At 39.0% G+C, this 72,089-nt stretch overlaps 1 protein-coding gene across 1 annotated transcript; it reads left to right on the plus strand.

Moving 5' to 3' along the window:
* Nucleotides 1-12,689: 12,689 nt before the first annotated feature.
* Nucleotides 12,690-56,806, plus strand: LOC137261581 (uncharacterized). The gene is made up of 9 exons (XM_067799355.1): nucleotides 12,690-12,713; nucleotides 37,219-37,539; nucleotides 42,638-42,716; nucleotides 48,273-48,449; nucleotides 49,838-50,014; nucleotides 50,603-50,776; nucleotides 51,188-51,364; nucleotides 53,282-53,455; nucleotides 55,225-56,806. Exons 2-9 carry the CDS (start codon nucleotides 37,243-37,245, stop codon nucleotides 56,610-56,612), a joined length of 2,643 nt encoding a protein of 880 aa, XP_067655456.1. The 5' UTR covers nucleotides 12,690-12,713; nucleotides 37,219-37,242; the 3' UTR covers nucleotides 56,613-56,806.
* Nucleotides 56,807-72,089: the final 15,283 nt, after the last annotated feature.

Genomic DNA, 72,089 nt, shown 5'->3' on the forward strand with positions numbered 1-72,089 from the left:
TTCAGGCACACTGCGACGGCTTCTTTGTCCGACATACATGAGATGCGAGGAGCTCAAGGTAAACCAATAGTTCTTTTGTTGCCAATTCCAGCGTGCAATACAGGAAGAAGACCATTGTAGTTAAGCAGGTTAGACATTTCCAGAAAATATGTAGACATATTTAGTGCCACTGGTTATCTACAGGATGCTGGTTATGATGATAGTATATGGGAAAATACCCTCAATAAGCAACGATGGAGGGTACCAGAAATGATTATGTATTATTGGGTATGTCACAGTCAGCCAGATCCCTCAAACGATTCCCAAACCCTATGAGGGACTTGTCATCATGTCTCATTTTAGACGTATGCAAATTGGACTTTATTTAACTGATGAAAAAGGGCTGCAAATCTGGGTGATGTTATTGAATGATTAAATGTTTGAACATCTTCAATTTATATCGAATGATGTATGGTAAAACTGTTCTTGTGGTTTGCTTACACTGTTGACGTTAATAGGTTTCATGCCACTTTTTGTAATGTTCCAGCAACATCACGACGGTCTTCATACATTGTACTGGAACCCGGGTACTTGGCGTGACGAACGAGCGCTTTAGTCCACTGTCTTGATGAAAGGTCCAAATGCATATTTTTACCTGAATTATTTGACGTGCCTGCTGAGCGTTACCACACACCATGGTATGTGACCTGTCCGTTGAATTGTTCAATATATCATGGTGTTTACACACTGCTTTGAAGTGTTCAATAGATCTTGAAAAGGGACCACTCTGTGAACATTCTACGATGGACGATAGATCATGAAACCTGCCCCCGTATGCTGAATGCACAATGTATCTTGGTATTTGATTTGTCTATTGAATAGTACAACACATCGTGGCATTTAATTTGTTTATTAAACTGTACAAGCTTGGCGTTTGACATGTTTGCTTATGTGTGCATTGTATCTTGGCACTTCTAAAGTACAGTATGTTTACGGGCTTCGTTTCTACTTTGCTGGGTGCTTTATTACCAACCAATGTCTTGAAAGTTTGTCGTCGGATTATGAAAAGTCCCTTATATTGTGTGGGCGCCGATGCACCATTTCCGATTTCAGTGGAGCAATACAGAAGAACAATGTGAGGTTTATCAATATTGTTCAAATATTTAAAACACGTGTTGTCCTTATATTACTCTCACAGAACACGCCAGACACTGGAACATCGGGACTATTGTTCACGTCTGTACTGAACAAATCCCTAGAGCATACATTAGGGAAAAGGTCGCAGTAGGTTTTATTATCCGATTTTTCCCATTACTTGACACGTGGCAAATATACCAGATTAGCGTTAGAATATAACTCATCTACTGGAGAGGAATATACTGGTATTACAAAACGTATCTAAACTGGTTTTCAGCTAGTCATATTGTAAAAAGGAAAAACTCTCGTTTTATACAAATATTTCACCATAACATTGATGTCAACGTTGGGAATACTCTCTGCTCTCAGTGCCATGTGGTACTGTCTTTTCACACAGTCTTTTCGCACTCAATCATGTGATTATACAAAACAAGAATCAATAGAAAAGCTCAAATAACAACAAAGTCCGAAACAGGAATCGGAATGTGTTTGCGAAATATGGTTGGGCTTTCGAACATATCAACAGACTGATTTGAGAACGTTTTATAACTAAAATGAAGATCCGTGTTCGAGATAAAAGTATTCCTGAAATTAAACAAAGACAAATGTTTTCAAAGTGGTGTATTGAGTTTTCAAGCATTGGTGTGGACCTGAAACCGAAAAAGGGTTTATGTAATGTTCTACAATGTTGGTTGCAGTTGTAACCAAGTCGCCAGGAAGACGAATGACTTGGTTGACACATTTCATCGTATCCCACTTATGGAAAGTTTTACCTCACAATGCCAGTCACTGAATTATCAAGTCCAGACTTGATTATTTACAGAACGCCGTAACATACCTGGAATACTGCTGAATGTAGCTTTAAACAACAACAACAACAACAACAACAACATCAAAATGATATTACCTCACACATACATGTCGCTGTCTGATTGGCTGAGGACTCTCCTATTATTTTCAAAGTACCGCATGTACAAGCGAAGTGCATTCAGAATACAGAACAGTACTTGGTACTTTGAACAGCGGACGAGTCCATATTGCACTTGTGGTTTCATCTCCCTGAGTGCAGTAGTAGAATTATATCGCGGCGACTTCACAGAGACAATACCTACCGGGGAAAAACAGCAAGATGCAAGATTGGAATCGTTTGATTCACACAGATTGGCTGAAGTGTACGATCTGACATCCATGCTTCAAACATCTGAAAATTAACACTGAGGTGTTCGGTAAGATAAATACATTGTTCACTGGTCCCTCGGGGACTATGGGTTGAGGTGCCCTCGATGTTTGTGTATGTTCGGTGAGCCCGAAAGGTAAGGGAAACATAAACAAACATCGAGGGTACCTCAACCCATTCCCCACTCGTGACCAGTGGTTAACTTTTAATATTACACCGGTTGATACATAATTATGCTGACCAACAAAGTATGTAAGAGACAGTGGTGGAGACGTAAGTCAGGTCAGGTTGCAGTACGGTTACCTTTTCACACACTGAGACAATACTTTCAGTTTGGTACAAGTGAATAATTCAACATATTTATCAAGACTACACCTAGTCAGGAGGTTGTTGGGTAAATGTAAGTAAGGCTGAGGCATGCTGACATGAGTTAGGACTGTAGGGGAAGAATAGTCAGTAAATAATTTAAGTGCACCAGCTGAAAGTTTGCTGAGTGCGGCGTAAAACTAAACTCAGTAAAACTAAGAACTTAGAGATTTGGGGGGACTGGTAAGAAATGACATTATGACTGCTAATGATGAAGAATAGTACATTCATATGTCCCATTTTATGGAAATAGCACAGAAGAGTGAGTAAGTTTTAGTTTTATCTCTGATTTAGCACTATTATAGCAACATCAAGGAGGGGTACACTAGAAATGGGCTGCATATGTTGTACCCATGTTGAGAATGGACCCGTTAATGACAACCACGGGTTCCTGAAGATCACTTTTAACCCGGGTCTTCACGGGTGCATAGATGTATGGAGTGAGTGAGTTAAGTTTCACGCCGCTTCACGCAATATTCCAGCGCAGGGGACATCAGAAATCACACTCTTCACACAATCTACCCATGTGGCAAAACGAACCTTGAGCCCTCGGCGGGACGAGCTGACGCTTTAGCCACTAGGCTACCCCACCTTTCCCCTTAATATACGAGCCAGGGGTGGTGTTCATTCGTCAGTGATAATTTGTGAAACACATTGTTCAGAGTTGTCGGCGGTAGGCCGACTCTCAACCTACTGGCTCTGTAATCAGGATCCGATATTGATTCACAGCTCTCTGTATCTCACGTCAGAGGTTGTCAGCGAACATGTAGATCAGACGTGCTCGGGAGGTATGCAGTGAAAGACCAAGATTACACATTACATGTGAGTGTTGTATGATTGTTTCATTATTCTCGAACCTGACTTACATATATATATATATGTGTGTGTGTGTGTGTGTGTGTGTGTGTGTGTGTGTGTGTGTGTGTGTGTAGATATATATATATATATATCGTAATACCTTCAAAGTGTGACTTACTATTGAAATAACTTTAAAATAATTGCGAACTATTAAGTCAACTAATTTGTGTATATTAACACAGGGAAGTGTGTGTGTGTCCATGTGTATGTAATTGAGTAATATGTACATCATCTAGAGTTAGTTCCGAACCTGCGAAATCATGGTGTCCAACTTCCCAAAAACTCAGTGCAAAGAGAGCCATATCGCTGGTTGAAATGAATGTACCCCCAAAATACTGTCCCAAAGATTAACAGCCCTTAAAACCGACAAGATGTACATTTCTCTATATTCAGAGAAAATATTTGAGAAGCGGATTTAATTAAGATATAGTGGTCTCTGAGAAATCTTTTATCTCAGAAACAGCACGAGTTCACTTCTGTCAACACGTTTCATTTTTTGACGTTGTATACCACAACCCCATATGATAAACTTAATGAAAACCAGAATAACTAATTATACATTCCTGACAAAACAATAGATGTTCAACTTCTTCATTAATAACATATATACAATTTAGTTAGTAACCTATTTCAACAACAGAAAGTAGACAGTTCCATGGACGTATCTGTGACAAAAGTTATGTCCTAGGCAACTGACCTTCCTATTTTACCAGTCTTTGTCACCTGTGTGCAAGATACGACCACGATGATCTTGTAACAACAACATTTTGATACTGATTTATGAAACATACGTTCGTGGTGTGATCACACGCGGTTTATAGCACAAAAACGTCAAGCGTTGGCACAAAGACAAGAGAAATTCAGAGCTTCAGGACTTGGAACTGTTTTGTAAGAATCAAACCGTTTTTGAAGCCGTACGGACTAATTATTACAATTAATATATAAAGGAATACGTGATTTTTTACTGTTCCTACTGTAACTCATCTTCTTACACACCCGTGGGTGAGAAAGTCATGTGACAAAACTGGTATCAAACACATGTGTGAGATCGATTTCTAATCCCGTGATTGGCTACTCCTTGGTGATTTTTGAAAATATGTTTTGTAATTTTGTTGCATTTTTCAACATTTTATACCAACGGTTAGTGTTGATGATCCAGTATACATGATGGGCAATCGAATAGTGTTAGCAGAATCGATTTGACATGACGACCAGAGCCTGTAAAAAGCATTGGTATAACAACTACAAATTGACGAACACTGTGTTAGCATTCAGTATTCGAACAGTTTATGCTGGGAATCTTGAAAAGGTGGTACAATCTTGTTAAACCTGTTCCGAAAAATTCGGTTCTTTGAAGAGAATTAAGATGATATTTATCGAATCGTTTTTATCTGGATAGCCAAGCATTACATATTTGTTTTTATTTTTTATTTTTATTTGTGTTTTGGCATGTAGTCAGTTTTTCCATATAGGGTTTATCTTGCTGCAAGACCGCAATCGATGGATAGTTGGTTCTATATCTTCGGAGCAAGATCTACAATTACTAGTGTCCTCATAATCTATCTTTTCTTGAAAATGTTTGTTGGCAAGATGTTAAAGTCTGTATAGGAACCATTGTAATCTAGTATTTTACCATGTTAAGGGAATGGTATTGAAATGGGCCAATCATTAGATATATTGTCGACGTCTAAATTATTTAGTTCCCATTTTGATGCATGTTGATTTTTTTAAACAGAAACCTGAAATTTGCTTTTATGTCAAATTGTTTTGAAAAGTTTTAAATTTAAAGAAATTACCAGTATTATCAATCTTATCATTATTCCATCGAACCCTGTTCTCGTACAATTCTTTCTAGCAAACCATTTCACACTGTACTAAAATATTTTTATTATACTGTATACTTTCAGTGAGGATTTCATTATCACTATCTTTTACAGAGTTTAATTCAAGCTCAGATGTAAAGTTCCATGACGCTGAAACGCCTCATGTTCGTTGAAACGCTCTGTAATAATTATTTCTTATCAAAGGAAGTATTTTATCTCTCACGTGTTGACAACTATGTTCAGATATATTACTATAGCCTGTCTTCGGGAGATCCAAAATAAAAAATAGATGACACCACTTAGCACGATGTGAAATAAAGCGTCTTAGCATGGACAATTTTTGCGATTGTATTATACCTTATGTTGGGCATACTAAATCCTCCATCTTTTTTATGACTAATTATCTGCTTTCTTTTTATCTTATGAGGTTTATTTCTCCAAATAAATCTAAGAAGGTTAAAGGACGTTTAGATCGCTTCTTTGATTCTATCCATATCCATATTCTATCCAGTCTTGTTTTTTTTTCGATAAAAATATTTAATCCTGAAAATCGTGCAAAGATATCCGATACATTTAAAACTGGTTAAGTAAGTATTCTATATTTCAAATATTTATACCTTTTATATTTTTATTATAGCTTATCAATGTATCAAATATTTCAGCACACCGAATAAATACATATGACAAGAAAGGGTTGCCTTGGTGACATCATCTAGATGTATTCCATAAGGTCATATATCATTTTAGTAATTTGCCCAGTATACCTTCCAGACATAAAACTTTTCTGGTCATCATTGATCAATGTATGAATAACTGTTTTATCAGTCTGGAGACTGTGAGAGATGCAACTTTATAAAAATAACCGATAACAAAGAATTTGGGTTCCAATTCTTTAAATATATTTTTGTTTATTGCTTATTTTTGAACACATGTGAGTCCCCTTTTCAGAGATATAGAAAGTTCTCTCTTTTTATAGGATAAGTTCAACGATTTGATTAAATATTTGCCCAATCACTCCAAAAGAATTTCAAGAACTCCGGGGTAAAACCATTTGGTCCTCGACTTTTATCATTTTTTAAAAATTTTAAAGCCGAAAGTACTTCTTCAGACTCAAATTCACCTTCTAGTGCTGATGATGTAGTTGCACTTAGTTTGGGGACATCAAAGTGTCTGAGTCTACTGACGAGATTAACATCGGTAATAGTCTGTTTTCTGTATAGTTTTGAGTAATAGTTCCTTACTTCATATTCTATTTCATGATGGCTGGATGAAAAACATTTCCTTTATCATTTTCTAAACGAGTAATTGGCTTTTTGAGGAGGTTTCGTGATTCCAACCCAAGAAAATATTTAGAAGGTCTTCCCCCATATCACTTAAGATCTGATAATGGGATCGGGTGGTCAGGCTCACTGACTTGATTGACACATGTCATCGGTTCCCAATTGCGCAGATCGATGCTCATGTTGTTGGTCACTGGATTGTCTAGTCCAGACTCGATTATTCACAGACCGCCGCCATATAGCTGGAATATTGCTGAGTGCGGTGTAAAACTAAACTCACTCTCTTTTCTTGTATGATGAGTATTAAAGTTGTTTCTCCTCGTATCAATAGCAGCAATGTTTCAAAGAATATCTGATCGTCAATAGTAACTACTTTGTCATTTGTATCTGTGTTTTCATACTGTGAACACGTCTCTGAGATTATATGTTTCACCATTTTCACATATTTTTTATCTCTTAAAAGGGAGTTATTAGATTTCCCAAATCCTTTTCCAGGGTCTCACTCATTTAGGGTAAAGATAATTGATGTAGGAGAGTGATTGGATTTAAAACTAGACTCTACTGACTAGTTGTTCAGTGTATTTCATGAGGACATCTTTCTCTCCGTGGATCTACCGGATCAATTTGGTCTTTTAATTTCAGGATTCCCTCTTGACTTTGGATTATTATTATGTTTGTAGTTGTATGTATCAGAATACTTAATCTTCAACTACCTTACAGTCTCCACATACAATTACATGATCCCTTTTCAATGAATCTATCATTGTGTTATTTTAACAAAACAAAAATTGGATTGTCAACGTTTGGACCATATAGATGTATAGTGATCATAGTTAGTATCTATCTATCTATCTATCTATCTATCTATCTATCTATCTATCTATCTATCTATCTATCTATCGTAATGGCTATGGCAACAATGTTGCCTTCATTACCTTTCTTCACATTATCAAATTCATAGTCTAGTCGTTTTGCAAATAAAATAGCTACGCCTCTAGTATTACTTTTATAGCAAGTAAAATAACAGTCCTGACACCCCCAGTCTTCCACTCTTCTACTATTTTTAATAGAAGACACGATTAGAACAAACATGATACGAATCTAGATATTTTGTAATAACTTTTTCAAATCTTTTGACGCTAGTCATGAATTTTAGTGATATGCACAATTATGTGAAAATCGCTATTAGGGATACATGCAGAGATTCCCCTCGAATTCAAAATGTACAACACTGGTATTATTAACGGAGAGATGCAACAAGTGTCATACCACGTCTGACACGGTAAGTTTAGTCCCTGTCCATCTGCGAGATCGATATGCCTCGTGGTATCTTTGATGAAATGACGAAGACATTTGTCACTGACAAACATACTGATTCATTCGATAGAAGATCCACTTCAATCTCCGTGATGCTACGTGATTCCAATAACAATGATTTCAATGACAATTCACCCATGACAATCAGAACCAGTGCACACCCATTGAAACAGTGTACAGTTTTGTACAATAGTAAAACGTCTACAAGTGTTCGCGAAAGCCAATGGCGACGCACATCCTCCAATTGAACATGTAGGAACGGGTGATCCATGCATACGTCTTGGCTTAAGATATTCCTCTGACGCAGAATCATGCACATTTCATGTCCCCTTACCACGCAGGATATAATCAACTCACTTTTCTACTGGCAACACCCTAACTTGTGACGAAGTGAACATTACCTCAAGGTCACATTCAAGAACACGTGTTGCACCTTATCACTCACACTCAATAATTTTAATTTCGGTGGATGGGGGAAAATTGAACGTAACCTCCTACACAAGTACAGATCCGTAGTGTGCAGAGATTGCCAAACAATCATTCGACGACCACAATCACCAAAGAATAAAGATGACATCACAAACTGAAATATGCTATGCCTGTAAGACGTAAAATCATCCATATTTACATTTTAACATTATCGTGTTAAAGCGTTTGATTAATTTCCCTTTTTTGTGGGAAAAACTTTTTTCTGCTGAGGGCCAACTTCGGAATGAGAAGTGATTAGGTAGCCAAGTGACGTAATTCAGTCATAAACGTTGTATTATGTATTATTGTGCAATCATTATGAGAAAATATGAAAATTATATCTACTCAACCATAAAATGTTGCGATTTTATGGTATGTAAGAAACAGATTACTCTGCTCGTGTCTTTTCGAGAACAGCATGTTATCAATACCGGTGAAAGCGAAAGAACTATATTCTAAGTGGTGGGAGACTCGTAGCTGTCTACGGCTGTTTGCATTTACATGTTTTTAGCATACCATTCTGAAATGCATGTCCCGTGCACTCACTTTTCCACGTTTCCAGCAATGCAGGCATAATATCGATCCACAATGTTATAGTCTAAATTCACATCTGAAAATTTCATTCTTTATGGGCAACAATGATGCTTTTGTTTTGTTAGATTGTTATTCAATGTGACACTCCGCAATGTGCCACTAACAAGTGTGTGATCGGTGAACTGAGTACAACTCAAGTCTGTTCTTGAGATCAACGATGAGTTCGATCTTCGTCATTGGGAAACGATAACATGCATAATTGAAATCAGAGACCCTGACCTGTCTCGGCATTTGCTCAATCACCACAGCAGCATACCAAAGAAAGCACACCTTGCACGTTAACGATTGCTGTTGGGGTAGCGTAGCGGTTAAGGCATCCGTTCACTGCGCTGAGGACCTGTGTTTGATTCTCCATATGGCACCAATGTATAAAGTCCATTTCTGGTGTCCTGGCGTGATATTTCTTGAATACTGCTAAAATTGCTCGCTCCGTTTAATAGCTACATGGGACGTTTAAGTCATACTTAAGATGTTTGAGGACGAGCTAATGAACTTGACTGGCCTAAATATTTGTCGGATATCGTCTCCGGAACTTGTGCTGGCCAAATATCCTGGTCGTATAGATTAATCAATAAGCAACTGATCGATTGTATATATTACATGTTCACGTTCATTGCCAGTTCTGTCTTATACATCATCGATTAATCGATTTAGTGTCATTTCGTCATAGTCACGTATATGTAAAGTGGAATGGATATTAGATATTTAGTATGTTTTTATTGTGCCATAGTGCGATCTCACAGGAAATGAACTTCATGAGAAAGTTACATCCATATTACAGTCCCTGAACATTCTGTATTCTATTAAACAGTATTCATACAATCATACAACAACCAAAACAGTATTATGATGATAATTCCATATTGAGTAAAGCTTCAGCAACAGTTGGTGAGTGGGGTTATAGTTAACGTCACATCGGCAATATTTCAGACACACTGCGACGGCTTCTTTCTGCGACATACATGAGATGCGAGGAACTCAAGGTAAACCAACAGTTCTTTCCTCTTGCCAATTCCAGCGTGCAATACAGGAAGAAGACCATCGTAGTTAAGCAGGTTAGACATTTCCAGAAAACATGTAGATATGGTTATCTATAGGATCAGAGACCATATATGGTCTCTGATAGGATGTTGGTTAAGATAAGATTATATGGGAAAATACCCTCAATAAAGAAACTAAAGAAATGGGTTTCGGTACACACACTGTACCGATATGGTGAATAGAACCCGGGTCTTTGGCGTGAAGAATGAATGCTTTAACCACAAGACTACATCCATCACCCTGATGAAATGTACAATGCATATTTGTGATTTGAATGATTTGACCTGCCTTCTGAACTTTACTGCACACCTTGGTATGTGACCTGTCCGTTGACTTGTTCAAAGTATTATGGTGTTTAAACACTGCATTGAACTGAATTTGAAATGTGAGCAGGCTGTGAACATTCTACGATAGATCATGATTCCTGTCCCGTCTGCTGAAGTATACAGATGATCTTGGTATTTGATTTGTCTACTGAATTGTACAACAAATCCTTGTGTTGGACTTATCTATTGAACTGTAAACACATCGTGATATTTAACTTTATTTATCAAACCATACAAGCTTGCCGTTTTACACGTTTGTTCATGTGGGCATTGTATTGTGGTGCGGCGAGGACGCCAGTCAGAATAATCTGGACACTTGCAATACATTCTGGTCACTTTTGATGTAGCGAGCCCAGGAGACACACGTGTGTGTGTTCGCTCGCCTTTCACTTACTATTAAATGTTGCCTGTCTATTAGAGTTTTGTCTAATTTTGCGAGTACATTAGTATCTTGGTATTTGTTATGCATAGTATGTTTACAGGCTTCGTTTCTACTGTGCTGGGTGCTTTATTTCCAAAACCAATGTCTTGAAATTTTGTCGACGGATTATAAATGGTTTTTTTATATGGTGTGGGCGTGTACAATTATTGACTTTAATGGAGCAATACAGAAGACCAATGTGAGGTTCATCAATATTGTTCAAATATTTAAAACACGTGTTGTCCTTGTATTGTTCTCACAGAACACGCCAGGCACTGGAACATCGGGTGAGTGAGTGAGTGAGTTAAAATTTAACGTCACATCGGCAATATTTCAGCCATATCGTGACGAGAACATTTCTATATTGAAATGAAATATGTATACATTATAAACACCTGTCGTCAAAGGACAGTAAAACAACTAGAATATCACAGTTACAATTAAAACTAGTGTTGAGAGTTAAAACAAATACCACTATTTGGACAATACAATATAAAATACGGGCTGTAGATCGCCAACAACTGAAGGTAGATCACCATACTAGGGACCATGGGGACTTACATTACTTTTGCTACCTGCATGGACCCTAGCTGGATTTACACCATCCCCTCAGCCGTTGATGATTGTAGGAAAATGTAGCCGAAATTTAAAATGACAAAAATACTACGATTAAAAAATTGGTCAGTTTAGATTTCACTTTGAAAGTTTTGGGACTTACGTATCCTCTCAGGGGGACAATAATTTTACGCTACTTTAACCCCCTTTGAGGGTACAGCCACTAACAATCGCAGGTGACAATTCTTACCACCATGGTTAAAATATCAGCTTTCTATTAACAAAACATATTATTCAAAATTTATGTAATAATTCTATTTCCTTTAAAAATTCAATGATTAAATGATAATTAACATTAAAAAGATCCTTCATTGTTTTGACATGAAAATATTTCTCCCTTGTGATGGCAAAATCAATACAGTCAAGCAAGATATGCTTGACCGTGATTCCGTCATCACAAGGGATACAAAACGGAGGATCCTCACCTTTAAGTATATATTCGTGAGTGTATCTAGTATGACCAATGCGACATCGTCGCATAACAACCTCCTCAAATCTGGACTGACAACCCAAGTAGGTGTAACCAATATACGGTTTTATTTCATGTAATTTATTAACACCCACTTGGGTGTCCCACGTCTTCTGCATTAGATCACGGATATAAGATCTAATTGTAGCTTTATAGTCTGAGTATGGAATCAGAAGTGGTGTCACAGATTTGTTGAGTGCTGCCTTAGCAGCAAGATCGGCCATTTTGTTGCCAGAAATGCAAACGTGGCTTGGTAACCAACAAAAAACGATGTCGCATTGGCCAGTAGCAAGATCATTATATAACTCCATAATTTCTATTAAAAGTGGATGTGTACATGATAGGTTTTTAATAGCCTGAAGGCAAGAAAGAGAGTCGGAATAGATTATGTACTGTTTATGTCTAGGATGTCTGTGAATATATTTAAGAGCCGTTAATATGGCGTTAGCTTCTGCAGTAAAAATTGAACTATTATCTGGTAATCTAGATGATATTGTTCTGGATCCAATGACAGTGGCACAAGCCACTGCGCCACCATCCTTGGACCCATCTGTAAATAAGGATTTATAATTGCTATATTTATGTTGTAATTGATTATATTCTTGTTTGTATTGTAATTCATTAGTTTCTGATTTTTTAAATGTCGTTAATGTTAGGTCGACTTGTGGCCTAACCAACTGCCAAGGAGGAGAAGAAAGAAGACGGGAGGGAGCTATATTTTCCAGCTCAATGCCGGCCGAAGAAAGAAAGGGTTTAATTCTGTGCCCGAGCGGTGGAACAAGAGAAGGCTTTTTGTTATACAAGTCATCGTAGAGAGGATTAAAAACACAGTTATATGCAGGGTTAGTTTCGTTAGAGAATAGCTTTGTTATATATTGTAAAGATAATTTTAGACGGCGGTGTGTAAGAGATGGTTCATCGGCTTCAATATATAGACTGTGAACAGGAGAGGTTCTAAAGGACCCAAGACAAAGTCTTAGACCTTGATGATGAACAGAATCTAATAATTGTAAGTTGCTTTTGCAGGCTCCACCATACACGATGGAGCTATAATCAAGTTTAGAACGGACAAGTGATCGATACAGATGGAGGAGGGTAGTCTGGTCACCTCCCCACTTTGAATTAGACACGACTTTTAATAAATCAAGTGCCTTCAGGCATTTAGTTTTCAGGGATTTGATATGCGGAAGAAAAGTTAAATGCGAGTCGAAAATCAGACCTAAGAACCTGGCCTCCTTGACTACTTTGATGGGAGTGCCATTTAAGAACAATTCAGGGTCCTTATGTGGTTTGTATTTACGACAAAAATGTATGCAACAAGTTTTTGATTTAGAAAATTTAAAACCGTTTTCAAGACACCACTTATCTATTTTGTTTAAACATAACTGCAGTTGACGTTCAATGGTATGCATATTTTTCCCACGACAAGAAATGTTAAAATCATCCACAAAAAGTGATCCATCAATTGAATCATTTAAAACCTTTGATAAACTGTTGATTTTAATACTAAATAATGTGACAGACAAAATACTACCTTGTGGGACACCTTGATCCTGGCTGTAATGATCAGACAGGGTAGAACCCACTCTAACTTGAAATTGCCTGTCATTTAAAAAGTTGGATGTAAATTGCGGCAAACGGCCTCGTAATCCAAGGTCATGTAAATCTTTCAAAATCCCATGTTTCCATGTCGTGTCATACGCCTTTTCTAAATCAAAAAAGATTGACACTGCATGTTGCTTATTAATTATGGCATTCTTAACAAACGATTCCAAACGCACTAGATGATCGATGGTACTTCTGTTTTTACGGAAACCACATTGTATATCTGTTATGAGGCTATTGGTTTCCAAGTACCAAACAAGTCGATTATTTATCATGCGTTCCATGGTCTTGCAAACACAGCTAGTTAATGATATGGGCCTATAATTGGAAGGATCAGTATGATCACGCCCAGGTTTGGGGATGGGAACAACTATAGCATCACGCCATGACGAAGGGAAAGTTCCAGTTGTCCAAATGTCATCAAAAATATGTAAGAGTGTCTCCAAACATGATTCCGGTAAGTGTTTCAGGAGTTGATTATGGATGTTATCAGCTCCAGGAGCAGTGTCGTGAGCCTGATCAAAAGCAGTATGGAGCTCATCAATAGAAAATACCTCATTGTAATCTTCCCCATTATCTGAATTGAAATTAACAGATTTCTTTTCTTGCTGTTTTTGGTACTTTTGGAATTTAGGGTCATAATTGGACGAAGAAGAATGTTTTGCTAAAGTTTCACCAAGTTTATTTGCAATTTCGTTTCTACCAGTTAACAACTGGTTTCCGTCTTTAAGATGATGAATGCTACATTTGGAACCCTTCCCTTTGATTTTTTGGATCTTATTCCAGACCTTAGATATTGGCGTACGTGAATTAATGTTTGATACATAATTTTGCCAAGATTGGCGTTTACTTTGTTTAAAAGTACGCCGTGCTTTGGCATTTAAAATTTTAAATCTATTCAAATTATGCACCATGGGGTGTCTACGGAAATAGTGCTCTGCCTTTTTCCGTTCTCTTCTAGCTTGTTTGCATGTATCGTTAAACCATGGTTTTCGAATATGTGGAATTGAAGAGGACCTTGGTATACACTCGTCAGCAATGAGAGAAAAGAGAAACTTTTTATGGCATCAGGAACATTATAGAAATTTTCCGGTGTAAGTTTGTCAACACACAGCGTTTCGTATAAAGACCAGTTTGCCTTTTTGAAATTCCATCTCGATAACGGAGAGACATCAGATGGGGTTACAGGTGTCAGTAGTGTTGGGAAATGGTCACTACCACAGAGGTCATCATGGACTGACCATTCAAATTCGTTTAGTAAGCGTGAATCAGTAATTGACATGTCAAGGGCTGAATATGTTCCTGTGCCAGGATGTAAGTATGTATTGGAACCATCATTAAAAATGCATAAATCGTTATTTGAAATAAAATCCTCCAGCAATTTACCTTTGGCGTTTGTGGTTGAATCACCCCAGAGTGGGCTGTGGGCATTTAGATCACCCATAATAATACAGGGTTTAGGAAGTTCATTGTAGAGGGCTTGTAAATCAGCTAGTTGAAGAGTTGAAGATGGTGGGATATACAGAGAGCATAATGTAAAAGCAACATGCAAAGTAAGTCGCACTGCAACAGCCTGAAGATTAGTTTTGAGCATAACATGGCTGTGAATAACATTCTGTTTAACAAGGATGGAAGATCCTCCATTTGCCCTCACTCCCGGTGGTGAAAAAGTGTGATATGCACTGAAATAACGCAAGTCCAAAATATCAATTTCTTTTAGGTAAGTCTCCTGTAAACATATAGCTGACGGTGTAAACTCTTGCACTAATAGCTGTAAATCAGTAAAATTGGTCCCCAGTCCCCTGCAATTCCACTGTATTAAGGCTGTATTAGTCATTTAAGGGACAGTAACGGGTGACAATGCTCTTCCTTCCTTTTTGGGCGAGTGACCACTGGCATTGTCATTAATGTTCCCATGGGGGGATACCTCTGTATCCATATCCTCGAGCAACCCATACTTGTTGTACTGTTGCACGGGATTTTTGTGCCTTTGACACTCGATCAGTTTGATTTTTCTTTTTAGAAGTTTCATTTTTATGTTTTTCAACGACTTTAGCAGAGGTTTCAGATGTTGAGGTAGATACTGATCTTGATTTTGGAACCGGAACTGTGTTTTCTGGATTAGAAACTGGTTTTGGTGTTTCACCATTTGTCCATGTAAGATCTGTTTGACACTCTACAGATGTCGTGCTGACAGTTCTTACGGTTTTAGTGACTGACGCATACGATTGCCCTGCTGTGTTGGCAGAAGTAACTGACTTTGCCTGTTTCATTGCATCCACGTAACTGACTTTCTGCTCACATTTAATTTTTTGTACAAGGGACTGATATTTGAATTCAGTACAGTCAGTTGAGGAGGACATATGGTTTCCATCACAGTTAGAGCATTTTAAAGGACGGGTACACGTATTTCCGTCATGATCAATTTCACCACACCTGACACAAGTGATTCTACCTTTGCATGAATTCTGACCATGCCCGAATTTCTGACACTTAAAGCAACGAGTAGGTCGTGGGATGTAGAGGTCTACAGGCATGGAAAAGCAGCCAACTTTGATAGAACTGGGTAGAGTCGTGGTATCAAAAGTCAAGAGATAGGTATTGGATGGATACACACGACCATCTTTGCGGTATGTAAATCGTGTGGCGTCAATCACACCTTGACTTCGGAGTTCTGACACAATTTCCTCAATGGATTCATCAGCAAGACTGCGATCACGGTCTCTTATGATACCCTTGCTGAAGTTAAGTGTCTTGTGTGCCGAACAGGTTACGGGGATATCTGCTAACTTTGTTGAAGTCATCAAATTTATAGCTTGGGCTTTTCGAGCACATTCTATAAGAAGAGCTCCAGAACGCATTTTTTTAACATTTTTTAACTCACCAGCCTTCCCTTTAAGTCCTTTTTCTAAAAGAAATGGTGAATATGAAGCTAAAGGACGTTCACCTTTAGCTTCCATGACAAGGTATCGAGGCCAAGTATCTCTTTCAGAATAGAGAAGTTTTGTGACAATTTCATCGTCAGAAGAATCTAATTCAGAATCAGATTCTGAAAGTTGCCGTTTTGGTTTTTTTGGATTTTGTTTCCCCATATTGAAATGTTATATGGTTCAGCAAACCTGCTCCCCGCCCACCACGGAGCGCCAACAAGGGCGATGCCAGACGTAAGCGGAAATCCAGCAAACTAACACCAAAGGGATACAGGTTTGTTATACTCCAGCGGATCTAGATCAACCAGATTGACCTATGAGCCACCGCCTTCTGGGTATATGCTCTAGGTAAGTATATAGTATCTGAAACTGTGTCAACAGAGACCATTCCACAAGTAAGGTTAAGAGCATAAAAAGTTATACACAGGGCTCGACGTGACCAGCCGATTGATTGAATCGGGCCCATTCAACCACCCGTCTAGGGGAAGTAAGGGCCAAAGTGGTGTGTTGGGCAACAGGAACACGGTTGCAGGTTCCTATTGCCCTCAACCACCAGGATCCCCTCCTCCACCGACACAGGGCCGCAACCCACGGCCAACAGGTTGGTGGACCAAATATGCCCCCGGGTCCACTACGGGGGTGTCGGCGAGCTCTTGGCATTACCCAGCACCCACCACGAGGAGGTGGCTCGCCACGGGTGCCTGGAACATCGGGACTATTGTTCACATTTTTATTGGAAAAAGCCCTAGAGCATACATTAGAGAAAAAGGTCGTTGTAGGTTTTATTATCCGATTTTGTCCACTACTTGACACGAGGCAAGTACACCAAATTAGCTTTAGAACATAACTCATCATCTGGAGAGGACTATACTGTTATTACAAAAGATATCTAAATTTGTTTTTCAAAAATTCGTTTTATACAAATACTTGACCATAACAATGATGTCAACGTTGGGAATACTCTCTGCACTCAGTGCCACGTGGTACTGCCACACAGTCTTTTCACTCTCAGTCATGTGATTACACAAAACAAGACACAAAAGAAAAACTCAAATAGCAACAAACAGTTTAAAGTCCGATGTACTATTCGGAAACAGGAATCGGAATGTGTTTTGCGAATGGTATCCCCTGCTCTCCCACGTGATAAATATGGTGGGGTTTTCGAACATAGACTGATTTGCGAACGTTTCTTAAAAAGATGAAGATCCATGTTCGTAATAAAAATATTCCTGAAATTAAACAAAGACAAATATAATGGAAGCTGTCAAAACCAGCATCTGTCCAATCCGGCAAGTTGTTTTCAAAGTGGTGTATTAAAGAATGAATAAACTCCCATTTGTTTACTCTTTTAACCATTACATATGAAAGATTTGTGTTTAGACCTAAGCGGAACACCAAATTTATTCTTTAAAAAAACACGTAGTTAGTTAGTACCGAGCGACTGAAAGTTGCGGGTGCGAGTTGTCTGTTCGACTCGCACCCGCCGACGATGCCACAGACAGGTTAGGTACCTCTGTCGAGAGAGCCCTGCAGTGACGTCATGTTAGTAAGGATTAGTTAGTTGTATATATAATGTGTAACAAGTTCTTCAATTTGCTGATTTCCCAATGTCAACAAAGACATGCCGAATCCTTGAGTTGCTCCCAGGTGTCATGTGATGGTGTCACCATGCACAGATTTCCACAAAACCCCTCAGTTCGTACACATTTTGTTGTTTGCGAGTGCAAACCAAGCGTTTTGGAAGCCTGTGGTATTAAATAGGGTGGTTGGACACCTACCTTGCTGCCAAGATAGAGATGCTAGATTTGTTTTCAGCAGGTTAAAAACATGAAAACTCTTCACTAGTTGTAGTAAATGATTGGTGACAAAAGGATTTTGCAGCTTTAGACAAACATATAAACAAGATAATCTCCCTTCGGAAACATGTACATGAATACTACCGCAACCCACATGGGTATACATCATATTTCGTCATGTAGGCGCGACTATCTGATTGGTTGAAATTTAGTTGGCAGGAGAGAATTGTGCACTGTTGTCAAAAACGCCTATTTAATTAAATGTCAAAATGAGCAGTTATAATGACGGCGTTTCATTTACAACGATGTCAGTAAATGATTGATGCATTTGTGTCCCTTAGAGTATGTGTGATCATTACATTTTCAAGCAGTGATGTGGACCTGAAACCGAAAAAGTATTGACGCAATATTCTACAACGTTGGTTACAGACACATGTCATCGTATCCCAGTTATAGGGATTTTTAGCTCACGATGCAAGTCAATGACTTGTCTAGTACAGACTTAATTATTTACAGAGTAGCATGACATAGTGGGAATACTGCTGAATGCAGCTTTGAACAACAAACAAAAATGACCAGGTTACACCAGTTTATACATAATTATGACGACCAACATGCACTTAAAGGGAACACAGTATGCAAGAGACAAAGGTGGAGACTTAAATCAGGCCAGGTTGAAACATAGGTAAAACCTGTTTAAGGCATTGGAAGCACGGTTACCTGTTCACACATTGAGACACAACTTTCAATTTGGTACAAGTGAATAATTCAGCATATTTATCAAGACTACATCTAGTCAGGAGGTTGTTGAGTAAATGTAAGTGAGGCATGCTGACATGAGTTAGGACTGTAGTGGAAGGATGGTCAGTGAATAATTTAGGTGCAAACATGGCGTCACTTTATGGCCACCAGTTGAAATATTGCTGAGTGCTGCGTAAAGCTAAACTCAGTAAAATTACAACCCTAGAGTTTTTGTTTTGGTGGGGGTATGAGGGGAGGGTTGGTAAGAAATGACGTTACGGCTGATAATGATAAACAATAGTGTATTCCTATGTCCCCTTTCATGGGAATAGCCCGGAAGAGTGAGTGAGTTTTAACAATATTCCAGCAACATCACAGCCAGGGACTACAGAATAGGTTTTAGCAGTATTCCAGCGCAGGGGGCTGCAGAAATGGACTTCACACAGTGTACCCATGTGGGGAAACGAACCCGGGTCCTCGCCTAAACCACAAGGCTATCCTACCTCCCGTTTAATATAGTAGGTTGTGTTCATTGTGAAATGATTCGTCAGTGTTAATTTGTGTAACGCATTGTTCAGAGTTGTCAGCGGTAGGCCGACGCTCAACTTACTCGGTTCGTAATCACGATCCGATATTGATTCACAGCTCTGTGTATCCCACGACAGAGGCTGTCAGGGACCATTTAGATCAGACGTACTCGGCAGGTATGCACTAACAGACCAAGATTACACATGAGTGTTGTATGATTGTTTGACTATTCTAGAAACTGACTTACATTGTAATACCTATTGTTGAAATAACGTTAAAATAGTTGCGTACTATTAAGCCAGCTTGTGTGTATTAACGTGGGGAAGTGCGTGCGTGCGTGCGCGCGCGCGCGCGCGCGCGTGTGTGTGTGTGTGTGTGTGTGTGTGTGTGTGTGTGTGTATTTATGTGTGTGTGTTAGTTCCGAACCTGCCAAATCATTGTGAGCGTAAACCTTCAACATAGCATCTGCAAACTCACACAGGCTTTCCATGGTTTCCAACTTCCAAAACTATCAGTGCAAAGACAGCCATATTGTCGGTTGAGGCAAATGTACCACCCAATTACTGTCTCAAAGATTAACGACAAGTCATAAAACTGCCAAGATGAGCATTTCTCTATGTTCAGAGAAAACGTTTGAGAAGCGGATTTATCTGGGGAAAATGGTCAAACATGAAAGCAAATTGCATTTGAAGTTACCCGACAAAACAATTGGTGTACTGTTTAACTTCCTCAATAATAACATATATACAATTTGGTAAGCAACATATTTCAACAACAAGAAGCAGACATGTATATTTCCATGGACACTGACGTATCTGTGACAAAAGTTATGTCCTATGCAACTGACCTTCCTATTTTGCCAACCCGTGAAGGTCGCGGGGTAGAATAGGCCTTCAGCAACCCATGCTTGCCATAAAAGGTGACTCTGCTTGTCGTAAGAGGCGACTAACGGGATCGGGTGGTCAGACTCGCTGACTTGGTTGACGCGTGTCATCGGTTCCCAATTGCGCAGATCGATGCTCATGTTGTTGATCACTGGATTGTCTGGTCCAGACTCGATTAGACCGCCGCCATATAGCTGGAATATTGCTGAGTGCGGCGTAAAACTAAACTCACTCACTCACTCCTATTTTGCCAATCTTTGTCACCTGTATGCAAGATACGACCACGAACATCTTGTATCAACACCATTTTGATACTGATTTATGAAACATACGTTCGTGGTGTGATCGCACGCTGCTTATAGCACAAAAAGGTCAAGAGTTGGCACAAAGAAAAGAGAACTTCAGAGCTTCAGGACTTGGAACTGTTTTGCAAGAATCAAACCGTTTTTGAAGCCGTATGGACTAATTATTACAATTAATATATAAAATTAATATACAAAGGAATACGTGATTCTTGACTGTTCCTACTGTATCATATCTTGTTACACACCCGTGGCTGAGAAAGTCATGTGACAAAACAGGTATCAAACACATGTGTGAGATTGATACTCCATGGTGATATTTTTAAATACGGTTTTTTTTTAATTTTGTTCCGTTGTTCAACATTTTATACCAACAGTTAACAATGGCGATCCAGTATACACGATGGACAATCCAATAGCAGAACACATTATGAGATGATAACCAGAGCCTGTAGAGAGCATCGGTAAAATACTAATTATTGACGAGCACTTTGTTAACATACAGTTCAGCATACAGGTTATGTTGGAGATCATGAGAAGGTCGCATAATTTTGTTAAACTTATTCCAAAAATTAGTTCCATGAAAAGAATTAAGATGATATTTATTGGATCATCTTTAACTGGAAAACCAAGCATATTCATTTTTGAGTTTTATTTGTTCTTTGGCATGAAGTCAGTTCTCAGGTTTCCATATAGGGTTTACCTTGCTGCAAGACCAGAATAGATGGATAGTTGGTCCTATATCTTAGGAGTAATATCTACAATTACTAGTGTCTTTATAACCTATCTTTAAAAAAATGTTTATTGGCATGGCATGGTGTCTGCAGTGGAACCATTGTAATCTAGTGATTTCCATACACCTTAAGAGAATGGTATTGTAAAGTGGCCAGTCCTTAGATATATCGTCGTCGTATATAATGTTTAGTTCCCATTTCGATGCATGTTTAAACATAGTCCTGAAGTTAAAGTTGTGTATAAGTATTGCGTCCCTTATATATTCTTTTAAAGGTGTTGCATATATCGAGGTAAAACAGGGCTTGGTTTGCACGTTAGTGTTTATACGTCTGTATTGGTCTTTTGGAAGTATTCTTTAACGGAACAAATAAAAGTTAAATATTAACTCACTCACTCACTTTCAGTGAGGATTTCATTATCACTATCTTTTACAGAGCTTGATTGAAGCTGAGATGTAAAGTTCCATCACGCTGAAACATCTTCGTAATTATTTCGTATCAAAGGAAGTATTTTATCTCTCAAGTGTTGACAACTATACTCAAATATATTACCATAACTTATCTTCGAGAGATTCAAAATACAAAGATGACACAAGTACGAAAAACGTCTTGGCATGGACAATTTCAAAGATTGCATTACACCTTATGTTGGGCATATTAAATCCTCCATCTTTTTTGCTCTAATTATCTACTTTCTTTGTATCTTATGAGGTTTATCGTTCCAAATAAATCTGTAGTACATCAAGAAGCTTAAACGACGTTAGTCCCAATTTAGAACCTCTTTTGACGACGTATTCTCATTTTTGAAAGCTTCTTTGATCCTACCCATATAAGCCTTGTTGTTTTCGATCTTAACTTTTAGCTCTGAAAATCTTGCAAAGATATCCAAAACGTTTAAAACTGGAGATTCAAGTATTCTATGTTTCCAGTATTTATACCTTTTATATTTTTATTATTTCTTACCAATGTAGCAAGTATTTCAGCACACCGAATAATTACATATAGCGAGAAAGGGTCGCCTGGACGACATCATCTGGATAAAATAAACATTGCGCAAGAAGTTCCAAAACTGAAGAAATGACGTTCTATCTATAAATGCCCAATCAAATGTCAAATGTTTTATTAGGAATTTATAAGTAAAAGTGGATCAGGTGAGTTTATGTGTATATCATAAGGTTATATATCATTTTAGTAATTAAGCCAATATACCTACCAGACATAAAACTTTTCTGGTCTTCATTGATCAGTATATTAAGAACTGTTTTTATCCGACTGGAGATTGTTAGAGATGCAACATTATAAAAAAACCTGACAACAAAGAAATTGGGCTCCAATTCATCAAATATATTTTTGGTTTATTGCTTTTTAATGCATGCGATGAGTCCTCTTTTGAGAGATATAGAAAGTTCTCCCTTTTTGTAGGATAAGTTCAATGATTTGATTAAATATTTGCCCCAAGCACTCCGAAAGAATTTCAAGAACTCTGGGGTAACACCATCTGGTCCTGGACTTTTATCATGTTTAAGCATTTTAAAGCCGAAATTACTTCTTCAGCTCGTATTCACCTTGTAGTTCTGATGATATAGGTACACTTAGTTTGGGGATATCAAAGAGTGTGAGTAGATTGACAAGATTAACATCGCTAATACAATATTTTCTATATAGGTTGGAGCAATAGTTTCTTAGTTCATCTTCTATTTCATGTTGTCTGGATGAAAAAAACACACAAAAACAGTTCCTTTATCATTTTCTAAACGAGTAATTGACTTTTTCGAATTTTCTTCGTTCCAACCCAAGAAAACATTTAGAAGGTTTTCTCCTTGTCCGCGCCATATCACTTAAGATCTGATCATGATACCAGACGTGTTTTATCGTGTTTATTTCTTCCAACCTACGACATACGCTGTCAAGTTCTTTCATTAATTCAGTTTTAATTTCACGATCCCTTGTTTGGTCCATTTTGCCTGTAAATCCTTCAAATCGTTTCATCCCACTATTTTCCTCTCTCTCTTTCTTTCTTTCTCTTTTCTTATTTGATGAGTATTGAAATTGCTTCTCCTCGTGTCAATAGCAGCAATGTTTCAAAGAACATCTGATCGTCAGTAGTAAATTCCTTTTCATTTATATCTGTGTTCATTTATATTGTGAACACGTCTCTGAGATTATATGTTTGACCATTTTGACATAGTTATGATCCCTTAAAAGGGAAGCATAACATTTCCCAAAATACTTTTCCACTGACTAATTTACTTACGGTTAAGATAAAGATGTAGCAGTGTGATCGGATTAAAAACTAGCCTCTACTGACTAGTTGTTCAGTGGAATTGGTTGCCGCCATGAATTTCATGAGGAAATGTTTCACTTCGTTGATCTACCGGATCAATTTAATCTTTTAATTTCAGGATTCTCTCTTGACCTTGGATTATTATTATGTTTATAAGTATTTGTATGTATTAGTATCATGATCTTCAACTACATTCCAGTGTTCACATTCAATTACATGATAACTTTTCAATGAACGTATCATAGTGTCATTTTTATCAAAAGAAATTAGATTGTCAACGTTTGGACCATATATATTAATATTCATTATAGTTAGTTTGTATCTGTCTATCGTATTCACTATGGAGACAATGTTGCCTTGATTACCTATCTCCACATTATCAAATCTATAGTCTAGTCGTTTTGGAAATTTAATAGCTACGCCTCTAGTATTACTTTTATACGAAGTAAAGTAACTGTCCTGACGCCCCGAGTCTTCCATATCCTCTTTTGGTATTTATAATACAAAACACAATTAGAACAAACATGCCGAGAATCTAGATATTTTGTAATTACTTTTTCAAAAACTTTGATGCTAGTCATGAATGTGATACCTATGTGCACCATTACGTGAATTTTGCCGTTAGGGATACATGCCGAGATTCAAAATGTACAACATTTACTCTCACTCAATAATTGTTTTTTCGGTGGATGGGAGAACATTGAACGTAAACTGGTACACAAGAACAGATCCGCAATGTGCAGAGATTGCCAAACAATCCTCCGATGACCACAACCACCAAAGGATATGGATGACGTCACAAACTGAAATATGTTATGTCTGTGAGAACTAAAATCATACACATTTACATTTTAACATTATCATTTTAAAGCGTTGGATTAATTTCCTCTTTATGTGGAATAAACTTTTTTCTGCTGAAGGCCATCTTCAGGATGAGTTGTGATTAGGTAGCCTAGTGACGCCATTCAGTCATAAACGTTGAATTGTGTATTATTGCGCAACCATTATGAGAAAATATGATAATTATGTCTATTCAACCATAAAATGTTGCGATTTTATGGTGTGTGAGAAACAGATTACTCTGCTGGTGTCTTTTCGACCACAGCATGTTATCAATACCGGTGAAAGCGAAAGAACTACATTCTAAATGGTGGGAGACTCCTAGCTGCTCCACGGCTGTTTGCATGTTTGTAGCATACCATTCTGAACTGCATGTCCCGTGCACGTCACATGTTTCCAGCAATGCAGGCATAATATCGATCCATAAAGTTATAGTCTAAATTCACATCTGACGATTTCATTCTTTATGGGCAACAACGATGCTTTTGTTTTGTTAGATTGTTATTTAATGTGGCACTCCGTAATATGCCAGTAACAAGTGTTTGAGCGGTGAACTGAGTACAACTCAACGATTAGCTTCATCAGTGGGAAAGGATGACATGCATAACTGAAATCTAATCTAAGACTCTGACCTGTCTCGGCAGTCGTCTTATGATTTTCAGATGAAGATCGTCATAATGTCGATAATTACTTAAGCTTAATTACAGCAAGTGTTTGGGATGTTGTGCTTGATAAGGGAGTCCATACTGGGGTCGTTGTGGGCTATGCTTGTGGGCAATCACCACGGCAACATATCATGTATTTGTGTGTTGCAAAGGAAGCACATCGTGCGCGTTAACGAATGCAGTTGGGGTAGGCTAAGGGTTAAGGCATCCATACGCTGCGCTGAGGACCTGTGATTGATTCTCCACATGAGACCAATGTATAAAGTCCATTTCTGGTGTCCTGGCGTGATATTTCTTGAATATTGCTAAAAGCAATGTTTAACGAAAGTCGCTTGCTCGCTCCGTTTTATGTCTCCATGGGGCGTTTCAAAGTATACTTAAGATGTTTGAGGACGGGCCACTGAACTTGACTGGCCTAAATATTTGTCGGATATCGTCCCCGGAACATGTACTGGCCAAATATCCTCGTCATATAGATTAATCAATAAGCAACTGATCGATTGTATATATTACATGTTTACGTTCATTGCCAGTTTCTCATATTATTCATGAGCTGTCAGTCTTTCCTCTGCTGTCTTATACATCATCGATTAATTGATTAATTTAATCATAGTCACGTGCTTGTAAAACGTACACCAAATGGAGTGTATACTAGATATTTAGTATGTTTTTATTGTGGCATAGTGCGATCTCACAGGAAATGAACTTCATGAGAAAGTTACAGTCCTGGAACATTCTGTATTCTGTTAAACAGTATCCATACAATCATACAACAACCAAAACAGTATTATGATGATAATTCCATATGGAGTAAAGCTTCAGCAACAGTTGGTGAGTGGGGTAATATTTAACGTCACATCGGCAATATTTCAGCCACACACTGACGGCTTCTTTGTCCGACATACATGGGATGCGAGGAGGTCAAGGTAAACCAATAGTTCTTTCCTCTTGCCAATTCCAGCGTGCAATACAGGAAGAAGACCACCGTAGTTAAGCAGGTAAGACATTTCCAGAAAACATGTAGACATATTTAGTGCCTCTGGTTATCTAGAGCATGCTGGTTATGATAATTGTATATAGGAAAATACCCTCAACAAAGAAACCAAAAAAATGGGTTTGGCGTGACGAATGAACACTTTAAACACTAGGCCGCATCCATCGCCCTCATGAAATGTACAATGCATATTGTGATTTGAATGATTTGACCTGCCTTCTGAACTTTACTGCACACCATGGTCTGTGACTTGTCCGTTGACTTGTTCAATGTATCATGGTGTTTAAACACTGCATTGAACTGTTCAACAGAATTTGAAATGTGAGCAGTCTGTGAACATTCTACGATAGATCATGAAACCTGCCCCGTCTGCAAAATGTACAACTGATCTTGGTATTTGAGCTGTCTGTTGAATGGTACAACAAATCTTGGTACTGGACTTTTCTATTGAACTGTACAACACATCGTTGTTGTATACAGTGGTACAACACATCGTGATATTTAACTTTGTTTATTAAACTGTACAACCTTGACGCTTGACATGTTTGCTTATGGGGGCATTGTATCTTGGTATGTGCAGTATGTTTACAGGATTCGTTTCTACTGTGCTGGGTGCTTTATTTCCAACCAATGTGTTGAAATTTGGTCGACGGATTATGAAAAGTTCTTTATATCGTGTTGGCGCCGATGTACCAATACTGACTTCAATGGAGCAATACACAAGAACAATGTGAGGTTTATCGATATTTATCAAATATTCAAAACACGTGTTGTCTTTGTATTACTCTCATAGAGCACGCCAGACTCTGGAACATCGGGACTATTGTTCACGTCTTTACTGAAAACAATCCCTAGAGCATACATTAGGGAAAAGGTATGTTTTATTATCCGATATTTCCCCATACTTGACACGTGGCAAATACACCAGATTAGCGTTAGAATATAACTACTGGAGATGAATATACTGTTATGACAAAAAATATCTAAATAGGTTTTAAAAAATATTATACAAATACTTGTTCATAACATTGATGTCAACGTTGGGAATACTCTCTGTACTCAGTGCCATGTGGTACTGTCACGTAGTCTTTTCGTACTCAATCATGTGGTTATACAAAACAAGAAATAAAAGAAAAGCTTAAATAACAACAATAGTTTAAAGTCCGATGTACGATTCGAAAACAGGAATCGGAATGTGTTTGTGAAAGGTACCCCCTGCTCTCCCATGTGATAAATATGGTTTGGCTTTCGAACATGTCATTAGACTGATTTGAGAACGTTTTCTAAAAAAATGAAGTCCGTGTTCGTGATAAAAGTGTCCGTCAAATGAAACAAATACAAATACAATGGAAGCTGTCAAAACCAACATCTCTCCCATCCGGCAAGTTGTCAACACCCGCATAAAATCTCAGTCCCGTCTGTGGATTGTACATTTGTCCCCAGCTCTACAATCCAGCACATTGTCTGAACTGGATTAATTCTTCATTTCCGATGAGTGCCGGTTTAGTAGGCAGCTTCCACTGTATTTTCAAATTGGTTGTGTGGACCTGAAACCGGAGAGTATTTATGCAATGTTCTACAACGTCAATAGGAAGACGAATGACTTGGTTCTTAGCTCACGATGCAAGTCACTGAATTGTCTAGTATAGACTTAATGAATTACAGAGTAGCGTAACATACCTGGAATACTGCTGTATGCAGTTTTAAGCAACAAACAAAAATGATCATGTTACACCGGTTGATACATAATTATGACCAACATGCACTTAAAGGGAACACAGCATGTAAGACACAAAGGTGGAGACTTTAATCAGGCCAGATTGCAGAAATGACGTTATGACTGATTACAATGAAGAAGAGTACATTGCTATGTCCCCTTTCATGGGAATAGCCCGGAAGAGTGAGTGATTTTAGCAATATTCCAGCAACATCACATCCGGGGACTATAGAAATGGGCCGCTTTTAGCAGTATTCCAGCGCAGGGGACATCAGAAATGGACGTCATACAGTGTACCCATGTAGGGAAACGAACCCGGGTCCTCGCTTAAACCACTAGGCTACCCCACCTCCTGCTAAATATACGACCCAAAGGCGGTGTTCATTCCGAGATGATTCGTCAGTGTTGATTTGTGAAACCCATTGTTCAGAGTTTTAAGCCTACTGGCTTTGTAGGCAAGATTCGATATTGATTCACAGCTCTGTGTATCCCACGACAGAGGCTGTCAGCAAACATTTAGATCAGACGTACTCGGCAGGTATGCACTAACAGACGAAGATTACATATTACACGTGAGTGTTGTCTGATTGTTCATTATTCTCGAATAACTAACTTACAAGCTTACATATATATATAAATATACATATAGATATATTAATATCTAATCTTGTGTATATTAACGTACAGAAGTGTGTGTGTGTGTGTGCGTGCGTTTGTGTATGTCGTATATTTTCGACATCATTTGGTGTTAGATCCGAACCTGCCAAATCATTGTGAGCGTAAACCTTCAACATACAAAATCACTGTCTCAAAGCTAAACCACAATCCTTAAAGCTGCCAAAATGTACATTGCTCTATGTTCAGAGAAAATATTTGGGAAGTGGACTTAATTGAGATAGAGTGGTCTCTGAGAAATCCTTTAGCTTGGAAACAGTACGAGTTCAGTTCTGTCAACACATTTCTTTTTTTTTTTTTTTGACGTTGTATTCCACTGTCCTATATAATAAACTTAATGAAAATCAGAATTGCTTGATCCATGGGACATTTGTTAATATACGTGGTGAACAAAGACATAGATGTGTCTAAGATGTGTCTGTCTGTGGGACATATCTCCCAGCTTGAAGAAAATTGTCAAACGTGAAAGCAAATGTGATTTTAAGTTTCCTTTCCCAAACAATAGGTGAAATCTTTGAGACTATACAGTTGTAGATTGCCCCTGGTGAAATGGATTTTTCAACATTTTATACGAACAGTTAACAATGGTGATACAGTATACATGATGGACAACCAAATAGTTTTAGCCGAACAGATTATGACATGATAACCAGGGCCTTATAAAAAGCATTGGTATAACAACTAATTATTGATGAACACTTTGTTAGCATACAGTATTCGAACAGTTTATTTTGGAAACCTTGAAAAGGTGGTATACTGTTGTTAAACGTGTTCCAAATTAGTTCTTTGAAGAGAATTAAGATGATTTGTACTGGATCGTTTTTATCTGGATAGGCAAGGATTACATGTTTGTTTTCAATTTGAGTTTTATTTGTGCTTTGGCATGTAGTCATTTTTTTCCATTTTGTTTACCTTGCTGCAAGACCGGAATCGGTGGATAGTTGGTTCTATATCTTCGGAACAATTACCAGTGTCCGTATAGCCCATCGTTTCAAAAAATGATGTTTATTGGCATAATATGGTGATTGTAATGTAGTAATTTTCGAACACCTTATTGGAATGGTATTGTAAAGTGGTCACTCAATAGATATATTGTTGTCGTCTAAAATGTTTTGTTCCCATTTAGATGCATGTTGATTTTTTAAACATAAAGTTTTGTATACGTATTGCGTGCCCTATACAATTCTTTTAAAGGTGTTGCATATATCGAGAGAGAACAGGGTTTGGTTTGCAAGTTATTGTTTTTACGTCTGTATTGGTCTTTTGGAAGTATTCTTTAACGGAGCAAATAAGACTATCATATCTGAGAAAATTTATTTTTATGTTAAATTGTTTTGGAAACGTTTTAAAATTAAAGAATTTACCAGTTTTATCAACCAAATCATTAATCCGGCGAACCCTATTCTCGTACAATTCTTTCTAGTAAACCGTTCTACACTGTACCATAATATTTGCATTATACCATATACTTTCAGTGAGGATTTCATTATGACTATATTTTACAGAGTTTAATTCAAGCTGAGATGTACAGTTTCATTACTCTGAAACGAGACCTTTGTAATCATTATTTCTTATCAAAGGAAGTATTTTATCTCTCAAGTATTGGCAGCTATACCCAAATGTATTACCATATTTTATCTTCGAGAGATTCAAAATACAAAGACGACACCATTTACCAGGATGTCAAAAACGTCTTACCATGGACAGTTTTTGCGATTATATTATACCTTATGTTGGACAGATTAAATCCTTCAGCTTTATTATCCCTAATGATCCAGTTTTCTCTTTATCTTATGAGGTTTATCGTCCAAAATACATCTATAGTAGGTTAAAGGACGTTAGTCCCAATTTAGATCGTTTTTGAGGACAAATTTTCATACGCTTCTTTGATCGTAGCCATATAATACAGGCCTTGTTTTTTCGATGATTATTTTCAATCCTGAAAATCTTGCAAAGATATCCAATACATTTAAAACTGGTGAAGTAAGTATTCTATATGTCAAATGTTTATACCTTTCATATTTTTATCATATCTTATCTTCGAAAGCTTCTTTGATCCTACCCATGTAAGCCATGTTGTTTTCGATATTAATGTTTAGCCCTGAAAATTTTCCCAAGATATCCAAAACGTTTAAAACTGGTGAAGCAAGTATTCCATATTTCCAATATTTATTTAACCTTTATTATACCTTTTATATTTTCATTATTTCTTGTCAATGTAGAAAGTATTTCAGCACACCGACTAAATACATATGACTAGAGAGGGCTGCCTTGGTGACATCATCTAGATATCTTAAACATTGAAAAGTGACGTTTTATCTATAAATGCCCAATCCACAAAACCATTTGGTCCTGGACTTTTATCATTTTTGAGACATTTTAAAACCGATAGTACTTCTTCGTACTCACCTTGTAGTGCTGATGATGTAGTTGCACTTAGTTTGGGGATATCAGAGTGTCTGAGTATATCGCTAATTTCATGTTTTCTGTATAGTTTGGAGTAATAGTTTTTTACTTCATCTTCTATTTCATGTCAGCTGGATGAAAACATATTGGACGAGTAATTGACGTATTGAGGAATTTTCGTGATTCCAAGCCGAGAAAATAATTAGAAGGTTTTCCCCTGTCCGAGCTATGTTATTTAAGATCTGATCATAATCCCAGACGTTTTTTCATGTTTATTTCTTCCAACCTACGACTTACACTGTCAAGTTCTTCCATTAATTCAGTTTTAATGTCATGAACCCTTGTTTGGACCATTTTGCCTGTAAATCCTTCTACTTGTGTTATCACACTCTTATCTTCTTTCTTTCTTTCTCTTTTCTTATACGATGAGTATTAATTGTCTCTCTTCGTATAAATAGCAGCAATGTTTCAAAGAACATCTGATCGTCAATAGTAAATTCTTTTTCGTGTATATCGATGTTTTTATATTGTGAACACGTCTCTGAGATTATACGTTTGACAATTTTGACATAATTGTCATCCCTTAAATGGGAGTTAATTTCCAAAATCCTTCTCCACACTTTAATTCATTTAGAGTAAAGATAAAGATGTAGGTGAGTGATTGGATTTAAAACTAGCCTCCACTGACTAGTTGTTCAGTGGAATTGGTTGTCTAAGTAAACTTAGTCTCAGTGTATTTCGTTACACTCCACCACAGAGTCTAACAAAACCTAGTAGGACGTCGCGTCAGGTAACCTTTGAGAGACCAATTACCGTCCAATCAAACGCGAGACGGTAAATAGATTTAACCAATCATTCTATTTAGGGATCGGAGGGACTTTCAAAATATTCAGGTAAATGACGCAGATCTCTCCACAAAGAAAAATCCGCATATAACACAGTTATTTGGCCTGCAGTATATGCGCTTTGGGGTTTCCGTTGACATGGTTACCATTAGCTAATATTTCCGCAAGATAACATCCTTGAATATTGCCCAAGACACTATTTTCAGCGATTGTTTACTCACCGTTGTCATGCCTGTGCGTACGCCGTGTGCATCACCAGGCAGCGAGCGTGTGCTAAATAGCATTCGGAATCGTTCGGGTACGAACCTTTTCGAGATAAAAAGTTCAAAAGGTATGTGCGAATGTGCACTTTCGCGATTTGGTAAGCTGTGTTCTGATTGGTCAGTCTCAAAGGTTACCTGACGCGACCTCCCATAATGTTTTGTTAGACTCAGTAGTGGGGGTGTAACGAAAAATACTGAGGATAAGTTTACTTAGACTGGTGGAATTGGTTGTCGCCATGTATTTCATGAGGAGATCTTTCTCTTTGTGGATCTACAGGATCAATTTCCTCTCTTGGCTTTTGATTTTGATGTTTGTAGTTGCATGTATAAGTATCATAATTTGCAATTACATTCCATTCTCCATGGACACTTTTCAATGAATGTCATTGAGTCATATTTATCAAAAACAGTTGGACTGTTAACGTTTGAACCATATAAATTTATATTGATTATAGTTAGGTTTTTATCTATCGATCGTAATCGCTATGGCAACAATGTTGCCTTCATTATCTTACTTCACATTATCAAATTTATACTCGTATTGCATATATACTCGTAGAATGGCTACGCCTTTAGTATTACTTTTACACGAATTAAAATAACAGTCATGACACCCCCAGTCTTCCATAATCTCTATTACTATTTATAATAGAAGACACAATTAGAACAAACATGACACGAATCTAGATATTTTGTAATTACTTTTTCAAAATCTTCGGACGCTAGTGATGGATTCTAGTGGCTGGGACAGTGATAACTATAAGCGCAATTATGTGAATATTGCAGTTAGGGATACATGCCGAGATTCCCCTCGAATTCAAAATGTACAACACTGGTATTATTACCGGATAGATGGAACAAGTGTCATACCATGTCTGACATGATGACTTTAGTCCTTGTCCATTTGTGAGATCGATATGCCTCGTGGTTTCTTTGTTGAATTGACGGAGACATTTTTTCATTCGATAAAGATCCACTTCCATCTCCGTGTTGCTACGTGATTCCAATGCTATCAAATTCACTCATGACAATTCAGAACCATTGCACACCCATTGAAACAATGTACACTTTTGTACAGCAGTAAAACGTTTACAAAGGTTGATGAAAGCCACACCCTCCAATCGAACATGTAGGAACTGGTGATCTATGCATTTCATACTGGTACTTCAGCTGTGATGAAGACAGAGAACGTAACCTCAACAACGTCCCATTCAAGCACATGGGTTGCCCCTAATTACTCACACTCAACAATTTTTATTTCGGTGGATGGGAGAACATTGAACGTAAACTGGCACACAAGTACAGATTCGCAATGTGCAGAGATTGTCAAACAATCCTTCGACGACCACAATCACCAAAGAATAAGGATGACGTCACACACACATATGTTATGCCTGCAAGAACGAAAATCAGCCACATTTATATTTTAACATCATCGTTTTAAAGCGTTTGGTTAATTTCCTCTTTATGTGGAAGAAACACTTTTTTCTGCTGAGGGCCATCCTCGGGATGAATAGTGATTAGGTAGCCAAGTAACGCCATTCAATCATAAACGTTGGATTGTGCATTATTGCGCAACCATTATGAGAAAATATGAACATTATTTCTATTCGACCATAAAATGTTGCGATTTTATGGTGTGTAACAAGCAGGTTATTCTAGTCGTGTCTCTCAGGTACCATTCATCTTACAAATCGATGTTTCAAAACGTATTCGCTCTCGTTGAAAACCTCTTGAAACAACTCCTTGTAAGATAAATTGTATGTGACAGACACACGTTTTGTAATCTCTATATATTATATACATAATACATTTCAGTACTAAAACTTGCAGACGCATGATTCACTGAGGCATTTTAAAAGATGACAGCTGTGCCGGATCCTCCCCCTGATGAGCTGAACGAATAACGCTTTCATCATCGAACATCACAGGTGATTGTCACCAAAGTGAGGTTTGGTCATATTGATAAACAGTGTGAATAACAACGTCCTGCATTTCATTCTTTATTAGTTGTAATTCACACAATGTCTCCATATTGCACAACCCAACCACTTAAGATTTGGTCATGAATGCACATTTGACATTATCTTCTCGGTATCCCAGTTATAACAAACTCTAAAGATGTTGCAGTCGTTGTCTATTCAGTGTTAAGTAACCAAGTGAGTATGTACTAGTTGACTGTTTTTAATGAAGTACTAATGATGCGGTGTTTTGATTGAACACTGCAACCAAATGGATATATCGTTTGAAAAAAATCATTGAAACCAGAATACGTGACAAGCAAATACATGATCACATAGCTAGTCCAACCGTGACATCCCATTGTTTATGAGGAAACCTGAGCATAAGGTATATGAGTGCAAGCATTACATGGCGTTGTAAAATTGATGTTCAGAGTGCTTTTCAAAACATTTCCCTCGTGGGTACATTGCACATATTAAATAAGCGAGTTTTTAGACAATTGCGAATAGACATGGTCATGATGTCTGAACACATGTGTTTCTTTGGCCATTGAGTACCAGGGATATTGTTCAAAATAATCAGCGTTATCGAAAAAAGCGTTTGTTTATTTATTCGTTTCAGTACGCAAATGTACGATTAGGAGTCCTGTATTCAACTGTGGAATTGATAAGTATTTCTAGTGCTTCAGCGTTTGTAAAGACGTATTTGGTGATCAGAGAATACGTTTTAATCAAACCATGTAAAACCATGTAAACATACGGAATGCTCTTTAGACACGAGATATTAGTGTAAAAAGCACTGTTTATGACATTTAGAGACACACAAAAATGCATGCATAATGCATCACTCCACAAATGATGAATGGGCACTTGCTCAAAACGATCAGTCAAATTTCATGAACCTGTCACACCCTATTTCTAAGTTTATTAATTATTTCTTCAGGTATTGATTTTTACGTGAGTTGATCTTGATTTTGAAACTCCTGCTGGTTGATTGCATTTCCACTGTGCATCCTCGTGTTCGCCACGCACTCTTGTCTTATTTCACTACCGTCATGTACACTCAGCTACCGCGGTGTGATAATTCTCATCTATGAAGCCATGAATCCATCCGCCATTGAATTGTCAGGCGGCTAAGTCAGACAATAGTTCTGTTTCTAGTCCCCACATACCCGACACGAAGGACAGGGATGTTGTCATGTCGCTTTTGTCGTACACTTTAATCATCAACTGTTTCACGTCAGCATTCAACTTCATTTTTCATCAGGCATGTGTATCCCGTGCACGTCGAGATAGTGGCTGTTCCGTTTCTGCGGTTTCACCCCACCGCGACAGATACCTACTTTTGTGTTTTCAATGATGATAGTGTCTGAAACAACTGTTTTGGTGGACTCCGGAAAATGTTCAAATATAAGAAAGCGGTTGGGTATGATAATGATAATTATATTTATGTGGCAAAATTGTACAATGATAAAATTTGCTATTCATCGGTCCGTTTCTGACTCAAACTGACTGTACGTATAACAACGACAATGAAAGGAATTCTGTATTGTCTGTTGATATTGACTTTTAACATATTCAAAGATAATTGTTAATTTCATGGTTTTACATGTCACATCCTGTTTTTTTTATTTCTAAAAACGTCGACGGTGCAATAAGCAACTGCACCAATAAGGCAGTTGCATTCAGACATAGCTCTCTCCAATTTTCGTAGAAACAAATGTTTTAAAGTGTCTGGACTGACCAGAAACCATAAGTGTCATACTTGGCTCTTCACTTTCAAGCACAATGATTACCTATAATCCGGTGCCCAGCTTATGTTATGTTGTCATATGAAACATTCTCGTCACGATATGGCTGAAATTCTGCCGGTGTGACGTTAAATATTAACTCACTCACTCACATAAGTGTATTTGGGGCACATGATAAAATGATGCAATGAATGATGTAGTGATCGGGGCACATGAAACATCTGTATGTTACCTCAACAACAGTGTTTCATAATTTCAATTCCGTAATGTAGATATCTTTAAAACTACCATTTGAAATAGTCGCTGATCACAAATGCCATAACGTGTATGTATGATCAGGATCATCCGAAACATTATTTCCCGTGGGGTAACTTGATTAAAGCGAAAACACGCCGAAGACCCGTGCTTTATTCCCCACACAGGTACAATGTGTGAAGCCCATTCATGATGTCCCCTCCTGTGATGTTACTACACTATTGTAAGAGTGGTGTACAACCATATTCACTCACTCAATCGTTTCCCGTACATTAAGCGCCAAGATGGCCGAAAAAACATTACGAAAGGCGAACCTCACCACAGCAATTCACCCAAAGATAAATTACTGAAAACACCAATTTTTACACATGATCATTGTTTGTTTGTTTGTTTGTTTGTTAATGACGCACTCAGCAAGTTTCCATTTGTAAGAAAGCTTTCTTTGAATGCCTAAGTCTGGACTAATCACATCCACTAGTTTTCATAAACCCAGTGCCTTCAGACATCCAAGTCTAAATTTGTGGCAAAAACAAGACGTTGATAAGAATATGACACCCAAGAATGGCTTCCTTTGCCACGTAAATGGTAATGCCCTCAAGTCATACCCCTCGATCACCATATGGAATATATGTTGGACAAAAAAAGGATGCAACGGACTTTGGATTCAGAATCTAAAGCTGGTTCTTTCTGGCCATCCACGATATTGTTGAGACAAAATTAAAATCTTTCAGCATTTGACTGTTTCCAGTTGTGATTGGTAATTACAGATTCGGTTCTTGGTTTGGTTTAGTTCAGGTTTGTGGAGCTTATATGAGAGTTCTTAGAAATGAAGTTAGCTTCCTGAGATTGAGGAAAAGTATTTCTGCTGCTACAGTGCTCATGACTGTGAATCTGAGGTGTCGCTGTAATCATCCATATCAAGTCTGTCTCTAAGTTTAAAGATGAAGTTGTTAATTTGAGGGTGACCTAGTGACAGACGCATCTGTGGTTGCTTCAGATGACCTCCTAATAATAGACGGATATGTTTAATTTATTTCTATGTTTGAATATGTTTCTAGAAATTATGGTGTTGAAAAGTGACTCCCACTCCCTGAGTAGTTTGTATACTTTTCAACCCGTTTGTTTCAGAAACTATGCCTGTTTTGGGGTGACTGTCTGTTGTATGTTCCAGAAAATTTCGTTCGGGCGGCACAAGATGTCAAGCTACGAGAAAAGCACCTTATTGATCCTGCTAAGACTACAGATAGTTACCTCACTGTCTTCATTTCTGCCTGATCAGTCCACAAAGGTCGGATACATTAGTGACCAGCCACAGTACTATACATCACCTGTTAATAATGTCATTCAGTGCAAAAGACTTTGCTCCTACCAATCCCTCTGCAACGCTTTCAACTACAATGCGAGGTCAAGGTCATGTGAACTCACTATGGGAAGATATACCCAAGCAAGTGATGAAATGTTTCTGACCTTGCAGCCTTCAACTCCAGCCGAGGTAAGGCATACATATTATAACTATGACTCATTTGGACCAATAAATTCTGAATTCTGACTAACAAACTCGTGAAAATCCAGACTTCAAACTGACCTTCATCATCCCACGCTTTTAAGAGGCGTTTCGTTAGGTTGTCACATTCGTTGAGATGGTTTACATGTGAGTGTGTTCGTATCCCAATCGGGATGATATTCATTACTGTAGTGTCCCGTCCAGGCTTAATAACTTACATACATTCGTCTTATAGTTTGAATATTGCAAGCAAAGGAATGTTTCGGCAACAACACAGTTAGCAGAGGAATATGAACACAATGTCACAGTGTCGCTGTAAACACATTACCATCAATTACCTTCATGAATCTATTACACACACAAAGAATGTTCGATTTATGAAACAGGTTTGTATGCTTCTTTTGTGCTGAGGAAAAGCAAACATTGACACGTTGAACATTGTTTAATGTTTTCTGTTTTCTACATGTTTTGTTGTCCCATACATTAATCAAGTTAAAAACTGTTTCTGGAATTACTCAAAGAAGACAATTATGATCTCGAGCGTACAAGTATGAATATAAAGTTGTAGAATCTTCGATTTTCAAGTAGGCGACACTTTTGTAGCAGTCCTTCAATGGCCAACGTTTTGATACGTCTAGTCTCGAACTGCAACAACAGACCAGTCTCATCTTCAGGTCTTCCCTGTACGTCAGCATCTAGAACCGGTTTAGTATCGGACATCAGCAATCCATCCATATCATACACGGGTACTGAGGCTCGTTGACCTGGCTGACACATGTCATCGTATCCCAGTTGAGTAGATCCACACTCATGCTGTCAATCGTAGGACTGACTAGTCAAAGCTCGATTATTTACAGTCCGCCGCCTTATAGCGGGAATACTGGTAGGTGCGGCGTTAGAAAACAACCAGTCAACATCTCGAGTCATCTTTCTACAAACTCCTGCTAGCGTTGTTGTAGAACATTGGTTGAATCTGTCATTAGTCGCGATGGTTCTTGACGGGGTCTAGTACAATCACAGACTCTGTGGAGCGTTCTATTTGTGACATGTCTGAATATCAATTCCCACCACACGACAGCATTTTCATCACCAACCGTTCATCCCTGAATGCTTTGTAGGAAGTCTCTAACTTAAAAACAAAACAAAATATGAATTGGCATTTGTCTTCTATTCACAACACACGAGGCCATGACTAGAGATTGGTATGTCTGTATTAAGTGGGTAAGTTGTGTGAGCTCGCTTTATACCCTGCGAGGTATGCATGCCTATAACTAACATACCATGTGGCGAGGGAGTTGAAGGGATCTGTGTGTGAAGGGATCTTGTTATACCCAATTGGGGAACTGAACACCTGCTTTTGGCACAACAAAGGATTTAATCATTAGGTGAGAGGTAGTCAAATCCTTTATGGAGTCATTTCAGCAGGAAGTGTTTATGCTTGATGAAACGACTTTCTCGCGTTAATGCGTTGTTCCTTTGGGTTCAAATAAGAACGACAAACAATTAAATAACTCGATAAGTGCTCAAAACATAAATAAAACACATGGTCTTGAAACCTCTGTATCCAACGGAATCTGACGGTTTTTGGTCGATAACGAAAAAAGTTATTTAAAAAACCATCATGTAATATTGTGCTAGTTTCACGCTTCACACCGGGGTGACAAACGGGTGATGGAACTGCGACTGATTGTGCTGTTAAAACGTCGGTTTATTTCTTCCCCCAAAGTATTGAACTACTTTGCTGTAAATCCCTGTAAAAGGGCCAGTTGTTTCCACTGCAATCTGACGATAACTGTGTGCAATATATTGAGAGGATACAAAGATTGTCAAGGATATGTAACCATATCAAAAAGTAGTTACCCTCACCGGGACAATAATATAAATGCAGCTGTTTTTAGGTTTTATTTTTGTACAAAATACATGTGTACCTCAAGCAAATTGATCTTGCTAAGTTCCAGCCTCACGATCCACATGTTGTTTGACGTTTTAATTTGGTACCCCCAAAATGCAAAATCTGCAATAAATGCATCACAAACTTCAGGAAACACAATGTCCAAGAAACATTTTATGTGTTTTAGATTGGTAGAAGCCCGCAATTTGAAACTACAATCGCTTCATGTTTACTGAAACAGCTTGTTTTGGAGACACTACCCACCCCAAGTGAGAGGTGCAAGACATTGTGAACGGTGCCAACTTGAATATCTGGACACAGTGTTTTTGAAAGGTCAAAACTGGATGTATCCTAGAAAACATCCCCTTTCTAAAACAAAATCAAGCAATCCAAATTTCTGGCTGTTGACCATGACGAGCATTCATCCAAACCATTTTGAACATCCTAATGAGGGTATGTCAATAAGTTTTGAGCCTTGAGCATTTTTCATACCCAGGTGTCACAGCCTATGGTACGACATTGAACCTTGGGGTGTAGCTGATGTGATTTGGTATATGTTTTGGTATCCTACTCTCAGAAGTTATTGAACAGCTCACATTGACAGAAAGAGACCCCCTCACGGCAGTGAAAATAAATAAAATTGAGTACAGAGCAGTAATTAAGGTTTTAGTTCTTGAAGGAAAATCGGCGAAGAACATTGAAGAAAGGCTTTCAGCAATTTATGGGAAGTCTTCCCCTTCATCTGCTACCATCAAATGATGGGTCAATGAATTTAAGCATGGTAGAGAGAGTCTTGAAGATGACCCCGTCCAGGTCGCCCAACAACAAGCACTAGTCAGGAAAACATTGACAGAGTGCATAGACTTGTGCTGGAAAATCGTCGAATTACACTGCACGAGAGGAGACCACAGGCATTTCACACGGATCCATCGAAACAATTCTTCATGAACATCTCGTCATGTCTATGGTGTGCGCAGGATGGGTGCCAAGAAGGCTTACAGATGAAATGAAGCAAACAAGGGTCACCATAAGCAACTCCATGCTAACCAGATACAACAAGAATCCAAAAGATTTTCACTTTAGGCTAGTAACCTGTGATGAAACCTGGATCCACCACTATGTTCCTGAGAGCAAACAAGAATCCATTGAATGGAAACATGTCACTTCTCCCATGACCAAAAAATTCAAAGCCTCCAGATCAGTGCAGAAGGTAATGGTGACAGTCTTCTGGGATAGCAAAGGTGTCATCCACATAGATTACTTACCAAAAGGAAGAACAATGAATGGGGACTATTACGCTAACTTGTTGAGGCAAGTGCGACAGTCAATCAAGGAGAAGTGTCGGGGCAAGATCAGACGTGGTATTCTTCTACATCAAGACAATGCTCTAGTACGCACCTCTCGCGTTGCAGCCGCTGCTGTCCAGGAATGCGGCTACGAAATCTTGCCGCATCCCCACTACTCTCCAGACCTGGCACCAAGTGCTTACTATCTGTTCCCAAATCTCAAGAAACACTTACGTGGTCGTAGATTTCAGGATGATAATGAGCTTATTGCTGCTACTGAGGCTTGGTTTGAGGACCAAAATGGCGCCTTCTACAGAGATGGCATCAGCGCCTGGCAGAAAAGATGGAACAAGTGTCTTGACTCACAAGGGGACTATGTTGAAAAATCAATGTGGTTCATACCAATATTTTGTGTTTTTCTATGCAAGGCAAACTTATTGACATCCCCTCGTAAGAGGTATCAAATGACATATCGTTTTCATTTTCAACCAATGCGTTGTGATGCCTCAATCTCGTGAACAACATTACCCGCATGTGTCAAACTTTGGATATGACTTTGCTAATGATCCCTTCAGAATAAAATGGAACAAACACTACACATCGAGAATATAGTTAGGGTCACTACGTTTTGACATTCCCTCGTGTGAGCGAATTTGATTTCCTACCGCTTAACATGTCTACCCTGACATATATGCTGGCAGTATTGTGTTCTCCATGAATTGTATCTACGCCAAGGGGATTTCCATAGTTTTGTTCGGTTCTGCATGGTTTATTCAGATAAGCTGCGTGTTACTGTCACACTTCACTGTAAACCCATCCCTCCTCTTTTGTTACAAATGTTTGTTGTTTCACGGAGGGACAACTGTTGCAAAATCTGACATCGATCGGCAGGTTGTTGAATAATTTAATGCATTACACTGGTGATATACAATAGCGTTTACTAGCTTATGCCATCCCAGCCCAATTTGAATTAATTTGTTTATATGCATATCCATCCGGCAAGAATATAATCGATGAATGAGACGAAACTAATACAAGAGAACTGAATGCCATGAAGCAAAGTCTTCAACTAATCTATACATCAATTACTTGTATGAAGAGATTTGACCCACCTGAACTGCGATGACAAATAGGAGCCCATTACGTTATATATAATATCATGATTCAAAAAGAAAATATACAAGAGTTTAATGTGTTTAGGAATTACAGCAAGCAAGAAATATTTTAAAAAGTTTTTTGAACCATTACCTTGAAAAGTATTAGTCGAAACGTCTAGAAGGGAACCGTAGGGCACATCTTGGGTCCGATCTTCTAATATTTGAAAGTGTTACGTCAGTTTACATATCTAATCATTGTAGAAGTGTTCCATTGTCCAAGAAGCATGAGTGAAGTATTTTCAAACTATGGAATGCCTCTACGCCTGCAGGAGGGGTGTTGAGCAAAATTATGTTTTAATATTTTATTGATTAAAAATCTCATAAATTATACTGGAAATCAGGAAAAGGTCAGTTTATTAGACCAAAATTTTACAATCAATTAATATATGTCTTTCAAATTTGTGTAATTTTATCGCAGTTATTGACAAGGTGCAGTGCAGATTTTAACACAAGTGTTGTATCAAGAATAACTATTTCTTATTCTTGTACCTGCTGGTTTGGAGTTTCGCGTGTGAGATTTTTTGTCTTGTTTCTTTCTGATAATTTTAATTTCGCTAAGATTAGCATTGTGCTAGTATTAAATGTCGAGACACAGTTTGATACTTATTATCAATTCATTGTTTACTTCATAAATGTATTAGGGATTATGGATTACATGTTTCCTCCTCAAGGCAGAAAGTTAATAGATAGACTTGCGTCTCGTAGTGAGATATATTGTGATACGTTAACTTTGGCCAAATGTTTTGTTTCAGGTTGTTTCTGCAAAATGTTCCGACATGGAGGTATTTGTCAGAAAAACGGAGTCCCCTCACATGTGTCTTCGGCTACTGGGTAAGTTAGCCTCCGTTTGTTGTATTGGATGTTTAGAATGTTGAACGGTGATTGTAAACAAGAAATCACCATGTTCTGTAATGTGATTGGTATTACAGTCCTGAAACTTGCAAGACTATTAACTGCGAATTGCGTACAAATATTGCTTCGGCATCAGTGGTGACGCTATTCAAATCATATTGTGACGTAGAGTCGGAATGACGTCACAAGTGGGCAGTGGGTATTTATTGAGCATTTGAAGCACGGAAATATTTCATTTGTAACCTCTGGTTGCCGCCTTCAGTTCCAAGTGAATTTCCATGCTACAAATACACAACAGCACCCTGACATTAGCCAACAATGTTTATCTCATAATAGGATACCCAAGTCTTTTAACTTTGTCTTGTTTCCTTGTTTGACGTTAATTAACGGAACACTCAGCAATATTCCAGCCTTATGGCAGGGGTCTGTAAATACGGACCAGGCAATCCAGCCATCATCAGCATAAGCATCAATCTACGCATTGGGCATGCATCAACCGAATCATCAAGCCTTCCCACCGGATCTCGTTAGTCACCGCTTACGACCAACATTGGTTGCTGCAGACTAATAACTCTAACCTGGATTTGATTTTCACGGGTGCATTTTCTTTCATCTTCAGGCTTATTGTAGCCCCTTTCAAGTGGAAACCATCTGCTTCTGTCATTCATGTTAGCTAATTCTGTAGCCCTTTTAAATGGAAACCTGTTTCTGGCATTCATGTTAGCTGACTGATAACTACCTAAAAAGGACGAGTAGAATTATTGTGTATTCAGCATTACCTATAAAATCGCGAAGGCGTGAAATCGTGAAAGAAATTGCGATTTTAAATATATGTCCGTGTTTCCTATTAACAATTCATCAGCCGCCTGAACATTTTTCCTAATATCGAACATAACCGACATGAGTTCATGACTTCATTGAAAACGAGACTAGACTGCTATGTTGTTTTCGCTGTACGGCATAAATGATAAAGATATGACGCTTTCCATTTAAAATGATGTTTCCCTAGACAATAAACTAAGACAGTCTGAAGTAATGTAGCGTCAAGTTTCTGCTGTGGAGCATTAACACGTTGAAACAAATGACAAACGCCAGCGTGTACTTTCTATTAAAGTTTCACCATGCAATTTTTACGCTTCGTCTGTTTGCAGGACTTTGGTTGTATATTGTCAATTGAGAATCTTTCAACTTTCCATTTACCAACAACAGATTTGACTTTTTGCACAAACTGTATTATTAATGTCCTCAATGACTAAGTGGGACAAAGCCATAAAGTGTGAGCAAAATCTTTCTGGTCTGAATAATTTATACGAGAATATACCTTTTTGTGTCGCTTTTCATAATGTAAAGTATTGCTATAGTAGTTCCACAGCCAGTACAGTACAAATATCATACGTTTTAGATTACATCGATTCAAATTTTTGCGCATTTACCAGGAGCGCTTTTCCCAAATTTGACAGACCATGAAAACTGAAAACTGCACGGAAAACGATAGACAGAGAAGTACTGTGCTCATGACATCAGCCACAAGACTGTTTTGATCGAGACGACGAAAGACCACATCTACATTCGACAATCTGCTTTAACCACACTGTTATAACGTTATGGTAATTAAGTTTGATTTTACTCCGCACTCAGTAATATTCAACTATAGGGCGGCGGTTTGTAAATAATCGGGCCTGGTGGACCAGACAATCCAGCGATCAACAACGTCAGCATCCATCTACGCTACTGGGAACAGATGACATGTCTCAACCAAGTTAGCGAGCCCGATCATCCCATCTATTTGTTCGCGTCTTACGACAAGAATGGTCACTGAAGATCATAGGTCTAACATAGTAAAAGGAAACAAGGATAAACAATGATAAACAATGGCTGTTCTACATGCTAGGCAAAGAAGAATACCTTGTATAGGGTGAAATTAAAGTGATTAATACCCGTAATTCATTATTCGCAAGCTAGAAAATACGTCCATCATGTTTGATGTGTAGCTTAAATGTTCATTTACCTTAAATTTTCAAGTCTGCTTGCGCGACTGTATATTCTCACTCACTCACTCAGCGTATGTTCGATGTCTTGTTAGTCTTAAAGTCGAATTCTACTTCACTGACTCTTTTACTTCATCTCATGCTGGCTTGAGATCCATTTATGAGTCTGTGTACTGATAACGGTGTACACTTCAAGTGCTGTACTGTTCTGTACTGCTCTGAAGTCTGTCTTCCATATGAACTGGGCTGTGGTGTTTGGGCGTTTGAATAAAACATGGTTCTGGTGTGTTTCAGCACCCTTATTTATGCTGTTTTGACAGTGTTTCATTTCACTCAAACTCAACGAATGTTGAATGAGTTGCTTCGCGTGTCCTTTTAAGTGCCCATCAAGGACACTAAAAGTTGCACTTGCTTCAGATTATTGCTAACCTCACTAAGTTTAAGTTTATACATGACTGTCAAATTTTAGGGAGTTCCCACACTTTTTGTTTGCAGTAGATTTAACATCCGCTACATGGATTTACATACATGTATACAGATAAGTAAAGATAGTTGCCTAAAATGTATGGATCCGTATGTATAGAGACTGCAAGGACATTATGCCACGAGGAAGGCACATACTCTAATTGATTCTGACCAAATGTATCCAAAAGGTTCCCGAGAAGGGAAAGTCTTCGAGAACTGATTGTGTATAATATCGTCCGCAGCTGTGGTCTCCCATGTGAAATGCCATTCGTGTTAAAGGCACTCACCACGGAGAGGCTGCTTTCAGATGCATCTCTCATGTAGGAACGTGAACTGATTTGTGAACCTGCCTAGACAGTCCCATGTCAGATCATCAAGGCGTATTGCATATTGTCAAGTGTACGTTGGATAGATGCAAGTCAGGTCGTCATATGTTGTCTAGCGTACATTAGACAGAGACAGGTCAGGTCGTCAAAGGCGTCCTCTCAAATGTTGTCTAGTGACATTAAGCAGAGACATCATTGGCTCCATTGCAACGGAAGCAACGTTCAGGTTCCGTTGTTTGAAGTCAGTGTCAAATCGTAATCTCCTCCACGCGTTTGTTTGAAGTATCTCTACATCACGTTAATTATGACTTTTCAATTACAACTGCGTGGGTTCATTTGAATATAGCAAAGGCATTTGGAACAATGAGCTACCGATTCTGTTTTCGGTACCGATGCATGGAATCTTTTGTGTAAATAGAAAGCATGATGGTCGAATACATAACTGACTGCCTGAGAGTTCGAGGTAGGTGTATCGCTGTTGTTGAATTCACTGATACGTTCATTCGACTCATTCGCCCCTTGAGCTTCCACAAAGGCCGTGCGACATGGCCTAGTTGAGTTCACAAGTGTCTGAAAGAGTGCCCGGGACAAATGATTCCACTCAAACTCCAGTTTCTGCCCCAGCTGTGAAAGTGTGAATGCCTGTCTACCGGCAACAATCGTACGTCCTATGTCCAAGAATGCTCAATTTGGAGCAATATCCGGAGAAACAGACGTTCATGGAAGAACGCCAATGTTCTTCTGTGGCAGATAATCCATCAGCACTCTTACTGTGTGAGGGTTGGTAATGTCATGTCAAAATTAGTCCCACATATGGCCGTTGGCAGTGGATTCCAGCAGCCCAAAAGACGACAGCGGCTGGACACTGCTCCTCTTAAGCCATGAACTGAGGCTCCTGTTACTGTTGCTGCTTGAGTTCAGTTCCTGAGATCAGTAGCTTTGACGAACTGTTTTTCACAGACTTGTCACTCGTTGCCGTCAGGTACGGGGGCGATCATCACTAGTCATGTAATGTTGGTAAGATGACAGTCCTATTGTCTAGCTACATCGATTGCAGAACTACATCCGTGCAACTTTCCAATGGCCGTTCTCCTCTGCTCGGTCGTTTGTCTAGACTTCGTTCGTGTGGCGTGTACACCTCCTGCGTCAATACTGAGTTGTTTTTGACACAAACCTTTACAAAGAATGCCTAAGGGCGCAATGCATGCTTTCCACCTATAACCGTAGATGCACGAGCTATAATTTTGGTTTTTCTGCACTGTATGAACGTCATCTTATCAGGGATCTTAACCATGAGCGATCCATAAACATGGACGCATACTTTTATAATAATACATGCACACTTGTAACTCGCCTTTTCCACGCGAAAGGTACATGCTCAAAGCGCTGACATGTCACAGTTACACATACAGGCACACAGACACACACACACACACACACACGCACACGCACACGCACACACACACGCATTGAGGAAAATATAGGTAGTTATAATGAGAAGGAAACAGATGGGTTTTCAGCAAGCCTTTGGATGGGGTAAAGTCAACTGTTGATTTTACAGCGAAAGGGAGAGAGTTTCACAGTAGAGAGGAAGCACAAGCAAAGGATTTCCTTCCAAATGTTTCAAGTTTATAGCCAGGTACAGAGAGCTAGTTCTACTTTTGAGAGCGGAGCTATCTTTCTGGGATGTAAGGTTTAAGGAGTTCCTGTATTCATTTTTATCCAAACTTGCGTTTCTTTTGTCGTTCCACCTGCATGATAGATGAGCAGACTCGACATTATCAATCTTCACTCAAGAGGCACTTGATGGAAATTGTTCAATCCTCTTCATATCGAGACCAGAGAATAAATAATCAACTTCTGGGTTAGAGTGCGATATGCTACCTCCGTCTCTTCCAGGTTTTCGCGAACATTAAGCTTACATGATGTCACGTCGCTGTAAAAATATCACCCAACGCGGTTCATACTCCATTATCGTGTTGACCCCGTGAAGATCCGGGTGAAGATTATTGATCTTCAGCATCCTTATGCTTGTCCTAAGACTATCGGAATCTGAAGGTCAGACTTGGTTGACACGTCATCGTATCCGAGTTGTGTAGATCGATGCTCGTGCTGTTTATCACTGGATGTCTGAATTTTTCTGTTAGTTCAAACGCTTTCTTCCATTTGCCTTCTCTTTCTGATTGAGCGTCATGCATATTTATCGATTCTCGATAATCGGATGAAAGAAAAGAAAAAGGGGTAACCTCTTCTTTATTTTACGTGACCATTTTCCGATTGCCAGTACTTCATAACGGTTCAGTATCGGGATCGGGTTGTCAGGCTCGCTGACTTAGTTGACACAATGTCATATCATCGTATCCCAATTGCGTAGATCGATGCTCATGCTGTTGTTCATGGGATTTCGGATCCAAACTCAATTATGACTGAACATTGCCTTAGGGCTGGAATATTGATGAGTTCGACATCAAATAACAAAACAACGGTTTTACCGATATCATCAGACATATATTGAATTTACAAAACTGACAAAATGCAAATGATGAAGCTAAAGAGGAAACAGACGATGAAGACGAACTAAGGGCAAATGTGACAATTGATTCCATTCCTTTGGAAATGTTTCATCTGTACAGATATACACTTCCTTTTCTCGTATGAGTTGGCATTGGCTAATGGTATGCTAGCAAGATGGAACATTCCGTACTTAATTGCTTAGATAGACAAGATACTAATAACGTTCAACTATTCATCAACAGACATCGATTGTGGCAGTCCTCCTAATGTGGCGTTAGCTTCGTTCACCTTGCCCTCAACCAAGTTCCAGTCGACAGTAGAGTATACATGTGATGAGGGCCACGTGCAGACTGACGGCAATAACAGTACCACGTGCTTGTTTAGCGGGGTGTGGACTGAAGTCACACTTACGTGTATGGGTAAGAAGAACATATTTTCTTAGTTCAAGAAGCTATTAGTGAACACTCAGTTCCACTAAAATCGTTTCCAATGTCTCTGCGTGCAGATCTACCAACAAGTTCAAGCTCATATCATTGAACATACACATTGTCATCTTGGCTTAAGGGAAGCATTCAGACCAACACAGGTAATCTCTGTATCCCCGAAAAGGAGGGGTATTTTATAGACCCTATCGTTTCTGAGCGCCATAGCACCTTCATACATCGTTAAAAACACAGTAAGTGTTAACAGAGTTCTATTCCAAAAGCCGCCTTGAAGAAGTAGGTTTTCAGCAAGTTCTGGAATCGTAACTTTGGCTCATTTCGCCTGAGCGTGACTGAAAGATTGACCCTAAGAGCCGGTGCTGCTACAGAATAGGCTCCATCAACGAATCAGGTTTTAGTGCTGGGCAGGTTTCTTTGATTATGAGTTCAAATCACTGATATTCGACAACGATGATGCTTGACATGTTAGCACAAAGTGCTCGTGTTCTATCATGGTTTAGCCTCAGGATCCTCCTGGGTTATTCATCCAAAATAGCGCTGAAAGCTGTCCTTAAACCAACATGCGGAAGAACACAAATGGAAGCCAATGCATCGCATACTGTCAGAGACAGCACATGCTTGTAGGTTCGTCGGGTTTTTTACAGGTAAAATATTGATCATTTTAGTCTGGAACTATCGTCGTTCATCGATCTTGCGCTTTTAGTTGTATAATGCGAGAGACGCATGTCAGGGACCAAAGTGGCCTTTCCGTATCAGTCAATATCTAAATAAATATTAAATTATTTAAGACACTCCGTACAATGGTGTACACGACTGTAGCCTTCGTGTGCAGATAATAATGAGATGGTGACAGAAATGAAGAGGATAAATCTACTTAGATTGACAGTGATAGCGCTTTTTGTGGTACACAGAATCACAATGAACTATATGACAATAACATAAGTGACATCTTTGCCAAGTGAGCTCCTGTGTTTGCCCATAACCCTGAAAAGCTGCAGGCCCTAAGGACCGCAAACCAATGAAAGGTGTAGGTCCCGATCAGAATGAGTAGGCCATATACTTTAGATACAATGTAAATAATTCTGAACAAACAAAGAAATGTGGGTGAGTTAAAGGGTTAAAGGATAATTTGTCCGAATTAGAACTTAAAATATCATATCTCAGTAATCTAAACTGATTCGTCTTAAATGACTGTGGTGTCATTCACAAACAATAGCTACTGACTGAGATACAGACTAGACATCACTGAATGATATTTCCTAAAAAAACATTTTTAGCTATTGGGTGAAAAAGCTGTCGACCATAAGGACCTGCAGACCTCTCTATGATGAAGTTCTTGAATATCAAATCGGTTGTCTTTTCAGAGATTGACTGTGGGCAGCCGCCTACTTTTGTCGAATTAGATGTGATTGTGACGTCAACGTCATACAACGCAACCGCCACATACATGTGCACAGAGGGCTACAACGTGTCAGGAGGTTCAGGGATCAGCAGGTGTACTGGTGACTCTACTTGGTCGACTATTGACCTGAATTGTATAGGTACATGAATTATTATCATATCGTTGTTTGAAACTATTTTCAGCATCCCAAGTACAGCCGTGCACCGTTGCGTCGAACTAAAATCTGGTCGTTGCTTATTTCTTAGTTTGTCCTGATTTTGCACATCCGGAGTGGAACTGACCTTCAGTAAGCCGTGCGTGCTAATCGTAAGAGGCGACAAACGGGGTCGGGTCGTCAAGCTCGATGACTTGATTGACGCAGTCACGCCCTCGGTTCTCAGATCGATGCTCATGCTGCTGATCACTGGATTGTCTGGTGATTAGACTCGATCATTTACAGATCGCCATCACATAGCTGCGATATTGCGGAATGCGGCGTAAAAGCTGGACTCTTTCATTCATACTTTCTCGGATATCGCCGAGTAGATCAAAAGAGTGAGGTCAGAATGTATTTAGTATTGACAGTAAATTGGTAGGAATCTCTTGGTCTTGGAGCGTCTGTTTACAGTTCACTGAAAAAAGAAAGCCAACACGTCCCCCCCCAAAAAAAAAAAAAAAAAAGAAGTATCAACATGGAATCTAACCATGAACAAATATACTAACTGGAGTAACTGTTTGGTGACCTCAGTTGTAGACTGCGGCTTCCCGCCACATCGGGACGGCTCCATTGTCGACTACACCAACACAACATTTGGTGCCGAAGCCAACAACTTCTGCATTGAAGGATATTCTTCGCAGGGAAACGGAACATCCGTGTGCATTTCTAATGGAACCTGGTCACAGACAGACTTGGTTTGTACGGGTGAGTGATTCTACCTCAACCGTAAAAATGGAACTGTTCATTGAGGCGTGAGCCTAACCGTGAGTACATTCACGATCATAAACCTTCGTTCAAAACAGACTCAAGCATGGCAAAAGTTGTTGCACATACGTATATGGTAACCAAGATCACATGGCAGAACTTACTAACTTAGCTAATTAAAATGCATTTGACAGCTCTATTATAGAAGGTGGCGCTATGTCGAGCTTCTGGATTTGAAGGACGGTAAAGTATAATAGACACATGCTAGATCGTGTTCACTGTCGTGGCAGAGGAAGAATAAGGTAAAAATGTAAAAAGAATCACACCGCCAAAGCTTGAGTCGAAGTGATCGGATGTCCCATTGCTAGACTCGCTTACTGAAGGAAGATATAAAGCTGGTTACCTTTTCAGAGATTGATTGCGGCATGCCGCCTGCTTGGATGGGACGAGTTGTGACGGTGACGTCCACGTCGTACAAGTCCAACGCCACATACGTTTGTAGAGAAGGTTATGATGATTATGGAGGGTCAAGGATCAGCACGTGCACTGATAACTCTACATGGTCAGCCGTTGACTTGAACTGTACAAGTAAGTTCACTATTCACTGCAAAACGTCAGCCAAGGCAAATGTTAAACAAACCATACCATAATGTGCCTCAGTGCCCTGTTTGCTAAAAGACTAAGTGCGCTATGAAATACATCGACAAAACGAAGAAGTGGGACATGCTTCGTCGTGAAGGGTATATGCTTTGAGTGCGTGAGTTCAAATTTATAATCACATTTGCAATATTGCAGCTATAAATTCAAGATTGACACCATAAAATTGTAAAAGCTGCCAACGATGAGCCGTAAAACAACTAGACTAGCACCGATATAGAATTAAACCAGCATGTAGCTGAATGTATGTAGCATGTAATTTGACAATTGTTTTTGGACAATACAAAAATAAAAACGGGCCGAGATCACCAACCACTGAAGGTGGATTTAGAGTTGGTTAACAAAATTCTGCACGGTTGCAACAATATAAGTGGCGTCCAAAAACGTTGCCACTGATCACATGTAAGAAAGCAATGTCACACGGGCCAAATGCAGTCTGACCTGTTAAGATATTCGTTGAAATTAATGTGACACATATGATGGTGAGATCTGGAAGCAGAGACCAGCATGATGACTGTCCAGAACAATTTATTGATCTGATCTAGCAGAGTGAGTGACTGAGATGGGTTTTACACCACATTTAGCACTATTCAAGCAATGTCACGGCAGAGAACACCAGAAATGGCTTTCACACATTGTACATATGGGGAATCGAACCCGGGTCTTTGGCGTGACGAGCGAACCACTAGGCTACCCAACCGTCCCTTGATCCAGAAGAAAAAATGTTGTCACAACTGAATGGATCCTGAGGATTTGTGAATGTGCTGCAGCCCATCGTAGCAGGGGTACCTGCTCTGGTAGTGTTTGTGATCTGGATCACATGACAGATTGAGTATCGGCTTATTATTGGTCGGTAGTATGTTAATTGGCTTGAAGCTTTAGGTTTAGCCACAACGGCAGATAGGGCATTGAGTTCCCAATATGTTTGTACGTTGTTTAAAGCCGCCATAGTTCCGCGGCACGATGAGTCAGCAAGCCTGACCACCCAATCCCGTTGGTCGCTTCTTGCAATCAGTTCTAACCCTGGTCTTCACGCGTTTCATATTTCACAACATTGCCTCCCATGGTTATATTAACTGACGTCTACCCTTTGAAAAACTTATTGTTCCTCTACGGTTTCGTGTTAATTTGAGTGAGTGAGTGAGTGAGTTTACTTTTACACAACATTTGGAAATATTCCAGCTGTATGGCTGATCCAATATACATGTTCCTGTAAATAATCGAGTGTAGATCAGTCAATCCAATGATCAACAGCATGAGCATCCATCTGCGCAGTTGGGAACAGGTGACATATGTCAACCAAATCAGCGACCCTAACCACCCGATCCCGGTGTTCGCCTCTTACGTTATGTTAATTTAAATATGAATGATCAGTTACATTCATTTTGCAAACAATGCCCAAGTCGGGTCCCAGCTATCAGCATGTGCAATTTTATTATGGGACATATGTATCTATTGTCTGGAACGATACAAAAGAAATCCCTGAATGGAAGAACGTATTTGGTCGAAAATAGCTGAATTCCAATGACTTTAATTGGCTACCGTTATGGCTGGTGTAGTCCCACGCTTACCACATTTTCTTAGAATACGCTTTGGTCAGCACTACGCAAAAGGCTATTGAAGACAATAACTCTATTTGTAAATGTTTTTAGTTATAAATGTCAAAAGAATTCGATTCTGGACATTCAGACATTTCAATAATTCTTTTTAAAAAGATACTTTTTCACTTCGCGAAGGATGTCGCACACGTCCAATGAACAATTGTTTTGTTTTTTTTAAATCCTGAGTATAAATTATGAAAAAAGATGCACTCTGTGCACATATTCACAATCTGTTGTGATCGCTTAGTTGTAGACTGCGGCTTTCCGACGTACCAGGACGGCGCCATGGTCGACTACACCAACACGACGTTTAGTGCCGAAGCTATCTATCTCTGCGTTAAAGGGTATGCTTCATCAGGAAATGGATCATCGATGTGTTTGTCCAATGGAACTTGGTCACAAACAGACTTAGTTTGTACCGGTGAGTGATTTTGCTTCAAACAGAATATTAGAGCTTAAACGATTAATCGACACGATTGTCAGTACACCAATATCATATGACGCCATATGATGATACAAAACAATGTGCCCCTAACTGAGGTGATATTTATATATACCAGTATTTACAGGAAGACGATAAGTACATGTATATAGAGACAAATCACAGAGGACAGATCAAATGCAGTTACAAAACAATGATAACAGGGATGAAGTGAAGCCGTTAACAGATGTGTACACAGCAGAGTGATATACAGATAATTAGATTACAGGAGGCCTGAGGTATGCATGTGTATACTATGAATGAGGTAGATGAAATAGGCGTTATATAAACAATTATGATGGGAAGATGTAAACACAACAGAGTGATATACACCTGATTAAATGACCTCAGGGGTGGCTTTTGTAAACATCTACGGTATTGAATTAATCTGATGGGGCGATTCTGCAGGTCGGGGTGAATTGTAGGCCCTTCGACAGAGGGGAGGTCAGGGCTGATGACAGGGTTTTGGAGCTAAGGTTGATGACTGTCGTGTGCTTGTAGTCCGAATTAGGAGATACTATATACTAATTAGGAGATACTAAGTCTCTAATTAGTACTAATTTCCTAATTAGTACTTATTAAGTCCTAATTAGGAGATAAAAAATTCAGGCTGTGGCACTAGGAAGCTTTCGTAATATGACACAAAGCGTGTTAATGACATAGTTTCTGATGACATCTGAGACTTCCTGTTAGGGTAAGTGATCACAGTTACTACACTGAAATCTGGTATCGTTTCAAGTCAAACAATCTGGGTAAACACATATCTGGGCTGATGTGTTTTCTAGATTTTCGAATTGGTAAGCGACCTGATTCACTTTCCCTTCATATCCCACGGAGCTGTAACTACTATAGTCTGTTTACAGGGGGGTAAGCGCAATAGTTGGAACAGCGAAACAAATGAACTACTATAGTCTGTTTACAAGGGGGTAAGGGCAGTAGTTAAAACAGTGAAACAAATGACCGTGCGGAACGTGATAAGTGTTAACTTTGACTAACCCTACTTGTTTTCGATGTGTCACTTAATGTGCATATCCTCTTGTAATACAAACCAATGATATCGATTTGAAACTACAATCGTTTGTTAAAGAACTTTGTTGAAAGTTGAATACAATACTCAGATTTAAATGTTCAAACGGCAAGGTAAAATTGTGTTGATTCGGAATAGTAATTTAACTTGACATTTACGTTTTTTTTAAGTGAAATTCATCGGTACGTTTTTACTGCAAACAGACTATAATGCACCTTATAATTGTGATGTTGTTCTTCACTGATGTGAAGGGAATGTGTTGTGGATGCGTGGGTGAGTAAGTGAGAGAATATGTAATGTCACACCGGCAATATTTTAGCCATATCGTGACGAGAACATTTAACAATGAAAAGGACCATATGTATAGTATAACACCTGTCAACGAGGGACAGTGAAAAAACTAGAATATCACAATTAGGATTAAAACTAGCGTGGGGAGTTAAAAACTGATATCATTATGTGTGCAAGACAATATAAAAACAGGCTATAGATCGCCAAGAACTGAAGGTAGATCACCACATTAGGGACCATGGGGACTTTGGATTTACCCCATCCCCCCAGCCGCTGGCGATTGTAAGAAAAATTAGCCAAATTTAAAATAACAAATATACTGCGCATAAAAGTCCTGGTAAGTTTACATTGACTTTGAACGTAACTTACGTACCTGTTGTGGATGTTGCAGCATTGTCTCACAGTACATGGCAGCAGGTAGCTACGACAACAGCATCAACTACGCCCACCAACCAGAGAGATGAGTTAAAAAATAGAATTTCCGCAACCTGTAAACCTAGCCTCCGTATTAAAACTGACTTCAACACGTGGACTAGGGTCACAGACCTTCATTCATACGGCGTCAGAAGTGGTGTCCGAATTTGGGGCCAGTCTGTAAGAGGTTTTACTAAATCTTCCTGGGATTCCTTCGATGCATCCCCTCAACGTGAGTTCGAACTGTTTGTGTCGGACGTGCAGAACACCCATATGAAAGTGGATGGCAGTGGGACAGCCACGAACAGCAGATATGACGGCAATTTCATTTGGCTTGTGAAAGACGACCAGTGCATGTCCACATCCCATGCCAATGATTTAGAATCTGTACTGACCAGTCTATTTGAAGGGGAAATCGGATCTGAATTTGATACCTTCCATGTAGATGGTAGTAACAGTTCTGTGCATGGGCAGATATCCGGCCATGTGGCTCAAACGTCACTGCCAACATTCCAGGCATCTCCTTACTGGTTTATCAGTAAGAAAGGTACGTTGGGAAAGTCAGATGTCATCAGGTGGAAGTTTGCAGGGGCATTTATCAGCACGTCAGCGGGCTCCAACACCATGTCCTGGTGTCCTGACACGTGTTGGTACCACGTCTTTGACACAACGACTTCACCTACAAACAGGGACAAATACATTCGCCATCTAATCAGTGGGGTATTATATGGACACAACATCATGCTTAAAGTAGATAACGTAGTTGCAAAGGCTAGAGAAATAATTCTACATGATGGCCACGTGACTGCAGGTGTCAAAGAATTCTGGTTACCAGCTAATAAAGATGCTTTCTCATCCGGGTCGTTTCAAGCGTGGATGATGGCGTCTACTACTGGTCACGTGGTTCAGTGTATTCACATTCCAGAATCCGCTGTCGTGGATGATTTAACAGAGAGTGAATCAGCCTCTATTTGGTTCCTTGACTCTAGAGAGTGGGATAAGGCTTTGACCATAGACGGAACTGGGGGTCTGTTGTCTGGGTCATTGCAAACTTTATTAAACAAGGTCAATGAAGGGAGATCACTGCGGGTGGGCGTGCTTCACACAAATGGAATCTACAAGGCTTTGGAGGTGGACTCTATCGATGTTTCTAGCGGTGGACACATTGCAGTGAATATTATCCACAATGCAGACTTGGTGTCAGGATCAGGGGACAACATTAGTTATTCGGACACATGTCGCGCAGTATCATCCATCATAACTACTGAGGGCAGCTACAAAATGTACAGATATAACATTGGTTCCGTCGGATATCACAGCACAGTCAATGACGTCGCGAAAATTGATTGGTTCATTGAAATGTAATACAGATGTAACATTATGCGTGCAGCACTGGTAAATGTCCAAATGTAGAGCATGGACAATTTCAAGCGCTCTTGGCAATATGCACAGCTTGCAGAAAATATTCTTTGGTATTTGTTTGTATTTATTTGCATTTTTATATCCACCGACAGAAATGGTGAAACGCTATCGTCATCAGAATGCATTTTACAGGTGATGCGGACAGTTACCCAAACTGACTGGTAATAAAACATAACTTGTGACGTTAGTTTTGTTTGGTTCTGTTATTACGTATCGATTACCTGCAGCAGAAAACATAATGATCAGATATCCTACGGTAGTTTTCAACTAATATTCAGCTTTTTTTAGAGGATGCGTTTAGTGTAATCACCATGTGAAAGTCAAAGCCATTCCTCATCCAAAGAGAGAAACTTTAAACTGATTCCAAGAGAAAGAGACCTCCTCTGTGGCGTAGAGGTTAGAGCGCCCGCCCGTAATTGTTGGTCCCCTGCCTGTCGCTCTGCGTTAATGGGTAGGTACAGCAAGGACCGGTCTTCCCGGAGTTAGTATAATGTATGTTAGTGGAGTATTCATGCTTAACTGCAGCCTTTTTTGTTATTGAGTTTGCACTATAAAACCAGCTTAAGTCTAAACTTGCAGAAGCAGCCACACATACCCACGCTTGTAATGGAAATATTCGAGGTTGAACCCCATTTCACTTCACTTCACCAAAAGACAGAACACAAGCACGTTCATACAAGAATTTAACTGAAACAAACAATGACAAAACACAAGAGATGAATGATATTCTGGACGGTCAAATATACTGAACAGCAAAGGAAACGCATTTTAAAAAAATCTCAGAAAATTTGTCGTTAATATTTATGTATTCTTCTTGAAACCAGAGCTGTGTTTCTTTTGCTGTTCTACTATACAACTGTTCATTCAGGCAGTTAAACTTGCAAATCTGTACTCTCCGTTGCTGGTCTTGATTCGGCAACCACGAGCGAGTGAGTTTAGTATTACGCTGCATTCAGCAATATTCCAACTATATGGCGGCGATCAGTGAATAATCGACAGTATTATCGACCAGTCCAGACAATCCAATGATCCACAGCAAGAACATCGATCTGCGCAACTGGGAACCGACTACATGTGTCAACCACGTCAGCAAGCCTGACCACCCGATCCCGTTAGTCGCCTCTTACAACAAGCACAGTCACCTTTTATGGCAGTCGGCAACCATAACTATAAGTAGCAGACGAGTCCAAATTTCCCCAGTTTAACCAGACGTATTGTCATGGTCGAGCATCAACGTTTTTCATATAACGGTTCAGGTTGTTCAACAGGACGAAGTCAAACAGTAGCCGCACAAACAAGTATGTAGCTCATGTTCCATAGGAACACCGTGTGATGCTTGGTAGATGAAATGATGAATGATAAGGACAATGTGTTCCTGTATTTTCGCTTCCAGGAATCCCCAGACATGTTCAAATTCACGCAATGGTCTGAATAGGACGAACAATGTTCGCATTTTTTTCTGCATAAACTCAAGTGGAGGAACATTTCTTGATTGTCTCCTGTCTCGAATCAAACATAATTATGAAAGAGAAATACGGCTTCGTATTATCGTAAACACGTTAACTGCATTACCATTTGTTTACCCTGTGTTTATATGTAAACATTTCTGAAACATTTATTGACTACTTGGCTTCAGCCTTTCCATTTGGCTTAATTTGAGTTATGTCACCAACACATCATCGGTTCCGGTTTACACTCCACAGAGAGGAGCACAATGTACGTGATCTAGACCACCAGCAGTCCAACTTCCATATAAGTATGTGTAAGACGTGGCGATTAGGTGTCGGTTCGAATCCCAGATGGGACTCAGCCACAAAAGGTATTAGAATGTGTACTTTACTGAGAAAGTGCGCTAAATTCAGTGTTTTGTATAATAAATATCTGGATTAATGGTCAGTGGATAGCAAGTGTGTCTTTCTATCTGTTGCGTGTTTGGGGATATTACGGTACGTAATGTCTGGTAGAACTATCCAAAAGCATTTGAGCTAGGCGTTAAAGGCCTACTATCACGTCACACTTCTCTAAATATCAGTATTTTCAGTTCTCTCATTAATACACGCTATTAGCCCCCGGCGAAAATACGTATGAAGATTACATTCATGAAATCTAAAAGTCCGAATGAATTAATGCAATGATGCAGAAAATCGACTCACGTGCCCCCTACCGACCGAACTTTATTTCAGGCGAACCCCTCACAGTTATGTCCCCTGTAACGCAACTTGTGACCGAGGCCAGTTCCGCAAACACCGACAACACCGCGTGCAACAGGTTTCGAAGTCTGGAGCAATCGTTTATATTCCATGTATGGCAAGTGTTCCCTGTTCGCCCGAAGTTCCAGTTCTCTATTTCAGGCAAGTCGTAAGGGAAATAAGTCTTTTTTTTGAGTGAATGTGTTTAGTTTTACGCCGCACTCAGCAATATTCCAGCTATATGGCGGCAGTCTGTAAATAATCGAGTCTGGACCAGACAATCCAGTAATCAACAAGATGAGCATCGATCTGCGCAACAGGGAACCGATGCCATCTGTCAAGCAAGTCAGCGAGTCTGACCACCTGACCACCCGATCCCGTTAGTCGCCTCTTACGACAAGCACAGTCGCCTTTTATGGTATGGGTTACTGAAGGTCTTTTTTGGGCATCAGTAGAAGTTAAAGTGAGTGCATAGGCCCCAACATGTATGTAAAAGGCCAAATTATTGTCGAAAAAGCGTGACATCGTGCTTTTAAACAACAAAGAAACTAGCAAATTAAAACTATCTTGGGTTTCAGAAAACTTTTTTCCTGTCATACGGAAGAACAATGTTAAGCATTGTGAGGTGCTGTTCAAGCTACATAGTGACCGCACTGAACCATTTTTGACTGGTCTGTCCACAAAGGTGGGGTACTTCGGTGAGCAGCCAGAGTTCTAGACCTCACCTGTAAAAATTGCTATTAAGTGTCAAGCAGTGAGTTAATATTTAACGTCACATCGGCAATATCTCAGCCATATCGTCACGAGAACACTTAAATGATCACTTAAATGAAATATATGCATATTGTAAAAATCTGTCAACGAAGGGCAGTAAAACAACTAGAATATCAAAATTTCAATTAAAACTAGGACCGACTAGCATGAAGACTTAAAACTAATATAACTATTTAGACAATACAATATATAAAAAAACAAAACAGGCTATAGATCGCCAACAACAGAATGTAGATCACCATACTAGGGACCAAGGGGAAATACAGTACCTTTGCTACCTGCATGGACCCTAGCTGGATTGACATCATCCCTTCAGCTGCTGGCGAGTGTGGTAGATTTAAATTTACATCGAATGTTTTGGGACTTACGTTCCCTCTCAGGAGGACAATAAGTTTACAATACTTCAACCCTCTTTGAGGGTACAGCCACAAACAATTCTAGTTACGAATATAAACTACCAATCATTAAAATGCATCTATTTATAGCACATACTACTCATAATTTCACCAAGAAATCAATTTCCTTTAAAGAACCAATGATTAAATGAGAATTTCCAGTGTTAAAGAGATCCTTAACAGTTTTGACATTGAAATATTTATCCCTTGCAATGGAGAATTCAATACAGTCAAGCAGGATATGCTTGACCGTGACTCTCTTATCACAAGGGATGCAAGATGGAGGATCCTCACCTTTTTACTCATGGGTATATCTTGTATGGCTAATACGACATAAATAACCTCTTCAAATCTCGACTGACAGCCCAAGTAGGTGTAACCAATATACGGTTTTATTTCATGTAATTTATTTATACCTTACTTGGGGGTCTCACTTCTTTTGCATCAGGTCACGGATGTATCTTCTAATGCTAGCTTTGTAATCAGAGTATGGAATAAGAAGTGGTGTCACAGATTTCTTGAGTGCTGCCTTGGCAGCAAGATCGGCCATTATGTTCCCAGAAATGCCTACGTGACTTGGTAACCTACAAAAGACGATATTGGCCTTTAGCAAGATCATTATACAGTTCAATAATTTCTATTAAAAGAGGATGTTTACATGATGAATTGTTAATTGCCTGAAGACAAGAAAGAGTGTCTGAATAGATTTTGTATTGTTTATGTTTAGGGTGTCTTTCAATATATTTAAGAGCCGTTAATATGGCGTTAGCTTCCGATGTGAAAATAGAGCTGCTATCCGGTAATCTAGACGATATTGTTCTGGATCCAATGACAGCAGAACAAGTGACTGCGCCACCGTCCTGGGACCCATCTTGTTACGGTTAAGAATTTACCGTGACAACAATGTAAGGAATCCCCTTGTGAACCAGTAAAACAGAACAAACACAAGTATAAAACATTCAGATATGGTATGGTACACAAAGTCACATGTCAATGTAACAATGCAGATTCCAGGTACAATTCAAGAGAGACAAAATCTAAGTCAATGGGTCACAAAATACAATATAGCAACCTCACCAAAGTCTTGGTGTGAGAGAGAACAGCTATGGCAGAATGTCAACACAGCGATCAGTGCTACAGCAGATAATGTAGATTCAGGCGTTGACGGGACTTCAAGCGTTGGCGGTAACTCCAGCAAATATGAATCATTGTCAGCGTCGCCCTCAACACGGCAAGCAGCCTTTATATATATTTACTAAGTCATTTCCCAAAAGTTCGGGCACACACGGACATCGTCAACACTGTAGAATGCCCTAGAATAAGTCTCCTGGAAGTAAACACATCGAAAACTAGGAGCAGATAAATTCCGGAAAACAAGAATGCTAAAAGTGTTGACCAGCTATTAAAACGAAATGTGACCCATCATAATTAAGATTCAAAACACTAAATGTTGTGACCCAATAATAATTATTACTGAATTAATAACAAAAATATACAGAAAATACACACTTGTAACACTCTCCCCTTTGAGGAAAAGAAAGATTCTCAGAAAGTTTCTGTTACAATCATAGCAATAGTAACTCAATAACATGGCATGTAATGATATGAGTAATAGGCAAACTTGTTGCAAAATTACAATGACAAAATGCAGTTATATACATACAGCATCATCCAGTCATCATACATTTATACCCTGGAAAGTGCATCAGCACAAACATTGTCGTTGCCTTTAATGTGTTTGATCACAAGATTGAACCCTTGCAAGGTCAAACTCCACCTCGTAAGTCTCTGATTCTTGTTCTTCATTTTGTGAAGAAAAGTTAAGGGATTGTGATCAATAAAAACGTCAATTGGCAAAGTGGTAGTACCAAGGTACACTTCAAAATGCTGTAAAGCTAACAAAAGACCTAAGGTCTCTTTCTCAAAGGTAGAATAATTTCTTTGGTGCTTGTCAAATTTCTTTGAAAAGTAACAAACTGGATGTTCAATTCCTGAATCATCCTCTTGAATCAGGACAGCACCTGCACCAACATCACTTGCATGAATTTGCAACCTAAAAGCTTTCTCAAAATTTGGTGCCTGCAGCACTGGAGAATTCATGAGTATGGCTTTGACTTTTTCAAATGCAGTCTGACAACTGCTATCCCACCTGAATTTTACCTTTCCCCCAAAAGGTTAGTAAGTGGAAATACAACATCTGAGAAGTTTTGACAAAACTTTCTGTAATAGCCAGCCATACCCAAGAATCTCATGAGTTCCCTCTTAGATTGAGGTACTGGAAAATGTACAACTGCTTCAACTTTAGCATGAACTGGTTGTACCCGGCCGTGCCCTACAACATGCCCTAAAATTCCACTTGTGCCTTCCCGAATTCACACTTGGCGAGATTCACAGTTAACTTTGCCTCATAAAGTCTTTCAAAGAAAGCACGAGTCCTTTTAAGATGGTCATCCCACTCCATGTCGTAATCAATGGCATCATCCATGTAAGCCTCGACATGATCAAGGGTTGATATGGCATTGTTAACGAGTGTCTTGAACGTCGCTGGAGCGTTCTTCAGACCAAACGGCATCACCTTGTACTGGTACAGTCCATCTGGTGTAGCGAATGCCGATATTTTCACGGTCTGTAAGTGGAATCTGCCAGAAGCCCTTCAGTAAGTCAAACTTACTTATATATTTGGCTTGACCAAATTGATCAATGCAATCGTCCACTCTTGGAATAGTATACGAATCTGATCGTGAGAGTGCATTGACAGCTTTCAGGTCAGCACAGCAGCGCCAACCACCTCCACTCTTCAACAACATGTGGACCTTGATATCTTGCTCGCAGTGGCTGACCAGGTATGGGAAGCAAAACTAACACTTTCTCACCACAAGTAAAATTTCTCTCTTTTGACTTCCTGTCATAGTTTAGCTTCATTTTTTCTTGTGAAACTTTTCCCTAGCCAACTCACTTGCTTTTGGTAATCTGTCCCTAAATGTACACACGTAGTCTAAGTAATTGATCTCAGGTCTGTCATTGAGCCATTGTTCTTTTCAGTGTTTTAGTGGCCCACGCACATTGTGACCAAATACAAGTTCAAAGGGGCTAAACCCTAAACTTTCCTAAACTGACTCTCTGACAGCAAGCAACAACAAATGCACACCCTCATCCCAATCTTTCTCTGTCTCAAAACAATAAGTCTTGATCATATTCTTCAAAGTTTGATTAAACCTCTCTAAAGCTCCCTGTGACTCTGGATAATAAGCACTAGACTTAACTTGTTTAATACCTAACTGGTACATAGCTCCTTGAAACACCTTAGACATAAAATTTGAGCCCTGATTTGAGACTGAACATCTGGCAAAACAACTAGGATGAAAAACGTGATCAAAGCTTTGACAATCACAGGAGCAACAATCCTACGAAGTGGAATTGCTTCAAGAAATCTGGTAGAAGCACACATGATGGTGAGCAAATACTGATTACCAGACTTTGTCTTAGGTAGTGGACCAACACAACCAACAATGACTACTGAAAGGCTAGTCAAAAGCCAGTATAGGTTTCAGGGGGGCAGAAGGAATTTTCTGATTTGGTTTTCCAACAATTTGGAATGCGTGACAGGTCTTACAAAATTCAGCCACATCTTGTCTCAAACTGGGCCAAAAGAAATGTGCCAAACTTTTCTCACAAGTTTTGTTTACACCCAAATGACCTGCCATGGGACTTTCTTGGGCCAATGAAAGTACATGTTTTCGAAATAATTTTGGTACCAGAATTTGATGGTACAATTTCCATTCATCCTCCGCAGGAACATCCGGCGACCTATATTTCCTCATCAGAACACCATCCTTGTGGTAATAACAAACTGGAACCTTGCTAACCTCCTCAAAAGAAACAGCCTTACTAGCCAACTTCTGCATTTCAACATCCTCACCCTGTGCACTAATAAGCTGCTCTCTGGAAAGAATGTATTCACCACCTGACAAACTATCTGACTTATCAAGAAGTCCTGATGAGCTACTACTCTTTGAAGATAAGTCCTCTGTCTCCACCTCACACAAAGAATGATCCATAAAAGTACCTGACAAATCATAAATGGTATCATTCTGCAAAGAAGTCTTGGAAGAAATGCCTTTCGACATTGAACGAGTCACTGCACAAAAAGGAAAAATACCCGGAAATTCATCCTTCAACTTTTGTGTACTATCTGAACTCTGAAACAGTGACAATAGGATCAGCGCCAACTTTGGACCCCATAAGATCATTACCGATCAACAAATCGACACCCGGAACTGGGAGAGAGTAAAGAACACCAACTTACACCTCATCTGAAATCAGATCAGAGGTCAAATTCACAAAATGGAGAGGAGCAGAAGAATTGCCACCTATACCCTGAAGCAAAACAGTTGAGTTAGCTGAAGACTCATCAGAAAAAGGCAAAATATCCTTCAAAATCAGAGATTGGACAGCTCCAGTTTCCCTCAAGATAATAAAGATGTGGGGTAGACTTATCTCCCATAAGTGACACAGAACCCTTATACACAAAGGGCAAAAACTCCTTCTGAACTACAGAATCTGGAGACTTATTCTCACAGACAAGACCCTCCTCAGAACTACCTGGAAAGAAAGGCTTAGGTGCGATGGACACAAAAGCATTTGGGGAACCTATAGCCTGATTGTTAAAGAGGAGTTTGTAACATGCAGAAATCAAATGACCTGGCTTCTTACAATATGCACAAACAGGATCAGAACCACTGGTAGTCTTAGGCTTAGACTGAAAAGTATGTGACTGCTTGCCACTAGAATTTGAACCTGTTCTAACACCACTGTAACCTGCATGTCCTGAAGTCTTAACTGGGGAAAAGCCTTTTTTGGCCAGAAAACTTTGTATTACCCGGAGACTTAAAAGAACTCTTGTGAGTCCAACAATAATCATCTGCCAACACTGCTGCCTTATGTAAGTCATCAACCTTTTTGTTCATTCAAAGAAGTCTTGAGGTCAGCATGAACACTCTGCTTGAAATCTTCCATCAACACTAACTGTCTCAAACCATCAAAATCTGTGACCTCCTTAGACCCACACCACCTATGAAACAATGTTTCCTTTTCTCTAGCAAACTCTACAAAAGTCTCATTATCCCTTTTGTGAGCATTTTTGAATTTCTGACGATAAGCCTCAGACACTAACTCATAAGCTTTCAAAAGTGTCCTCTTAACAACATCAAAATCTTAGCTTTGCTGTACTGACAAAGCCGAATACGCATCCTGAGCTTTACCCTTCTAAACAGTTTGCAGTAACATAGTCCATGACTCTCTAGGCCACTTGTGATTTTCGGCAACCTTCTCAGAATGTAGAAAATATTTGTCTACTTCTTTCTCATTAAAAGGGGTACAAGCCTAGCATGCCTTGCAATGTCAAAAGTGGAAGAATTGAAGGACTGAGGTTTTTTTAGAGCAATTTCTTTGTCAATTTCTAATTTCTTCAATTCTAATTCCTTTCTATTTCGGTCTCTTTCTATTTCTTTTTCTCTTTCCTTCTCCATCTCAAACATTTTCCATTTCCATTTCTAATTTTTTCATTTCTAACTGGACTGAACATACCTCCGGCACCATTTCCAAAACACCATCTTAAAAAATTCCTTCATCAACACAGTGGTTCAAAACAATTTTCAAAATCTGAAATTTCCTCATTGCAGGTTTGGCATCAAGTTAGAGATGTGAAGAAATTTGCAATAAATCTGATTTCCTTAACTGACTAACTGTCTCAGAGTCAGGGGACAATACAAACTTCTCAAGTTCAAACACCATTTTGCTGGTTCAATAATTAACTTGTTACAAAATTGCAGAAATTTGGAATATATTTCACAAAAAGATCTCAAATGATTTCTATCCCGGACGAGCCCCCAATTTTGCTACGGTTAAGTGAGTATGTGAGTTAATATTTAACGTCACATCGGCAATATCTCAGCCATATCGTGACGAGAACATTCAACAATGAAAAAGATCATATGTACGTTAAAAAACCTGTCAGTGAAGGAGAGTAAAACAACTAGAATATCACAATTGGGATTAGGACTAGTGTGGAAACTTAAAACTAGTAGCACTATTTGGACAAGACAATATAAAAATGGGCTATAGATTGCCAACAACTGAAGGTAGATCACCATACTAGGGACCATGGGGACTTATAGTACATTTGCTACCTGCATGGTCTCTAGTTGGATTTACATCATCCCCTCAGTTGTTAGCAATTTAGATATATCTAGCCAAAAATTAAAAATACAGATATGTTACGAGTAAGAAAAGTGGAAAGTCTAAATATACTGTGAATGTTTTTGGACTTACGTACCCTCTGAGGAGGACAATAATTTTACAATACTTCAACCCCCTTTGAGGGTACAGCCACCAACAATTCTAACTACAAATCTAAACTACCAACAATTAAATGAGAATTAACATTTGTAAAAAGATCCTTAACAGTTTTGACATTGAAATATTTATCCCTTGCAATGGAGAATTCAACACAGTCAAGCAGAATACGCTTGACCGTGACTCTCTCATCACAAGGGATACAAAATGGAGGATCCTCACCTTTTAAAAGGTTTGCATGAGTATATCTAGTGTGGCCAGTACGACATCGTCGTAGTCTGACCTCTTCAAATCTGGACTGACAACTTAAGTAGGTATAACCAATATACGGTTTTATTTCATGTAATTTATTGATACCTACTTGGGTGTCCCACTTCTTTTGCATCAGAGCACGTATATAAGTTCTAATGCTCGCTTTGTAATCAGTGTATGGAATAAGAAGTGGTGTCACAGATTTGTTGAGTGCTGCCTTGGCAGCAAGATCGGCCATCATGTTACCTGAAATGCCTACATGGCTGGGTAACCAACAAAAGACGATGTCGTATTGGCCAGTAGCAAGATTATTATACAATTCAATAATGTCAATTAAAAGTGGATGTTTACATGATAAATTTTTAATCGGCTGAAGACAAGAAAGGGAGTCAGAATAGATTATATATTGTTTACGTTTAGGGCGTCTTTCAATATATTTAAGAGCTGTTAATATGGCGTTAGCTTCAGCTGTAAAAATAGAACTATTATCTGGTAATCTAGAAGACATTGTTCTGGATCCAGTGACAGTGGCACAAGCCACTGTGCCACCATCCTTGGACCCATCTGTAAATAAGGATTTGTAATTGCTATATTTATGTTTTAGTTGATGATATTCTTGTTTATATTGTAATTCATTCATTTCTGATTTTTTAAAATGTGGTCAGTATTAGGTCCACTTGTGGCCTAACCAACTGCCAAGGAGGAGAAGAAAGAAGACGGGAGGGAGCTATGTTTTCCAGCTCAACGCCGACCAAAGAAAGAAAAGTTTAATTGTGTGCCCTAGAGGTGGAACAAGAGAAGACGTCTTGTCGTACAAATCCTCATAAAGTTGATTGAACACAGAGTTATATGCAGAGTTAGATTCATTAGGGTGTAATTTAGTTATGTATTGTAAGGATAATTTAATACGACGTTGTGTAAGAGATGGTTCATCGGCCTCAATGTAAAGACTGTCAATAGGTGAAGTTCTGAAGAAACCAAGACAAAGTCTTAGACCTTGGTGATGGATCGAATGTAATAGTTTCAGGCTGCTTTTGCTGACTCCAAAATATACGATGGAGCCATAATCAAGTTTTGAGCGGACGAGTGATCTATATAAGTGAAGGAGGGTAGTCTGACCCCCTCCCCACTTTGAATTAGAAACAATCTTTAATAAATCGAGTGTCTTTAAGCATTTGGCTTTTAGGGATTTAATATGGGGCAATAAAGTCAAATGTGAATCAAAAATAAGTCCCAGGAACTTAGCCTCCTTGACAACTTTGATAGGGGTGCCACTTAGAATTAGTTCTGGGTCTTTATGAGGTTTTTATTTACGGCATAAGTATATACAGTTGGTTTTTTCATTTAGAAAATTTGAAGCCATTTTCAAGACACCATTTACCTATTTTGTTAAAACACAGCTGCAGTTGTCGTTCAATAGTATGCATATTTTTACCACGGTAAGAAATATTAAAATCATCCACATTTAACGATCCATCAATTGAATCGTTTAAAACTATTGATAAACTATTAGTCTTTATACTAAAACGTGTGACAGACAAACTACTGCCTTGTGGAACACCCTGATCCTGATTGTAATGATCAGACAGGGTAGAACCCTGACTTGAAATTGTCTGTTATTTAAACATATGGCTTTGAATTGAGGCAAACGACCTTGCAAGCCGAAATCATGTAAGTCCCTTAAAATACCATATTTCCATGTTGTGTCATATGCTTTTTCGAGATCAAAAAAGATAGACACAGCATGTTGTTTGTTAATTAATGCTTTTTTAAGAAATGATTTCGGTCACACGAGGTGATCGTCTGTACTTCTGTTTTTCAGGAAACCACACTGTATATCTGTTATTTGTTTCCAAGTACCAAACAAGTCGATTATTTCTCATGCATTTCCATGGTCTTGCAAACACAGCTAGTTAATGAAATCGGACGATAATTGGATGGATCCGAATGATCACGTCCAGGTTTAGGTATTGGTACTCCTACAGCATCATGCCACGAAGAAGCAACTTTCCCGGAAGTCCAAATATCATCAAAAATTGATAAGAGTGCCTCTAAACAGGACTCTGGTAAGTGCTTCAGGAGTTGATATTGTATGTTATCAGCTCCAGTAGCAGTGCCATGAGTTTGAGCAAGTGCAGTATGGAGTTCATGAATAGAAACGTTTCATTATAATCTTCCGCATTATCAGAATTGAAATTAATAGTTTTTTTTTCTTGTTGTTGGTATTGCTGAAATTTAGGTATACAGTTTCGCCCAGTTTATTCGCAATATCTGATTTATCAGTCAGTAATTGATCTCCATGTTTAAGATGATGGTCAGTAGATTTAGTACCTTTACCTTTAATTTTCTGGATCATGTTCCATACCTTGGACATGGGTGTCCGAGAATTTATTTTGGATACATAATGTTGCCAAGATTGGCGTTTGTTTTGTGTAAAAGTACGCTGCGCTTTAGCATTTAAAATTTTAAATTTATTTAAATTAAGCACCATAAGATGGGACGGAAATAATGTTCTGCTTTTTTACTTGCCTTCCTAGCTTGTTTGCATTCATCGCTGAACCATGGTTTTCGAATATGTGGAACTGCAGAGAACTTTGGTATACACTCATCAGCTACAGATTTTAGTTCATCACAAAAAAAATGGATAGCATCAGGAACATCAATAAAATATTCAGGTTGAAGCTTGGCAGCACACAGTGTTTCATATAGAGGCCAGTCTGCCTTTTTAAAATTCCATCTTGATGATGGAGGCACATAATATGGTGTTACAGATTTCAGTATCGTAGGAAAATGGTCAATTCCACAGAGGTCATTGTGGACTGACCTTTCAAATTCATTTAGTAAGTTGGAATCAGTTAGTGACAAATCAAGAGCTGTATATGTCCCAGTGCCAGGATGTAAATATGTGTTTGTACCATCATTATATATACATAAATTATTATTCTGAAATCGTCCAGAACCTGACATTTTGTGTTTGTGGTTACACCACCCCAAAGTGGGTTGTGCCCATTTAGATCACCCACGAGAATACATGGTTTGGGTAATTGATCGTAGAGAGTCTGTAGATCAGTCTGCATAGAGTTGATGAAGGTGGATTGTACAATGAACACAAAGTAAGCCTAACGTTGAAAGTAATTCGCACTGCAACTGCTTGAAGATTAGTTTTGAGTGTCACAGGACTGTGAATAACATCATGTGTTTCAAGGATTGATGATCCTCCAGTGGCTCTATCAATAGGTGGGGAAAAGTAATGATACGCATTATAGTGACGTAAGTTAAAAGTGTTTCTCCTCTTTAGATACGTTTCTTGCAAGCAGAATGCTGTTGGTGTAAAGTCTTGGACCAGTAGGTGAAGCTCATTAAGATTAGTCGTTAGGCCCCTGCAATTCCACAGAATAACATATGACGAAACTATTTCTTCGGGGGATTCATTGGGGGTCTACCCGTTGATTTCCTCGAGGGCGACAAGCTATGTGCCCTACTTTGGATGTTTTCAGACACATCCATGTCCTCTAATGATCCGAACTTATTAAAACGTTTGATGGTGTCATCTGAACCTTTGGAGCTTCTGCTACTTTGACATATTTGTAGGCACCCGTGGCGAGCCACCTCCTCGTGGTTTGTGCTGGGTAACGCCAATAGCTCGCCGACACCCCCGTAGTGGACTCGGGGGGATATTTGGTCCACCAACCCGTTTGCCGTGGGTTGCGGCCCTGTGTCGGTGGAGGAGGGGATTCTGGTGGTTGAGGGCAATAGGAGCCTGCAATCGTGTTCCTGTTGCTCAATACACCACTTTGGCCCTGACTTCACCTAGAAGGGTGGTCGAATGGGCCCGGTTTGACCAATCGGCTGTTCACGCCAAGCCCTGTGCTACATTTTCTTACTGTTCTCAGAAAATTACGAAATTATAATATGTCTTTAAGAAAAAGACTTGGCGAATGTTTTGACCTTAGGAATGTTGTTCGTTTTTGCCTAGAGTCGTATGCCAGAAGGCGGTGGCTCATGGGCCAATCAGGTGGAACTATTAATCTTTTAATTTTTCTGCTGGAGTATATCATCCGGGTATCCTTGGTGCTGCAAGCTGGAGATCCGCTTGTTTTTAGCATTGTCCTTGTGATACTCCGTGGTGGGTGGGGAGCTCGGATGATGAAATCTCAACCCTAGATATGGCTTATGAAATCCCCACAATAAAAAACAAACGTCCTCATGAAAATGTTGTTGATGATGATGACCTTCGACCGTCCAGATCAATTGAGTTTTGTGATTGAATCCGTTGATAAAACACCTCTAAAATTGAACCCGTTTGCAGTTGCCAAAGGTATTCAAGGTATTGCCAGGGAAGTTAAGAATATTAAACGGTTACGTTCAGGTGCACTGCAGACTGAGTGTGGGAAACGGCAGCAGTCAGTCAATTTGATGAGCATAGAATCGTTTGTTGGAACTCCGGTTACTGTATCTGCTCACAAGACGTTAAACAAAGGAATCATCAGAGACCGTGATCGGTTGTTTTCTGACATGACTGAACTTGGCATCATGACTGAAATGAACGATCAAGGTGTGCTCGAAGTCAAACGCTTTTCAGTCCGTAAAAACAATGAAAGTGTTCCAACCAATACGTATCTGTTCTCCTTTTCATCTCCGACAGCTCCAAAATCATTGAAGGCTGGTTACTGCAACATCAAGGTTGACCTGTACATTCCGAACCCGCTCAGATGTTTTAAATGCCAGAAGTACGGCCATGGTGTAAATACTTGTACATTGTCTGTTGTGTGTGCTCACTGTGGTGAGAAGACACACACAACAGAAGATTGTACTAGTGATTTTAAAAAATGCACCAACTGCTCAGGCGACCATTCCTCATTTTCTAAACAATGTCCTGTTTGGAGAGAGCAAATGGAAATAAACAAAATCAAATTCACTCGAAATATCTCTTTTTCTGGGGCAAAAAATCTGGTAAAAAGATCTGATCTTCTAGAAAGTTATGCTGCCGTAGCAAAATCAACATAGGAATCACGCTCTAAAATAACAAAATCATCCACAGGCTGCCAAACTACCTTGACTTAGATAAATTATCCACAGCTTTTATCCCCTACTATATCATCTCAGACTGTGGAATCACTTCCTAGTACCTCAAAGTCGTCTCCTGATCACAAATCATCATCATATCAGTCACATTCAAGGTCTCAATCAACAGCTGATAGTCAGCAAACGGTAAAAAGTAAACCGAAGCCAAAGCCTGATGCTTCAAAACAACAAAGTGGCAGAGCTCCTAAAGGGTCACAGAACAAAATTCAATTGTTCAATAAATATGGGTCTCTTGAAGACATTTACGTTTCTGAAAACGTCCATTCTAGGGCACATAGCTTGTCGCTCTCCAAAAGAGTGCGGGGTAGATCCCCAATAAATCTCCCCAAAAGATAGTTTATTCCAATAACATTGTACAGTGGAACTGCAGA

Source organism: Haliotis asinina, chromosome 14 (genome assembly GCF_037392515.1).
Source record: "Haliotis asinina isolate JCU_RB_2024 chromosome 14, JCU_Hal_asi_v2, whole genome shotgun sequence".
Classification (NCBI taxonomy): Eukaryota; Metazoa; Mollusca; class Gastropoda; order Lepetellida; family Haliotidae; genus Haliotis; species Haliotis asinina.

Bases quoted from the DNA above. Each gene is read 5' to 3' on its own strand.
- LOC137261581 (XM_067799355.1), top strand. From the start codon at position 37,243: ATGTCAAGCTACGAGAAAAGCACCTTATTGATCCTGCTAAGACTACAG. The intron at 37,540-42,637 runs GTAAGGCATACA...GTTTTGTTTCAG, and splicing joins AGCCTTCAACTCCAGCCGAG to GTTGTTTCTGCAAAATGTTC. The intron at 50,015-50,602 runs GTACATGAATTA...TGGTGACCTCAG, and splicing joins TATTGACCTGAATTGTATAG to TTGTAGACTGCGGCTTCCCG.